The sequence below is a fragment of the Cryptomeria japonica genome, chromosome 2 (assembly GCF_030272615.1).
Source record: "Cryptomeria japonica chromosome 2, Sugi_1.0, whole genome shotgun sequence".
Classification (NCBI taxonomy): domain Eukaryota; kingdom Viridiplantae; phylum Streptophyta; class Pinopsida; order Cupressales; family Cupressaceae; genus Cryptomeria; species Cryptomeria japonica.
In genome coordinates, this window is record NC_081406.1 from 626,594,981 (window position 1) to 626,667,069 (window position 72,089).

Consider the following 72,089-nt stretch of genomic DNA (forward strand, 5'->3'; position numbering starts at 1 on the left):
ACTTGGAGGTTAAGGCACATTGCCTTAGGGAGAGATACAATGACTTGCAAATTGAAGATCACTTCTCCAAGGCAAGATACAATATCAAAACATTACAATGAACAACATTAAGTGAATCATTATACAAAAACTCAAGAATGACAGTAGCACCAATTGGGAAAAAAATAGTAAAACTACTTTGCATTATAAAGCTAATTTGCATTTTACAACAAGTGGAATTGAAGAACAAATTGACAAAAACAAGACTAACAGCTATACCAAATTCACACATGCGCAACACCAGATTGTTGAACACACACCAGATGTTGAAAGGGGTGGGGTGAATTAGCATACACTAGCATTCATACATCCATTAACATTAAAAACATTAACTTTAGATTCAAATAGGATTGTCCCACCTCAGCCACATCCAGCTGCAAAGTTGCTTGCCAATGAACTTCTATCACCTATTTTGCATCTAGTAATTGGTTCAATGGAGTTTCTCCTGCCCTTGTGCCTTCCTCTCTATTTGGTACCATTGCTAGTTGGCCAAGGTCTCCAAAAGTTGTTGCAGTTTCCAATAGGCTTATCATGCCCCTGCCACCTCTAGATGCATATTTTGCAGATGCAAATGGACTTCTCCCACATTTGCTTCCTCCGGGTACTAGTCCATTTGGTCAGCCTGGGATCTCAACGATTGTGGAAGTTTCTCCTGGCTAGGCCCCTTCCTCTCTACTTGGTGTCACTCCTAAACAACCAAGGCCTCCTATGTTAGTTGCAATGGATGTTGTTCCTGGCATCAGCCTTGTCCTTCCCTATTCTTTTGTGGTGGTTAGCTATGCTCAAGCAACTAGATCAAGATCTACTTGCCCTCTAAGTCTCACCCTCTTTCTTGTGCCAAACCATCCTCGACGGTGGGTGGTGAAGATGTGGTTAAAAATGTGGCTTTCTATCAACGAAGAGGTCTAGTGTGTCATTTTTTCAACCTCTAGCCCTCTCTTCCCGGTTTACATAACTAGGTTCAAGATTCTTGGAAGCCCCTCATGGCTCGCATTTTGTTGGAAATTGACATCTCCAAGCATCTTCATGGCGATGTGTTTTTGGTGGTAGAAGCTACACCTTGGATACAATCGTTGGATTATGAGGGTCGCCCTTCAAATGTCATTGTTGCTTCGCTATCAGTCATTTAGCTTTAGATTGCTCTCTTTCGTGTCAAAAAGGAATTGCTACTTGGTAGAAGAATGCTAATAATGATCACCTGACTATCCAAGATCTTGTCTCTCCAAAGGACGGCTCCTCCCATAATTCTGATGAGAGTCTTGCTTCTGGCATGGCTTTGTTTAGCCTCGATGTCCTTGTTGAGGTTCCTCTAGCTACATCCTCTACTCCTATGGAATCGATTGCCTCCTCTCAACTTTTGTCTTCTCATGAGATCAATAACTACCTATCACCTTGTTATCATATTGATCCCCATGTTGTTGATTCCCCAATGGGTAGATCTCTTGTTTCCCCTTGTAGTGGGATCTTAGATGATAGTATTGATTGGACTATAGTTCATAGGAGGAAAGGTCCTTCTACCACTTCCCATACTCTTTCTTGTGTTGTGAGAAAGAAGTCTTTAATATAAGGTCAAGATCCTTGTTTCTCACTGATTCTCTATTCTAGCCAAAAAAAATTTGGTCTGTGTGATTCACCCCATCTAACTTATGATGAAACTAGGCATGCTTGCCTTTAAAGGTTTGTTTTTATTGTAACATGTCAGAGCCTTTTTCTCGTGCTTGTCTAATCAAAACATTGATTTCCACAACCAAATGCCATTCTCATTGCCACCATTCTCCTTGCACTCTCCCATTTACTTTGCAAATACCTCTCCAATAAGATGGAGCCTTGACTTCTCAACAAAAGGAATGAATTACTTAGCAAAGCTAAGTTTTCTTTATTTTTTTCTCCATTTCAACCCTATTTCCCTACAAAAGGCAAGAGTTAACCAAGCATTTTATTTCAAAACTGTAATTTATAATTTATGCATTTAGCCATTGATCAATGTCCTCCGCTTTTGTTTCATCTAACATTCTCTTTCATTTTTGAAAAAGTACAACTAGAGGAATATTATCATCCTAAATAAATTATTGTTTTCAAAAAATTCAAATCAATTAAGATAAAACAAACATACAATATTTTTACCAACAGTTGAAATGTATTATGAATACTTATTTATTCCTCTACCACATCCTCACCATCACTTGGGTGAACCCTAGCACTGCCATGTTCCTCCTCACCTTGTCATGATATAGAAGATGAAGTTAGATGATATTCATATGCATTTTACAAAAATAAGCAGCGCCATCAAAAACTCTTATTGATAATTACCACTTCTTCAAGTTTCAATTTATCCTTCTATTATCTAAATTTTATTATTGTTTCCTTTCACTTCTCTCTTTTACTCACTATCAAACAACACACGACACATTGCATTGTCCACCTCTTTCTTTACTTTGGTACTAGGTGGTTCAAACTTTTCCTTCACATGCCTTCTGCATATTCTTTAAATGAAATGCCTTGTTTTTTTATTATAGTGCATCCTCCAAACATGGTTGATGTTAGCATACCTCTTTTCAACACATTTTTTATTCTTTTAGGGGGATGGGGTGGGCATTTTCCAAAATACTTTTGGCCACATTTTTATGATTACACAAAAGGCATGTTATGCTTAAGCATTTTATAGATGTTTAACTTTTTTAATTTCCAAATCTTGACACCCCCAACCACACCACATGGACCATAATCACAAAAATATACCAATCTATTAATCGCCCATTCTAGTCTATATGGAAGAACTCGTATAGACCAAGATGAAAAGAACATCACAGATTATGCTCCATAATTAATCAATGGTTACGACTTCTTGTCTCACATGTGGCCTCGCACGATGTTGATGACTAGTAACCATACATTCCATAGTTTGTGCCACATATATATATGGCATCTCATATACAATTGGGTACAAGGATGTTTGCATCAAGCAAATGTAGCCCTGGTGGCAAATTTGGTTGTGCTTGTGATTTGTAAATATTGATTGCCAAATGTACACAATATAAAATCACTTATTAGAGATAATACTGAATATGCTCCAGCATGTCCATAGACTTGTGTTTTATAGAACCCAGAAGCCCAAGATTATCCCTGAAAAGAATAGAATAAAAGAATTGCAGAAATGAAAAATTATTACAGCCTTGGGTGTAAGAGTGACCAGCCTTGCAATGCATTCATTTCTTCAACAAGCCCTTAGATAAATTACAGATAGCGGAATGGCCATTTCATCACCTAAAAATTTTCATGAAACTGAGCAAATGCATATTTCCCGCTTCAAAAGACTAGTATTCCATTCTCAATATGGCCTTTCAATTACTTTATAGCCAAGCTGGCACAATTGCAACCATGCATTTGCATTTTCATTCCACTGTTGAGAGGAAAAAACTTCCTTATGTGGAATTTTTTGCACCAAAGAATATGGAATTCTTGCACCAAAGAATGGAGCTGAAATATACAGAAGAGGGAAACCAGTTTTAACTGGTAACTCTGTACTATCTGCAACCTTTTAAAGAACAAATTAAGGAAGCAAGACCACTGGTGGAAAACAGCTTATGCCCAAGCTTTTGCTTCCTTTCATCACGATTGCTTCTTTTCACTCCAAATTTTATGCCACTAACATATTTTGCTCTGATAAGCTGCATTGTAAAATCTGGTCCTCCTTTGTCCTGCAACATTTACAAATAAAGATATTTAATGAATTAGAATTCACGCACTTAATACAACCAAGAAAAACTAACGAATTAGAATTCAAGCACTTAATACAACCAAGAAAAACTAACTTCGCTCTATGTGATTTAGTTGAGTGTTGCTCTAAAAAACAAGATTCAGTATTGGAATCTTGCGATTTCATTTCCTTGGGTAATTACTCACTAAATATAGCCCTATCATCAATAACTTGAAGCTTCTGCATTTGAACCATGATGAGATGCAAACATTTAAATAGTTTGTGTTGAAATGTCCCTTTTTTAAAAATTAAGCCTAGTTGAAACCCAAAACATCCATCTTACATTTTCTGTGGGTTTTTGGGACTTTTGCACTAAGGAAATGGGATTAAAATTATAATAAAGAGGGCCTCAAGCAAAGTTAAAATATAAAATAAGGTAAATTAAGTTTATTTAAGCGAGGCCAAGCAAGGAGGCATATATTGATCAAGCATTATACTTATGATTTCTATTCCTTGTTGGAGCATTGGACTTTGATTCAATTAACGTAAGGAAGAAAACGCTCTAGGTTTAGAATTGGAGGACAAAAACCCACAATTCCTTGCAGTGATTTCACGCAGAGATGACAACTGTGTAGATTTGTACAAATGTTCAGTTGGTAATCAAGACATATCTTTAATTTCAGCACCACCCTCTGGAGTTTAAAGTGGATGACTTGGTGGAGAATCATGGCAATTTGCCATTGTTTTATAACTGATTTATATTTAAAATCAGTGCAGCCAGTTTAGGGTTCCAACCGCTCCATTCCCGGGAAAGATTGTGCAATTTTAGATCTGTTTAGGACAGATTGGAGAGCAAAGTAAAGTTGAAAATCAGCACCAGCACCTAGGGTTAAATCACTGCAAATTATGTTAGAGTTTGAGGCATCTAAGATTGGGAAAGTACACCATCCGTTTAAGGACAGGTTGCTGCTCAATAACCTAAGAGAATATGATAGTTTTCAAGGCAGAATTAACATCGGAATTGTTGCTAAAACAGCACCATATTTCGGGGAGAAACTGCTGTTTTCTGTGGTAAGAAATCAAAGCCCTTGGAAGCATTTTGAATCACCATTCATTGCTGGCTATGTCACTGGGTACTACATATATGGGCTGGGTACACATACTGGTTCCATACTGGTACCGGTCCGGACCTAGTTAACTTCCGGGTACACCCAGGCAGTACCCTAGGCATACCGGGGCAAACCCAATGTGATAATCAAGCATGAATTGAACAAAAAAAAGAAACACATTCAGCTCATTGAAGACAAAATATGAATAAAGATATGCTTCCCAAACAACTGCAAGGAAATGAGATGATAGCATTGAGCACACAAGCTGCTCCTGCTAGCATGAAACTAACTATGACACCTGTGCAAAGAAACAAATTGTTTAACAACCTTATCATCGCACACATGCTCAAGTTTAACATAAGAGCCACATACCACAAAATCTAAAAGATACTATGCAAAAGTCAAGGCTCAGCACACAAAAATGTTGGGAATCTTAAATCTTCATTGCTAGTGCTATATTTAGAAATTTCAAATTTATCATCTGAATGTGCCACTGATATGTGGATGAAACTTGGCCACTGTAGTTTAACCTCTAAAAAATGAACTAGCAGAAATCAAATTTTAAACAGTGCAGCAACATGCAGCATAAATCATTGAGATACATATAGCACCTATTGTGGAGACACAAAAAGTATTGTTTTCCTCAGCAATCACATTCTAGATCAATAGTTGAACTTGAGCCTCAACAACATAATCTTCTTTCTGAAGGCAATAACGGGATGGAATTCAAGATTGACAGAAGAGACAACAGCAGCAATAGGAAAGCAAAAGGTGGCACTGGTTCAAAAACTCGGGAATGCATCTGGGTGCAAAGGAAGATAGCTCAGTTTTGGAGTTGAAGATGGAGGGGTTAAAAGGATATCTCCACAGATTGGCTCTGATTGGGTTAGTGTGTCGATTTTTTGGCATGCAACTCTCGGGGAAAGATTTGTATAAATGAGAATGAAGAAAAGAAATAAAAAAAGTACCAAGGACCACAAATGTGGGTGCTCCCAATAGAATATCATAATTGTCTTTGCCAATAAACTATAAAGCAGATTAGGAAAGGATCTTCAAATAAGGGGTTTGTTTTACTTTTTATCAAAATTTGGGTTATTAACTTATTTATGAAGCATTAGCACATGAGACTCTCACCTACTAAAGAAATACCATCAAAAGGCTCTATTTAGATTTGATTGTATGTACTACGGCAAAAGCTTTATAATATTATATTTATTTTTATTGGCAACTATAAGTATCATTGTTTCATATTAATTTTAATTTTTTTAATACAAATATTATATATACATACATACAAAACACAAACATCATATACATATATATATATATATACACAAGGAAAAAAAATGGCCCTAACACTGTACCAGGTTCCAGTACCCATACCCACAAACATACTGGATCCGGTAACTTAGATTGCAGGTTAGAGTTTGGTGAATTTGTGCAAAATAAGAAAAAATTTAAAACAGGATATTACATGTGGAAATTGGAAGTGTGGAAAAAGATAAAATGTTTTCTATTCATGTAAGCTTCAAGAGCAGATCTGCCAATCAATCATCAGTCCATGGTTTCTAATAAGAATTGACTTGTTATAAGTAAATTTCTCATGTAACATGGTGTTTGTTGAAATTCAAGGACCTTAAGTGTTCTCTAGATAAAGGAATTTGAAATTTTACACAGCTTTTTCTGGGTACATAACACAAGTTTACTCTTTAAGTCCAAAACTCACTACTTCACTAATTAAAATCATGAAGGTTAGATTGCTCACGCTAGTAATTCTCAAGATTCTTAAATTTCTCCAAATGCCTTGCTAAGATCCATACATCCAATAATAGCAGTATCTGAAATAATAACAACAATATGCAGAAATAGAATAGAGATTGTTAGATTGTTATGGGTTGTTCAGCTAGTGTTCTGGCACTAAGCATTGCAAAATCAGACTTATAGTTTTTGTGATTTTTCTCCTTTAACTAGGCACTAATTTCATGACTACGATGAGTGTGTAAAGCTGCTAAAAATAGGCGCTCACCTTAGGCTATTTTTAAGTTAAAATTTTCTCTTTATTTTTAGGTGCTATTTTGTTTTTAATTTTTGCTTTATCCAGGTAGCTGCAGGCTTATTTTTAGTGGGTTTCTCTGTGATGGAGATACCTAAAGAAAGCATTGTTTTAAGTTCGCCCATGTTGGAAGATCTATTTAGAACTTTTGGGTACACGCCTTGTAATACACAAAAAAAGTTGAAGCAATAAAATATTTTGCAGACAGCAAGTAATATATTCTGATCTCAGTTTGTTATTTTTCGTATTTTCAAGTTTCAAAAGTGGTCTGTGTGGCTTATTGGACTCAAAGGTGCAAGTTCAATTGAATTTTAGCCTATACAATTTATTTCAAACTCTAGAGTGTATAAACGACATACCATGTATTGAATTTCAACACAATATCAAAGCACTATCACTGGGAACTTCCATGTTTGTGAATTGAATTTGCTGCTACTTATGATAAGGAGTTACAAGAAGATTTCAGTGCTTTACTTTAGTGATTGAAGTATCTTGGACTTGTAAAGGTTGTAGAATGTGATACCCTATTTGTTCCAGTGTCATACCCCGCCTAGGATTCCTAATTTCCTACAGATCACAGTATTATACATATATAACCAGACCTCCAAGACAAGGGAAAAAAATGATAATGTTTATTTATGAGGGCCAACCTAGGCAAAACCCCTGTTAGGGCTGGACTTGAGAAATTAAAAGATAAGTAAATAATGATATTGGCAAATAAGGGCCTACATAACTAAGGGACATGACTCTCCACCATGGAAGATATATAAGGGAGAGCATCAGAAAATTAATAAAGGAAGCAGAAAATAATATGGCAGCAATCTGGCCTGGTTAGAAATATAAAGAGCGGTGATTTGTAATGTCCCCTAATTGGGAATGCCCTAAATTTCCCCTAATTCTCAATTTCTAAGTAATTAGGTGGGTCTAGAGTATACCTTTCCCGTGATTTAAACCCTGCAAACAGATTAGAAACCCCTTACAACAATGATTCCAAAAATCAGATTACAACAATAATCAGAGGATTATAATCAGTAAATTAAATCAGATTTACAACAATAATCAGATTATCATAAGCAGTAAATTCATAGCAGAATTATTAATTTAGTCATAAAATATTAAATATCTTTGGACGACTCAACCATGGGAGAACAAGGGAGGGTGTGACTTCGATGGGGTGTCTTAGACCCTCTATCCTAGGCCCAAGAGTGGATATACCATCCCTCTTGGCCTCATGTGGCCCATGCCATCCATATGAGGTGGTCTACCCGATGAGGTGTCCACTTTTCCATTATCCCCTCGTCTTGCCAACCTTTTCCCTCTCTCTATGGTTGGACAAAGGAAGCAATGAACCCTGCTCATGAAGTAGTGCACAGATTCTCTAAGTCCGCCCATATGATAAGAGCATCAGATTCACTAAGTCCGCCTTGAAGCATGAAGGGAAGGAATAAAACCAGTCAAGTCCGCCCTAGGGAGGGGATAGAAGGTGCAAAGAAGTGATGAAGTCCGCTTTGGAAGGGACTTACCTTGGCATAAAGAGGGAATGAAGCTAATGAACCCCACTTTGAAGAAGTATGCACAAGTGCAAAGGTTTGAGCAAGTCCGCCCTAAGGTGAGAAAAGAAGCAAGTAAATGGTGCATAAGTCTAACCAAGTCCGCCCTCCTACAAAGACCAAGTGCTTAAGGCAAGGAAAGTCCGCCTAGCACTAGTTTGCATTGGGGAATGAAAGGCATGAAGTCCGCCTTCCTACTTGGGAAGAGAACAAGTAAAGTCCGCCCTACAACTTATGGAAGTAACACTCAAGGAAAGTCCGCCTAGAGGTGTGTGAGCATGGTCAAGGTAACAAGCAAGTCCGCCCTCATGGTGTGTGCTAAGGGTATCAAGTATTTTCCAAGTCCGCCCTCACCTTGGTGCACAAGATTAGTAAAGTCCGCTTGGTCATAGAATGAATGAAGTCCGCCATGTAAGAGATGCAAAGAAGGTGAACAGCTCATATGAAGTCCACTTGGTAGGTTTAGAAGGAAAGAAGATTTTCAAGTCCGCCATGAAGAATGAGGAAAGAGAAGGCTGAAGTCCGCCCAAGCTCAAAAATAAGGAGGAAATGTTTTGGTGAAGTCCGCTGGCCATGAAGAAAGAATCTCCTAAAATCCGCCTTGCTGTCAAGGAAATCTGCCTAAGTTCGAACTAAAGGAAAGAAGAAAGTTTTTAGAAAGTTTCGAATTTGGAAGGAGAAATAAGGATAGAGTTCGATTCATGAACTCAATCTCGAAATAGAAACTTTCTTATTGAACTAAACTCAGACTTGATTCGAAATCAGGACTTTCCTAAGAAGATTAAACTCAACTGAAAATAGAAATGGCAACTTCCTTATTGCATTCAAAAACTGAAATAAATTTGGAAAGAAGACTAGTTCGAATTTGGAAGGACTGATTGGGTTTCTAATTGCAAAGATCAAACTCTTTAAGAATGAATCATTCATTCATTTCTCTCATTTAGACACTTGAAGAAAGATTATTTCAGGATTCCTAAAGCATTTTCAGAGCCTCAAGAATAGTTCAAAACTCTTCTAAGGCGTTGAGAAGAAGACAAACAAGGGTTTCCATCTATTTCTCAAGGTGACGGGTATTCTAGTTTGTTTCCTTACCTTTTGATAAAGATTCAAGGCATCTTCGGTGATGTTCAATCTACTTTTCAAAGTTTTGGAGGAGATTTTCAAGGACTTAGTCTTATTTTCACATATTTTACAGGATTCAAATCTGATTTTCACAGATTTTGGGACTAAGCTATTCATTTTCAGATTAATCAAAGACAGATTTCACTCCCAAACCTTCAAATTAGATTTGAGTTTTCAAGGGTTTCTAAAATTTATAAGTGTTTGCAGCTTGTTGAAAGCTAAAAGAGTTGAGGAATTGGAGTAAAAGGGACCAAAATCAGAGCACACTCTACCATCAAACTTTCAAAATTTACACTCAAAGATAGAACCTTAACTTAATTTCTTTTGGGTTTTGCAGATCATAGATGAGAGCTAAGGAGGGATCATCACAGAAAACACAAAAGGAGTTTATAGCCAAATTCAGAATTGAAGACAAGTCCACATGCAAGGTTCGTCTGAGCATAGAGATGGCTGAAATTTGGCTAAGTATTAGAAATATTTCACAGAAAAAAAATTCCAAATTCCTCCATTATGGCAATGGCATAGAGGAATTCTTCTCCAAATTCAAGGCAGTTGAAAGAATTTAACGGTATCAAGAAATAAGAGTCCTCCGACTCAGTGAAGATTTGGAAAAATTAAATAAATTTCCGACTTCTTGAAGGATTTCATCTCCTAAAGAATTAAAGACAAGCTCCCAATCAGAATCAGATGGTGACAAGAAGAATCAAATTTCCATACTTAGACAATTTCTTCACACAAATTGGAGAATTTAAGGAAGACATCCAGCACGTTGAGGTGGCACCTCGTCATCTTCCAACCAATCAGATTGCTCCAAGTCAACATGTCCAGGTTCAATGAACCTGACTTATCCACAGAAGCTTCTAGAGGGCAAGAAGGACAACCTTCTATTTTTATTGTTGGTTCATATTTAGCAAGAAGGACAAGTGTCCCCAAATGTAATTTTCTCATTGGTCGAGGGGTAGTTAGTTGTAACAAACCCTAATTAGGGTTTTGATCTTTCAATCTAGGCCCTTGATCGTTGTTCGATCTAGGCCGTTCATAACTTTTATGTGCCTATATAAGATTTCCTCCTCTCATTTGGAGAGCGTGATGTTTTTGAAATATTGTTGCAAGAAGGTCATTTTCAGATAATATATTACTTGTGTGCTTTTTAGACTTTGTAATCTCTATTATTTGAGTGATTGGCAAGGTTTTCAATTTCCTCAACACAATAGTTTAGATTTTATTTCATGTCTGTTAGACGAATGCAAGATCTGATTAGCATTGATTTGTGGTGAATCTCCACTCATACTTTTGATGAACAGATGATTTTTGTTCATTGTGTAAAGTTAGTCTGAGCTTTCCTTTGTGTATGCTTAACTTCCAATCATAAGCACATCCCTAGAAGATTGCATTCGCTTTGTGTAGTTGTCCAAAGCGAGGTGAAGCAAAGTGTGGTTATTGAGTTCACCTAGTCAATACCGTCTCTTGAATTCTTAGGAATAGATTAGAATTTCTAAACTCTTGTCTCGTTTTTAGTTTTTCCATGATCCAAGTCCCAAATGATAGAGTTTCATTGTCTAAACCTTCATTGGAATTGAACGAGCCAAGCGTTTGTGTATTACTAGCATATCACAACGCCCATTGAGCTTATCCACACAAAAGAAACCTTGGAATCGCCATATGATCTTCTAGCAATCTTAGCATACGCGATGATTTTTCAAGAGAGGATAGAGTGTCTTTGGACAATTTATTCCGAGTTTGGTAGATGATAAAACATGTTGAGACATGGACCAGCTAGGACTCGAACCTAGGACCTTCCATACGCTACTAGAGTGCTCTACCACTGAGCTACTGGCCCCTCTTGGACCAGTCCATCGTCGGTCCGGATGTGGCTTATTTCCAACACCAACACCCCCCCTTAAGCCACACCTCTCGTGTGCTTGGGGCTCCTAGCCTGGACCTGGCTCTGATAACATGTTGAGACATGGACCAGCTAGGACTCGAACCTAGGACCTTCCATACGCTACTGGAGTGCTCTACCATTGAGCTACTGGCCCCTCTTGGACCAGTCCATCGTCGGTCCGAATGTGGCTTATTTCCAACACCAACAAGAGGACAGAGGAGTATCCGACCACTCTGAATTAGGGTTAACTATTCCTAAATGGATGAAAAACAAATAGACCAACATTGCACTTCTATATGTGTGTGCCTTTCAAATATTTGCTTATGCCTGCCATCTATTTATATGGCTTCATGCTGTTAATGCATGGTAGCTTATGCAAGATAAGATCTTCCTAACCTTCCTGTTCTGTTATTCATCTACATGCTTCATGTCTGATTTATATTACATATGATTATCGGATTGTACAAACATTTTTTATCATTAAGTTATCAGGTTAAATTAGCCGATACATACTTGCTATTGGATGCATAAACATTGGCACCGATTCACATCTGTTATCGGGCTTAATTATATCGAGCATATTTGTTATCGGGTTTAATGAATACACCGCTTCATTTGGCATTAAACATTGGTTAACAAATGCACCGGTTGGATTATATTCATCGTGCACTTTGAATCATCGATGTTTATCTGAAACGATTCATTAAATAGATCAGTCATTATATTATGATATTACAATATGCTATCGGGGGTTTTTGAACCGATAATCAGCATTGTGTTAATGGTATAAATGTAAAGGCACCGATCAATGGGTGCATTGATCGGTCATGCCTAAAAGGCATGACCGGTCAATACACCAATTGACCGGTTGCCTAAATGATATATATGCCAATTGAATTCATTTGGAGATGACATAGAAAATATTAAATGATCTCTCTCCTTCAGACCTGTAGATAAAAATCAGAATTATTAGACATTGACATAATTCCTCATATCCATATATAGCATACATATTTCATAGCTTGTTCTTTAATTGAAATTGAAATAACTTTACATGGTATCAGAGCCAAGGTAATCGAACCTTAGGCTATTCAATTTTGATAAAATTCAAGGACTAAGTTACAAACTACATCACATTTCCATAATGGCCAACGCTATTAGATTCGAAGATAGACTCGGAGGTAGCGAAGATTTTTCAGGTTGGAAGTTTAGAATCAAAATGATTTTAAGAGAAAACAAAGTTGATTCATATGTCCAAACTGAAAGTGCACAACCAGAAGATGAAACCGAGAAATCCACATGGATCGAGGGAAATGATAAGGCTATTAAAATAATAGTGGATGGGGTAAGAAATAATATAATGCCCATCATTAGAAAGCAGGAGACGGCTTATAAAATGTTCAAGGCACTTGAAAAAACATTTGAGATATCAAATGCAAGTCGTACTCTAGCACTAAAACGAGAAATAAATCATATCACCATGAACAAAGGGGAGACAATCAACGCCTACTTCATGCGGATATCAATTCTAAAAGATGAACTTGCAACTCTGGACTACAAGATCCGAGGCAAAGAACTAACACTCATTGCTTTAGATGGGTTGCCTAGTGGATGGAGCACATTCGTCCAAGGCATCAGTGCAAGGTCCAAATATCCTAAGTTTGAAAGACTAAGAGATGACTGTCTACAAGAAGAATCCCGATTGAACAAGGTAGGAATAAAAAAGAAGAATATAGATGAAGACTTGCAAGTCCTAAATACAAACATCAATAAAAAGTACAAAAAGAAGCAATTCAGGAAAAGAAAAGCTAAACAAGGCAAGAACACTTCTAAGAAAGACCTATCACATGTTCAATGTTATAGGTGTGACAAATTCGGACACTATGTTGCAAACTGTCCGGAGAAAGGGAAGCAAGCCACATTTGCAAAAGTGAAGAAATCTAGAAAAGAAAATGACTCCGAGAACTATGTCCTCTACTCAGCACTTACAAGCCATACTTCAAACAAATCTAACTCATGGGTGATCGACAGTGGTTCATCCAGACACATCACCAGCTTTAGAGAAATACTAGACTCCATGATAGAGAAAGATGATGAGGAAGTAACTATCGGAGACGATTCTTCACATCCAGTCAAAGGAATTGGAACCTGCACCATCAAACTGAATTCAGGCATGTCACTACGACTTGAAGAAGTACTATATGTTCCAGGCATCAAAAGAAATCTAATCTCCATATCAGCACTAGAAGATCAAGGATATAGAGTGACCTTCATGGAAAACAAGGTGTTGGCTTGGCCAAAGAGATCCTCCATCAAAGACGCTAAGGTCATTGGTCGAAGACAAGGCTATTTGTATGAGCTATGTACAGAGCCCAATCTAGCATTGATCCATGAAGCAACTAATGCAAATGAAGTATGGCACAGGAGATTAGGCCATCTGAATTATAGAGCTTTGTCAACCATGGGAAACCTTGTCACAGGTCTACCTAAGTTGAAGCAATATCATTCAGAGGCATGCAAAGGGTGTGCCTTAGGTAAAAATACCAAAAATGCATTTCCGAATAGTACTAGGAAAACTAGCAAAGTTTTGGAGTTAATTCATTCTGATGTATGTGGACCTATGTCCGTACCCTCGCTAGGGGGATTTTTGTACTATGTAATTTTTGTTGATGACTACTCTAGGAAGACGTGGATCTACTTTCTGAAATGTAAAGAATCAGAAGAGATCCTAAGTAGGTTCAAAGAGTTTAAAACATTAACAGAAAATCTCTCTGAAAACAAAATTAAAACCTTAAGAACTGACAATGGGGGGGAATACACATCAGAACTATTTAAAGACTTTTGTAGAAATTCTGGGATTAAGAGGGAGTTGACAATACCTTATAATCCACAACAAAATGGAGTAGCTGAAAGGAAAAATAGGACCATAGTAGAAGCTGCCAAAGCCATGATACTAGATCAAAATCTAAACTTGAACCTTTGGGCAGAAGCAACTAACACTGTTGTGTACATACAAAATAGATGTCCTCATTCACACCTTGAAGATAAAACTCCTGAGGAAGTCTTTACCAAGACAAAACTAGATATCAGCCATCTTAGGATATTTGGGTGTCCGGTCTATATTCATGTACCTAAAGAGAAAAGACTAAAACTAGAACCCTCTGGAAAAAGGGGAATACTTGTAGGATACACTGAAACTTCTAAAGCCTACAGAATCTATGTACAAGGGTAGAGAAATATTGAACTCAGTAGGGATGTAATCTTCGAAGAAGACTTAGCCTTCAAAAGGGCCCAAAATACAATAGAACCTGAAATTCATAATCCTACTCCTAACCTAGAAGAAGAACCTACTCCTGAGCTTCAGAGGGAGTATCTTGAGGAAACTATAAGTGAAACACAAGACCCACCTATAGATAATCACAAGAAAAGACCACTATGGGCCACCAAAACTATAGCAGAAGCTCAGAAGTTCGCTGCTCCTTCAGGAACCTTCAGGGAAAGCAAGAGGCCTAATAAATTCATCAACTATGTTGCACTTATGAATGATCTCTCTAAAGCTGAACCTAACAATGTTTCAGATGCACTCAAACATCAAGTATGGATAGATGCCATGACTGAAGAATATCAGTCCATTATGAAGAATGATGTTTGGGAGATTGTTCCTAGGCCAACCAAGAAGTCTGTCGTGTCTTCTAAATGGTTGTTTAAAATCAAGCATGCTGCAGATGGCAGTATTGAAAAACACAAGGCCAGATTTGTAGCTAGAGGGTTCTCACAGAAGGAAGGAATAGATTACGAAGAAACATTTGCACCTGTTGCCAGGTACACATCAGTAAGAGCTGTCCTAGCCATTGCAGCAGCAAAGGGGTGGAAGGTACATCAGATGGATGTTAAGACAGCATTCCTAAATGGCGAGATCGTGGAAGAAGTCTACTTAGAGCAACCTGAAGGGTTTGAAATTCATGATGCAAAGTCTCATGTGTGTAGACTCAAGAAAGCTCTTTATGGGCTCAAACAGGCTCCCAGAGTTTGGTATGAAAGAATTGACACCTATCTCTCAAAGCTGGGTTTCTCTAAGAATGATGCAGATCCTAATCTCTACCTCAAAAGAAATAAAGGTGATATGTTAATATTAATTTTATATGTTGATGACTTATTAATTACAGGAGATGATCACCTAATAGATCAATGCAAGAAAGATCTATTCACAGAATTTGATATGAAAGACTTGGGGCTTCTTCATTACTTCCTAGGATTGGAAGTATGGCATAATTCTGATAATATTGTACTGAACCAAGGGAAGTACACCTTGGACATATTGACAAGATTTGGAATGCTAAACTACAGATCCATGACCTCTCCTATGGAAACCAACTTCCATAAACTTAAAGAAGCAGTAGCAGAATCAAGACCTACTGACCCCACTCAATATAGGCAGATGATTGGGTTCCTGATGTATCTAGTAAATACAAGGCCAGATATCTGCTATGTTGTTAAGGCCTTAAGTCAGTTCATGTGTGAACCTAAGGAGATACACCTGGTTGCAGTAAAGCATATAATGAGATATCTACAAGGTACCCTAAAGCTTGGTCTCAAATATGAAAAGGTTGACATAGATCTACATGGATTTACAGATTCAGATTAGGCTGGCAGTGTGACTGACAGAAAGAGCACTTCAGGGTGCTGCTTCAGTTTAGGGTCAGCCATGATATCCTGGATCAGCAGAAAACAATGTTCAGTAGCTCAGAGTTCCACAGAGGCTGAATATATTGCAGCTTCAATGGCTACTCGAGAAGCAGTATGGCTAAGGAAATTGCTCGTGGGATTATTTGGAGAACCTATGAAACCTACAGTCATTCAGTGTGATAATCAAAGCTGTATAAAACTTTCTGTAAATCCAATATTTCATGACAGGTCCAAACATATTGAGATTCCATATCACTATGTACGAGATATGGTTGACAGGAATGTGATAAAGTTAGAATATGTGTGTACAGGAGATCAGACTGCAGATATTCTGACCAAACCACTTTCCAGAGTGAAGGTTGATCACTTCAGAAAGGGTTTAGGTATGATAGAAAGATAATCTGCTTTGTAATCTATACTTACATATATTTAAGATGTTTAAGGTGTAAACTTATTTGTCATGTTTGGACTATCTCTTGGCTTCTTGCCACCTGTGTTCATATCTAAGAGGTGACGATCTCTCAGATACTGAACACTTGTATGTAGACATCATAAGGTGACGATCTTATGATAGTCAAACCAGTAATCATGTTGGATCACTGGTAAGTCATGGATGTGCCATGACTATGTTGTGATACAACATTTGTACAAATGTTATTGCATTATCACAACTTGGATATGATGAGAACTTAGCACTTCTCATATGGTTATCCTTGTGTTGCATGTTAGGCAATACTGATATCACATGTAGGTGATATCTCAACCATTGATCATGTTGCATCTCTGGTAAGTCATGGATGTGCCATGACTATGTTGTGATAAACATTTATAAATGTTATTGCACTTATCACAACTTGGATATGATGAGAAACTAACCTTTCTCATAGACTTATCCTTAAGTATTGCGTGTTAGGCAATACTGATATCATGTGTTAGGTGATATCTTGATGAATCTTACAGATCACATGTTTTGGTGATTTCTCACATGATCAGGTGATGATTCTCTTACTTTTATCACATGTTAAAATAATACTTTATGTCACATGCTCAAGTGATGTTCTTCTATTTTGTATCATATGTCTTGATGGTACTTCTCATGTATAAATGATTTTTGCTGACTGACATTATCTTAGTTATGAAAAGGAAATGTGATGCAGGTTGCCTTATCTATCTTCCAAAGCTAAGAGGGAGTGTTAATGCATGGTAGCTTATGCAAGATAAGATCTTCCTAACCTTCCTGTTCTGTTATTCATCTACATGCTTCATGTCTGATTTATATTACATATGATTATCGGATTGTACAAACATTTCTTATCATTAAGTTATCGGGTTAAATTAGCCGATACATACTTGCTATCGGATGCATAAACATTGGCACCGATTCACATCTGTTATCAGGCTTAATTATATCGAGCATATTTGTTATCGGGTTTAATGAATACACCGCTTCATTTGGCATTAAACATTGGTTAACAAACGCACCGGTTGGATTATATTCATCGTGCACTTTGAATCATCGATGTTTATCTGAAACGATTCATTAAATAGATCAGTCATTATATTATGATATTACAATATGCTATCGGGGGTTTTTGAACCGATAATCAGCATTGTGTTAATGGTATAAATGTAAAGGCACCGATCAATGGGTGCATTGATCGGTCATGCCTAAAAGGCATGACCGGTCAATACACCAATTGACCGGTTGCCTAAATGATATATATGCCAATTGAATTCATTTGGAGATGACATAGAAAATATTAAATGATCTCTCTCCTTCAGACCTGCAGATAAAAATCAGAATTATTAGACATTGACATAATTCCTCATATCCATATATAGCATACATATTTCATAGCTTGTTCTTTAATTGAAATTGAAATAACTTTACACATGCCCTACGTGTATTTATGCTTCATGCCTTGCGATTATCTATGTGCATTGCTTCATGTTGCTTCATACTTCATGCTTGTGCGCTATGTGTATTCACATATATGCTTCCTTACATAAGTAAATTCATGTGTATATTTCATGCGCTATGTGTATTCATGTATATGACTTCAATGAATTCATGCGCTACGTGTATTTGCATATATGCTTCATGACTTAAGTGTATTCATGTGTAAAATTCATGCTTTATGTGCTATGTGTATGCTTCATGCCTAAAGTGCATTTATGTGTATACTGCACTTTGTGTATTCACGTATATGCTTCATGCCTTAAGTGTATTTGTGTGTAACTGTGTTTCATGTATTCATGTGTATGCTTCATGCCTTAAGTGTAATTATGTGTATACTGAGCTTCGCATATTGTTAGCATTGTAGTCAAAGTGGGATTGGGTAAAATACTCATGGTCGAATGAAATTTCACCTATGTGCTATGACCAGCTTAAGAATAGACATTTGTTCAAGGATGAAATAAAAAGGGTTGTAAAAGCAACATATTAACAAATAATCAAAGAACATGAAGATGTTGATATTGTAAGCAACAAAGCAAAAGAAAGAACGCATCCTCTTTCCAAGAAAGGATCATGCAATGTTAGAACATAATGTTATTGGGGGTCATTACCCTTATAAGATTTATATATAATGTTCTCATATAAGGTTATTAAACCTTATATATTATATGCTTTATAAGCATATCCCATTTGAAATAATTATAATCTAATAACTATTAGATTATTTATTATTTATGAATGGGGGTTATTGAAAAGGTGTGACTAGTGAAGCCACCCTTCCTCCTAGGTTCTCTCTCATTTGAGAGGAGTGTGAATTTGGAGATTTGTAGTGAGTTGTATCACTATGCACAAGAGGTAATATTGGACATGTGGAAGTATTGGAGGAGTGTCCCCAAGTTCAAGTCTATTTTATGATAGACTACATTTGTAAGTGTCTTAATAAAATGATGCTTTATGGGGTTTTTTACCCGAAGCCTTTTCCCCCTATATATCATGTAATGTGTTAATTTATGGTTGTATGGTTCTTAATGTATTTATTTTATATCTTGTTTATAATGATTAGTATCCTAAGATCCTAATTTCTAGCATGCAAGCCTCTCCTAGTAGCTTAACAGTACCAACTAGCCCACATCCTTTCATTCCATCATCGTCTTCCCAAGAAGACAATATCCATTTTTTTCCCGTGAAAAAGGCCCATTGAAAAAAGATTTCATGAATGAGGCAAGGGAGATTGCAAATGAGAGCATTGCTCATTGCATGTATAATAATGGGCTTCCTTTGTCATGTCATCTTTTTCAGATTGAAATAATCAATAATATTTTTTTAAGTTGGGCCCAGTCAATTTTATTTTGGGGGCAACTTAAATAATATTATTTTAATAAATTAAACAGATTTTTTAACACTTAAATTTAAAGAGTAGTTTTACACATGAAGGAAAAATAGAATTAAAATATATGGATGGCCCAAAAAAGGCAAGTATATAAAAAGCACTTTTCCTCATTCATGGGCATTGAAGTTATCCTTTTGCATCCAGTTTTCAGATTTGAGCAGTTTGTTCGATCTAAGACATCCAAGGACAAAACCCTTGGTTGGTTAGGGTTTTGAGAAGCTGAAAACCCTCTTAGATTCCACATTTGGGATCAAGAATGAAAAACTCTTGTTTCCTATTTTGTGAAGATTTTTCAGTCCCAATGCAAGGCGAATTTCCACTTGGAGAGGATGTGTGAATTAATGATGACAAATGATGTCCAGATGACCATCGATTTTCCACCAAGGGGGCTGGAAGTCAGCATTACTTATGATTTTGGGGACAAATCAGTCTCAATGGGGATCGATTTTCTACCATTGCATTTGGTGGACAAACAAAGGTGAAAATAAAGTTAAATTTAATTGTCCCAATGAAGTTTGATTTTCCACCTGGCTGACCAAAGTGTTTTTTTATCCCAAATTCATTGTGTGGTGAAAATCGAAGGTGAAAAGGTGAATAAAGAGCCCAGGCCAGCGAACATTGTTATATCATTGACTGATTCAAGGCTTGGAGGGCTGGAAGAGGGCAAATTGAGGATCGCCATAGCTAGGGGAAGTGTGATTTTGTCTAAGGATCTAGTGGCACCATCATTGGGAGATCCTTTGAGCATTGAAGAGAGGCGCCATTGCTGGTTAAGGACGTCATTTCCTGCTGTTATCTCAGACCTGAGACATCAGACAACATTCCCAGCAATTGTTTGTGCCAAAATGTGTCATTTCCAGTCAAGAAAGGGCAGATCGTTTCAGACATATGGATTGCACCACAAACAAGATCATTTCAAGCCATTGAAACACGATTTTCAGAGGTGTTCTCAGACATTTACACTCAGAAATCAGACCTGAGACAGCAAAACACCATTCATTTTCTGAGTTTAAGGGTGCATTTTCAGACTTACAAATCAAAATCAGACTTAACCTAAGTCTGAAAATCAGGTTTTCTCAGGACAAATTTTCCAAAACCATACTTAATTTCAAATTTTTGATTTAGAAAAGCTAACAAGTCTGAAAATCATTTAAAATCAGAATCTAGGTTAATTCTGGAAAATTAATTGTTCAAATTACTTATCACAAGCTAGGACAAATGTTGGGAACATTGAGGTGTCCCTATGAGATTCGATTTTCCACTCCAAGGGTAAGTCATCAAAATGAAGTGAAATTTGCTAAGAGCAAGGAGTCCCTATGACCTTCGAATTTCCATCATGAGAAAATGATCATGAAGACAGTGATGAATTTCAAGGACTTAATTAGACCCTACAAGGATCGATTTCCCACCAAGGTTAAAACAAAGTTTATTTTATAGGTGTTTGATTCAATATTTGTTTGTTTTGCAGGTCTGCTACAAGGGAAGCATGATGATCAAGGCTTGAGGTGAAAGAGGATGCAGCTTGCGAGGATACCAAGGGCTCAACACTTCGAAGCAACAAATGATGAAGGATCAGCCCCAAGATAACTCTACAAGCATATTGCAAGGAAAACATCACGAATGCGAATGAGAAAGATCAATATTTCAAGGATTGGGAGAGGATTTCAAGACAAGGATTTCTAAAAGAAAGATGTAGACTAGATCAAAAATGAAGAAGACTTCACCTTAATGGTGAACAAATGAAGGAAAGCAAGTTCAAAACATAAGCATGAAGGATTTCACATCAAGTAATCAGGAACTACATCAAGGAATCTCAAAGTCAGAGAACGTTAAGGAGGAAATGGTTCAAGGCGAGTTCCCTAACATGAGGATGAAATGCAAAGTATCACAAGGGAATTCCAAACATTATTAAGGATGTTCAAGGCAAATCAATTAAGTCTACAATGCAAGCTGAGGTGGCTTCCCAGCCATCATTCGTCAAATCAACATTCATTCAAGGAGGGAATAGGTAACACGTGGCGCTACATCAAATATTATTTATCTTACCTATCCTCATCTCTCATTGGCCAATGTAATGGTGGTTGTAACAAACCCTAATTAGGGTTTCTATCTTTTGATCTTGGCCATTGATTGTTAATCAATCTGAGCCATTCATTGTAATGAGACTTCTATAAAAGGGCTCAGTGCTCTCATTTGTAATGGTTAATGTTAGAAGAGTAGAAGAATACTTGTTAAGACAATTAGGAATTAGAAGTTACAAGTTAGAGTAGAGTAGGAGAAGAAGAAATTGTTGCTAAGACTTGTAAATGAATATACTCTTTTCATTGAAGATATGGTGAAATGTGTTGTTTCAACAAGTTGCATGGTTTCTACTTCTCATTTGCTTTAATGTTGATTAGATAAATGGAAGATTTAGTAGGTGATTAATGGTGAAATTCATATATCCATACTACTAGCGGTTTGCTGATTGTAAACTTGTCTTCCATGGTCAACTGGAATCCTTATTCAAGCTTAACTTCAATTGCTATTCACACATTGATATGCATTGCCTTGATGGTGTCTATGTTGTTGGTGGTAATCTAAACATCATATATTTACCTTAGAAGATAGCACAAGCTTTGTGGAGTTGTTCATTGATGTCGAAGCAAAGTCTAATTGAGTCTCACCAAGTCATTCACTACATCCTATATTCCTAGAGTACATTAGTCTTCCTAAACTCTTCCCCTTTTGTCCTTTTGTCCTTTTTTCCAATTCAAGTTAGTTTAGGAGAGAAAGCATCACAAGATTGCGATATCAGATGATCAAGTTCCAGTAACGTTCAAACATTCAAGCATTCATGTACAACGTAAGTCCTCCTTGTGATTCCAGTATTATCACATCAAACCATTGAGTTTATCCACACGTCGAGACTTGACATTAAAAACCTTGGAGTCTTCCAATTGATCACATACTTTAGCATTTAAGAAGATTTTGTTCAAGAGAGGATAAGATACCTTGGTATTTTATTCTATGTTTGAGGTGCATAAAAAACACATCAACGCACACCACGACCTACAGCGATTCATACTAGGTATTGAAAGGTTTCAATGGCATGTCCACATTTGCATTTTGTGAGTGATCTTTAATGACTAAGATCAGAATAAAATATTGTTTAATGCATTGTAATCATTTCCAGCTTAGTGGACAAATAAAATAAAATCTTTGAGGTTTTCCAAATTGATTGTATGATGTGGAATGATACTAACATGATTATTTTAATTCAGATATGAGCGTTTGGAGTAACTTAGGGTTTATATCAACAATTGTAATTGATGAGGTTGATCATATGAAGAGCTGTATCAACAAATGAGGTTTGTAAAGTGTTTCCAGCCAATTGTTTTCAATTTTTATTTGCCATTCCAATTAGATTTGGTTTTCAAATTTTAGAAAAATATGATAAATTATAAAACTGCACAGAATAATGCATGATTTCAATTGGGGAAATTACATCATTTCAAAAATTCAACCTTGTCAAATCACAATATTGGCAGGATATGATGACACCAATTGCTAATGCACCTATCGATTACATTAGTCCTAAGTATGAAAAGGTGTGAACAACCTTATTGGCCAAAGGAAAAGCTTCTACAAAGGCATCATCGAAGGCAATCAAGGATACATGACCCGAAACAAGAGTGTCCATTGTTTTTGACATATGGAAGGACTAGAAAATCTAGGTTTGCAAGTTGCTAGCAGAACTAACAAATGAAATATTGGAGTCAATAATAGTTTATTGTGACAATCAAACTTACATCAAGCTATCAGAAAATCAAATGATTCATGATCACTCCAAGTACAAAGATATATGTTATTAGCTCCTTAGAGACAAAGTTTTGAAGGGAGCAATAACTCTTCAATACGTTCCTTAAATGAGCAAGCTGCAAACATTTTGACAAAGCCCTGATCACAAGGGAAGTTTGAAATACTAAGAGAAAAGTTGAGGTTGAGGGAGAGAACCTCCCTCATGAAAAGGGAGTGTCAGATTGTTATAAATTGCTCAACTGGCATTTTGGCACTAAACGGAGTAAAATCAAACTTATTGATTTTGTGATTTTAATCCTTCAGCTGGGCACCCAATTCATGACTATTATTAGTGTGTAAAATTGCTAAAGATAGGCACTGGTTTAAGGTTATTTTAAGTTGCAAATTTTGTCTTTATTTTTAGGTGTTTTATTTTTAATTTTTGCTTTTATTTTGGGCATTGTAGACTTATTTTTGGGGGGTTTTTATGTGATGAATATACGTAAAAATCAAGCATAATTTTTTGTTCACCCAAGTTGGGAAACCTATTTAGGACTTTGGACACATGCATTATAATACACAGAAAACTTCAAATAACAAGTGACATATTCTGATCTCAATTTGTAATCATTTTTGCACTTTCAGAAGTTTGTGTGTGTAGGTTATTGCATTCAAAATTGCAGGTTTGACCGAAGTTTAACTTGGACAATTTATTTCAAATCCTAGTGTGCAGAATCTACATACCATCTGTTGAATTTTAACAGAAATCACCCAATACAGGAGATGTTTATGGGACAAGATACCCGAATATCCAACGTACTGAAAAATAGAGCAATCACCCTTAAGGTAAAACTGTTGATTATAATTAGGGATGGCGGATTCCAATTGCCATGGGCAACGTTGGAATCCGCCCAAGGGGGCCAGCCCCTTCCCCAACGTGTAGGGCTGGGCCCTATACCTCACGGCATCAAATGAAGATCCCATGCTACACTCAAGCCAACACGCCACCACATATTGGGCCAACCCTATCCTAATGATTTCGGTTAAATAAATAAATTAAAGTCATTAAATCATAGTGCAAACCGACATGATTAAGATTATTATTCCCCATATAAATAAACTCCAACTTCACTCTATCATTCACTCATTAAGTTTTTCATCCATGCGAAATATATGTGCCTACCAATGCGAATTCAAGAGGAAGACTACATCTGCAATTAAAGGGATTTATCCCTGTCATATTAGCGAACTACACATGCTAGTTGTGGTGCCAAATTCATTAATGAAGAGAGCGAACTAAGGGATAAGGTTGCTCTCCATCAAAGAGCAGACTTCATACATTACCAACCTAGGGTTTGGACCTGATTGCTGTTGGAAGGGTTAAAGGTGCAGATGTGACTACTTGATGCTTGTGAAAGTGCAGTTTTGTGGAAGACATTATCACTCCTAAGTACAAACACCTTCAAGTACTTGAGATAAGTGTTGTAACCCTCATATGAACATAATTCATAATCAGATCTGAGGATCTTTTGTGGCTGGGTTTTTCCTCCTTGGAGGTTTTCCCAAGGTAACCGTGTCTTGTTCTTATTTGTTCATTTCTTTGTTATGCCTAAATCTGGAAAACTATAAATCTTTCAATTAATCAATTTAGTTAGAAACTAAATTCTGGTTTTCTGAGTTTATATTAATCTGAAAGTGTTAAAACTAACAAAAACACCATACAATACTCCCTAGGGTGTCGGGTATCCACAACGATGATTGTTGAGCATGACTTTGAGATACTGAATGGTGTTTCCATATATAAAACTTGTTATGTGTTACCACTATGTTTAGCACTTATGAAATCTCTTTGATCAAGAATTTATTTAATAGCTGACAATGATAGACACCCCTGCAGGTATCAATGATTAGATATTTCAGCAAAAATAATAAAGTAAATATTCCTTGCATGACATCTGTAATGGAGGAGCTCTGTATCATGACTTGACCATTTGAATGTGTGTATGATAAGGACTGCCCTAAAGGACAATCATTATGCCTAAGAACATATTAGTTACTTGTTCATCTTCTGAGCAATTGGTGTTATTTATATCACAAAGTTCAAGAATGTTTACGCTAGTTCACAGCTATAGTTACATCAGTAGGTCTCTATGTTAATGAATATTGATGTGAACAATAATATGGTTATGATTGCTAATTTCTCTAACTGTTACATATATACACAGAACATACTGGTTATTTGTTTATCTTTTGAGAAATTGATATTATTTATACTTTAAATTTCAGAAATTTCAAGCCAGTTGACAGCTACAGATGCATCTGTAGATCTCTATGTTTATGAAGATTGATATGAACAATAATATCATTAAGGTTGCCAATTTGTCTAGCTGGAATAAAACTCTTTTAGGTATATATGAATGTGTGTGTGTGTATAGATAGATAGATAGATAGAGATTCAATTACAATCAAGAACAGTCATAGAACAGTCCATCTTCTTGTTGTTGTGCTTACTCAGCTTCCTGATGCACAATGATGTGTATAGATAGATAGATAGATAGAGATTCAATTACAATCAAGAACAATCATAGAACAGTCCATCTTTTTGTTGTTGTGCTTACTCAGCTTCCTGATGCACAATGATATTGTGTGGGCTTTCTGAAGTAATGCTGACCACAACCAAGGAAATTCTAACAAGAATGGAACCAATTGGCCATGCACCAATCCAGGGCACATCAATCAAGAAGCACAAATTTGTGAGAGATGCTCCAAATAGTGTCGTCTGGAGAGCATGAACCTGCAAGATGAATGGCACTGGTCATGTGCACTAGTCTGCACAAGCCCATCTGCACTAATGCTCAAACTACTGAGGTTATGTTCAGATCACAAGCAAGAACCATCAGCTAAGATAATTTAAGCCGAACTGAAAAAGTGTGCTGATTGTCAACATGTAAACAACAATTCCAAGCACCTATGCTAGGAAATGTGTGTGTTACATACTTCCATCAGGTAGAAGTCAAACTAAAAGTTTAACCCAGATGATTTTCTTTTATGTCCGTTAATAGGTGACTTTTGGAAGAATATGCAAGCAAAGTTATAGCAAGAATATCACCGTTATAGTTTGAAAATAATTTACGATTCCATAATGCTGAATTTCGATGCCAATTTTTTTACACTTTTCTCACTTCATATGTCATCATTACAGGAAATCTATATAACAAACTGGTAGGTTTTTTGCTACAACAGCTATATAATGCAAAGTAACTTTGAGGCAACAGCAAGTTAAGAAAAGGTTTCATTCTTCACCAACCCTAACATTTTCTCCAACTACAGAACTAGATATATTCCAGCATAGATTTAATTTCAGCAAACTTAATAGTGTAAAAAGGCACATTTCGATGTTTTTCATGCAATCTATAAGTCATAGCAATGGTACCTGGATTCTATGGTTCTTGATCTGCACAATGCCATAGTTTCGAGCCCTTGTCCAATCATGATGTTTGAATGTGTACATTGCTCCCAAGTTTCCCAATTGCTCTGCGAGGCGCAAAGTATAGTAGACTGCCTTTGGGAGTGGCCTATTTGCTATGGCACTAGTTGTCAATTGGTAAAATGCAATATCATTTCCTTTGCAACCAATTGAATGCCCACCACAGTGCACATCACCTATAGAAGTTCAAAATAGATTGCCTCCAGACCATGAGAACATTGCAGCTGCCAAGAATGCATATACTCCAAAAGGAGAGAAAATATTGTACTTCAACTTAAGGAGACAAAAGAATCTTATAATAAAGTCCTTTATTTCTAATCTACTGTATATCATACTGAAAATTGCAAATATGACTAGTGGAGGCATGGTTTTATTTGAACTCATGGCAGGTCATAAAACTTTTACTTGTGAAATTGCAGTAAAGGCAAAGTAAACTCCTATTTAAAAAAATACATTTAAAGTGACACCATGGTTGCAAACAGATGGTCACACCATTACAGGATAGAACTTCATTTATTTGTGTAATAAACTTACTCTATACTATCTAAGGAGTAAGAAGATTTACTCATCCATGGAAATATATGCTGTTTAAGTTCCCACATCAAATCTATTACAAATCAATCAATTCCATAAGTATTAAATATATATTTGTTTAAGACATTAAATTGAGATTAATTACTCAATCAAATCGATGTTTCAATTCAATATTTCAGAAATGCTGCATGCAATCTTCAACGCAAAGATTGGTTACAAAAATATCAAAAATAAAGCTAGAGAAATGGACAAAGATACCAAAGGAGTTGTATTTCTAAATTTTAAAAAAGAAAGCAATTATAAATTGAACAAACCATTTTAAACAAACAGCTAAATTTCCAATGAAGCCTTACACTTCATGCTATAAGAAAGGCAATATTATATGCTCAAATTCTCCTTGAGTTGATCACTTCTTATTTTTACAATTTATGACACACTCCAAGGCATCTCTTAAACAGTAAAAGCTATGACAAGATCCCAAGATAACCGGTGCTTGTCAATCCTCAAAATGCAAGCATCTAACATTTCAATACTAAGCAAGCCTTGCTAGTAAAATAAGAGATTGTTTAAACTTTAGACATCCAATATAAAATTATGTGCATATTTGATGATAATGCAGAATTCAAAATAAATTGCAGTACATAATAATAAACCAAATAATTGCACCATTTTTAACCACACAAAAAAATCTCCATAATCTATGAAAACAAAGAGTTTACACATCAGATCTGAATTCATCCCCTTATTATCTGTATCCAAATATCCACCGAGTCAAAAGACAAGACTCAATAAAATGTGGATTCATCCCCTTATTATCACAGCACTTCTCATATATACAGATCAGGAACAACATCACCCTCAGCAAAGTTGTTTAAAATTCAGGATAAAACAGGGTTCTGTCCTCTACAGTCATAAAGTTCCCAGGGCAGTTTTTTCTTTGAAAGCCAGATGTTCTATTTGTAACAATGGCAGTTCTGCTAGTGATAGTTGTGGTTTGGAGAGTGATGGTTATGGTTCTATTTGTGATAATGGCAGATACAGTTTTATTTATGACAGCAGCGGCTTCATCCCGTGAATTGCCAGTTTTACTTGAAAGCTCTGGAAAGTTTAGAAAACATCAAAGAAACTGCTTCCAGTTGCTGAGAGTTGGTGTTGGAAAATTCTTCTTCACCTTGTTGTTTTGAGGATGAAATATTACATCAAGTCAGGAGGAAATGTTATACTACAAAGCTGTCAAACATGTCACAGCATCAGAAATAATGAAAAAATAGACTGCACAAGATCAACTTGGCTCTGAATGCATTAGGCAGTTAATGAGGGTTTGCGGCATGATCAAACAATTTGGATGAAGATAATACATGACCAGTGGTTGTGTCCTTCGATTTTGTAATGTGTTGAGTCATTAAATATGACTCTGGATCGTAATATAAAATGTAGCATATGAGAGATAAAAAGAGAGAAAATCATTCTGCAATGAAGGGTAAACAGACAATGGTGCAACAAGAGCTGAACGAATGAAGATTAAAACAAAAGATCCGAAAGGAAGGAAAGACAGCTAGTGCAAATATCCTTTAAGCATTGATGTTACATCCCACTTGTGCCCTAATTGATTATGTGCAGTATTTACACCCTGATACATGTTAACCCTAGTGCATTTTTTATATACTTGTAAGATGTTTAATGTGCCCTAGTTTCATGCTTTAATTGATGAATATGTTCAGATGATTATGCAAATGTGAATGATGACAATTATGCTTACAATGATGAATTGATGGACTTTGATTGATTAATTCATGAATTTACAATTAAAAATGTGATATAATGTTTACTTCTGTCAATGAATTATGGATTGTCAGAACTGGACAAGATTTGGATCTAACTGGTTCCATTGGCCAAGTGTGTGCAAGAGACTGTCGTCCTCCGTGAAGGGAGGGAAAGTATCATCAGGTCGGGAGGTGAGGGAAAGAAAGAACTCAACGTCGTATGAAAACCCTAACCTGAGTCAAGTAAACTTATGTTGACCTTGTCAAACCTTGTTAGCCATTGCGCCAGGTAACCTAGAGGGTCAGTGCAGAGAGTTTAGGGTTCATAACCCTAGGTTTTGTTGCTTCTCGAGGTAATTCTTAACTATTATTATTAATTAATTATTTCGTTAATTATTAATCAAATTTAGCTATGGCTAGTGTTTTTTTTTAATCATATATATATATTACATAAATATCTTATGTGAATACCTAGGTACGAGAGTACGTATACATGGTCATATACGTACTTCCACAGTCAGGTATACATAAGATGTATGGGTCAATATGAATGTATATTTAAATCAATTAATTATATTGCAAGACAAGGTTTATTTTAATAAATATATTAATATTTAGCCAACTTTAATTGGCAACTAAATAAAGCAGGTAAATGAAATGAGAGGGGGAGACATGTAATTAAATCTCTCCTAAAGTCGCTAGGTGAGTTGGCTTGGAATACTTTGATAGTGTTGAGAGGAAATAAGTTTTTAATAAAACATTTTTATCTTATTCAACGCTAATAATATATTGAAAGAATCAAAATATTCAATAATATATTTATCTTGACCAAAGTCAAGATGGGGAATTAATGAAGTAGCTGAAACAGCAAGAGAATCAGCTCTATCATTGTATTCACGAGGAACAACTGAGATATTGAAAGAATCAAAATCTTCAATATTTACCCATACCAAATTGCGGTAATGCTTGAGTCTGTCATTCTTAGTTTGATATATGTTTCTCACTTGACAAACAATTAATTCTGCATCACCTTGGGCATGAAGATTTCTGATTCCTCTTTTCAATGCAATGCTCATTCCTAACAAAAGCAACTCATATTCGGCCGTATTGTTGGTATTAACAAATTGCAACTTGAAAGAGTAAGGGAAGATCTCTCCCTTGGGAGATATAAGGACTGCACCGGCTCAGGATCCATTTGTAGCACAACTGCCATCGAATTCGAGAGTCCACACATCATTTGAACTGTTGTTTTCATTGGAATGATTAGAGCTGCCTTCATCCGAGATGGGTGCATTATGAAAAGAAAAGTTGTCATCTTCTTCTATAGGAGAAGATGAACTTTCCTCTTGAGTAGATGAAGAGTGAAACTCATCTTGTTGAGGAGGTAATGGAATACTTTCATCAGCAAGAGGAGATAAGACCTCTTCAACCATAACATATGAACTGAAAGACCCATTTTCTGACGCTTGATCCTGATCAGTATCAACAAACTTTTCATTTGCTGAAAGTAGTGAAATGTCGGAGCTGCTAGAAGGATAATCTTCAGCAAATTCTGAAATTTCATCTATATGAAGATAATAATTCCCAAAACCTGAAGATTCAAAAGGAATCTGAGCATGGGGATCATTAGACTTGACAACTGTGTACTTGGTTTCTCTTTCAGGAATTAACTTATGCACAACACCTTTGACAGGTATTCTTGCTTCCGTCATATCCATGTTGAGTTCACCTCCAACATCCTTACAAAAATTACGGCCAAGTAACATTCCATATGACGCAGGAACGTCAGCCACCAAGACAGTCATCTTTATTTTATTATCCAAAAAAGCAGCAAATGCAAATTGAGCATCCTTGATTTGCCCAATAAGAGGCACTTGCTTGTTCTCCATGGAATAACAATGACCAAAGGTTTTGGTCAAGGTCAGCCCCAAAGCTTGGGCAACTTTTGCGGGCATGACGTTATCAGAAGCACCAGAATCCAAGACACAATTGCTCAATTGAAAACCATTGATCAATAAGGAAATGTAAAAAGGTTCTATCTTTCCTTGAGTGGTAGATGGAATGGTTACCAAATGATTGGGCAAATTCTTGGGTTCTTGTGGGGTAGTATTCTCAAGTATAGGATGGGTTTCCTTACTTTTAACAAAATCAGCTAATCTATCAAATTGATCAGAATTCGCTTGTAAATACTCAACTTCTGACATTTGAATCTTAGTCTTCCTAGCATGGTCAATAATATCAAAAGCTTGAAATGAACCAGCTAGAAAGGGATTAACATTGTCCGATAGTGGTTTGCGGTTGGGCAAATTGGGCTTGGGATCAACGGATGAAGCAAGAGGAGGACTTTTGTTACTTACTTGGATTTTCGCTGCATCCTTTGGAATATAGGGCAGCAGTGTTCCTCTTTTAGCAATAATAACAGGTGGTTGTAAATCACTTGCGATCTTTGCGGCTTCTTCTTGTTGGGCCAACCGGGTCTGGGATCTTGTCGTTACAGCAAATGCTTGGCTATGAGTCCTTTCGGCAGCAACAGAGTCATCATAGTGCATGTAACGTATAGTAGAGTCGCCAGTCACTTCTTCTTCTTCTTGTTGAGGAAGAGCAACTTCGTCGGACTGATAATCAAAATAAGAAGACTCATTTTGATCAGTCTCATAATAGCCAACCGCTGCCTTTGAAGGAGGTGGCTCAAGCGCAAGTCTCTCCGGAGGCGGAGGCAACATGGGTTGATTCTTGGCAGCATAACTGGCAGCAGTATTAGGATATGTCCTTCTTGGGATATCCTTGTATGGTGAGGGGTAGGAATTCTAAGATACTTGCTTCTTTAAAGCAAGAAGTTCATTTGCTAACTTCTACACCATAGGATCAGTAGAACCAGAAAATGAACCCTCCATATGTGAACCTCCTTTGGACCGATTAGAATCCTTTTTGATCTTACCAGCTAGGATCAAATCGTCCTCAATTTCAGTAGCCATTGATTGAGCAACTTCTAAATCAGCAGGAGATGCTCGCCTTAAGAAGAAACTGACCTCGAGCAACTGAGTGTTAATGAAAAAACACTTGAGGTTCTCAGGAGTAGGCTTAGAATTAACAGGAATTCTATTTGCTAATTTGTTAAATTTAGCAATGAATTCACGCATGCCTTCATGCGTATCTTTCTTCATTTGTGTCAACTGGGTCAACAAGACGTGCTCATCTTCCGCAGGCTTAAAACGTTCCTCGAACTTGTCTCTCAACGAGTTCCAAGACACAATTGAACCAGCAGTAAGATTGAAAAACCAGTTTGCTGCAATACCTTGAAGAGTCTCAATGAACAACCGAACAACAACATCTTGATGTTCAACTCCAAGAACACCACATGCCATATAGAAAGACTTGACATGTTCATCAAGGTGTTGCTGTCCATCACCATAGAATTTGGGAAGATTTTTACGAGAACCTTGTGGAAGCGGATGAAGAGGTGGGGTTAAAGCCAAAGGACCAAAAGCTACTCCCCACGGACTGGGAGGAGGAAGCGGAGGTGGATTAGCCATATTAGATAATGAAGGTATCAATGGTTTGAAAAAGAAAGAGGAATTTTCACTTGGGATAGATTTCTTCTTTCTTGAGGGAGGATAACTTGTGGTTCGTGATAGGGAAGATGTACTAGTGAGTAAAAAGAATCTAGCTCTTTCAGCAGGAGATATTTCTTCTGAATATTCACCTTTCTTCCGACGAACGTAAACACGCAAACTTTCCAGCTTAAAGAAATGAAAGAATTTCCAAACTCTTCTTTCAAAAACAGCAAGACACTAGTCTTCAAACGAAAGCGTGAGGCTTCCAAATGCGTCCGTGTCCCCAGCAGAGTCGCCAAAAAGCTGTTGGTTGAAAATTTTGTACACTTGGGGAAATATACAAAATTGTGGTTTCAACCACAGCACACGAGTAAAAACTCTCCTGATTAAGGGAAGGCTCCCCCTATCTAACTACAACTTTGAAAATAAAATAGGATGGGACAGCAATCTTTCTTCTTTTTTCAAGAAAGACAATATCCTTTTCTCTTCACAAAAAAGGATAGTGATTGAATATGAACAGCAGTAACCACTTTCAAGTAAAATGAGAGAAAGGAAATGAAGTTTCCTGAAAGCGCAAAGACTTCCGTCACTTCCTTCGGGACGGGACAACAATATCAAGCTCAAAGACTTGACTATTGGAAGTCCTATCTACCCTTTGCTATATTAAATTTTACAACGAATAAAAGACAACAGCGCAAAGACTGGAATAATCTATTCTTTCAACACAAAGACAAGAACTAATGCAAGCTCAAAGACTTGCTACTATTTCTTATCAAACAGTAATTTTTCCTCAAGAATAGACGCAAGCTCAAAGACTTGCTACTCCTTCTAGAGATTTTCCTATTTTAATTAATCTTCTCTACTTGCAACTCAAAAACTTCAAATCAGATTGGACTAAGCTCCTTAAAAAACACTTTGCATAGAAGAAATAAAAAGATTCAAACTCAAACATGTAGCTCAAAGACTCAAAACTTGAGTAATCCTTCTTTATTATTCTTCAAAACCTTCAATTCACATACATAAGCTCAAAGACTTCTTGCTGTAAATTTGGCAGAGTTTTTGCTTGCTTTCCCAAAAGATATCAAATATAATAGACCCCTCAAGTATTTATAGAAGAGGAGCCTTGAGAAAAAGGTGGGAGGATCCTAACTAACTTGAGAGATTCTCTCAACCACCAAGACTCATTCAATAACTAACTGAGACTTCATTAACTAACTAAGACTTATTCCAACTACAGTCCTAATCGGACACAACTTGTAGTTGCCTTACATGTAATTACAAAAGTGCAAGTAATGTGTAACTTGCATTTTACAAAAAATACTTTTACATGTAACTTGTCAAAACTAAATTACAACTAAAGATTACAAAAGAGGGAAAATTCAACTGAGTGTTGAAAAACACTTAAGTTGCATTTTGTGAAGACACAAATCCTTGAAATTTTCGGATGCTTGCTTGTAGTTCCTCGGGATTTGGTTCATGGGTGTTCTTGGCAACAACCATAGTCTTCACAATAGTGTCGTGACAGCGGAGGAGCACAGAATTGTTTTTATCCAGGATAGACTGGATTTCACGCAAAAAGGCTTGGTGTTTCATCAATGCTTGAATTGAAATTGCCAAGAATTAATCGCTCCTCCATTCATTATGAATCCTCATCTGTAAATCAGCAAGAACTTTTTCTGGAATCATCTCTCCATCCTAACTTACTATGTTGCAAGAGGCCCTTTCACAATGTGAAACAATATCTCGGTAAACTTCGCCTCGAAATCTCTTTGCATCACCGATCTCCTCAATGAGGGATTTAAGAACAAGGGTCTTGTTTTCCAGGAGTTCTTCAAATTCCAAGTACATGACCCTGGAAGAGATGATGGCGTGCTCCTCTAGAACACTCGGCTGTTGTTGGGGCATGGTACGCCAAATTGTCAAACTTTCTTCAACACTTTCCAAATTCTTTTTGAAAGTATTAGAAGTTTGATCTAGTTTCTCCTCAACAGTTTCCAATTTAGACATTATTTGAAAATGTCTTTCATTACCTCTACACATTGATCATGAAGTTGATCAACCCAGGAATCCAGTGCTTGTACTTTCTGAGAAGCCCGTTCCACTCCACGAATTGATTCTTGGAAACCAGAGGAACCTATGGAGTTACTCCCTTCAGCAGCAGGTTTTGTAGTTTTATGAATGGCCGCCAGAAGTTGTCGGTTTTCCTCTTCTAGCTTGTCTTTCTTTGCTAGAAGATCATCACACCTTTGCACCAGTGAAGTAACAGAAAACTGAGCATCATGTTTAATGACCTCATGCGTTTGCTTGCCCAACTCTATCCTTGTAACCTTATAATCGGCAGCTGACATTTCCTCAAGTGGCTTATCTGCAATAGGTTCCACAATTTCAGCTACCTTCATCTTGTTGCTATCAACAATTACCCTGGAGATAGTCTTGGCCTTCTTAGCAACTTTGGATTTGGACTGTTTCAGTTGTTGATAGTCAAAGGCGTCAGGTGAGATTTCTTGCTTCTTCCTTTTCGGGGTGAAAGAACTAAGCCATGGAGGCAAAGTCATCAACTCCCTTCCAATAGTAGTCGTAGGCAAAGGAGAAGCAGTTTCTGTTTGAATCACCGTGGTCATCCTGGGAGGAATATCTGTTTGGACAGCGACCACGGTTTGCTCAGTTACCAATGGGCATGAAGATTGCCTCATGAATTCTTCAAAACCAGAAGTGGAAGTATCAATTTCTAATAACTGAATGCAAGTAGGAATATTCTCAGGAACTTTCAACACACTCTCTTGTTGATGATCAAGAGATGGCTCGTATGCTGAAATGGGAATTGCATTCTGAGGAGACTCATCCACAAGCAAATCAAGAGAAGAAAGAGGCGTCTCAATGGAAACTAGAGGAATGACCTCATGAGGCAAGTCTGAAACTGGAGACTTAGGAGCATCATCAGATTGTTGTCCCTCTTCTGGATTATCCAAATCGATCACCTGAACATGGAATTGTGATTTTTCCTTCCCACGAACAGTCATCTCCTCAAGAGGAAGCACTACTGCACGACTGACTCGTAACTTGATCCTTGTGCCCGAATATGAAGCACCCTCCTTGTTGTCAATCTGAATCTCAAATTTTCGTCCAAGAGGCCCCATAGAATCATCTTCTTTACCAACCTTGATTTTTATAAGTCTAACAGTATTACTTTTCAACCATGCGTTGGTGTTGGCCAAAATAGGCTGAAATCTGTCAAGGATGGAGATGCACTTCTTGTGTGACCATTGGATCAAAGGAAGTGGAGTTTCCTCAACCCTCCATGAAGTGTATTCAGGATCAAGTATATGCCCGTCATCAATCATCCCTTGTGAGATATCCGCCAAATTCAAATCAACAGTGAGCCTGCAGTAATCCATCTTCAGAACTTCGGCTTCTGTGCGGAGATCTACCCAGATGTCTTCAATGCGATGAACATGCACAAAGGATTTCTTGATTTTCTCCTTCATACCTCTATAATCAAAATCAGCTCTAGGTTTAAACCTTTTGAGCTTGATTTCCTACAATTCAGCCTCCATGGCCTTAGCCTTCACAGATGTGACAAGGGAGTATCGGCCAATTTTCAATGGGTTTGTGGTAGATATCCCCATTCCAACCTTGTGTCTAGCAAACTGAAAAGTGTGAACAGCCATGATCTGTCTTCCCAACTCCATAAGAATTATCTTATCGGTTGGGTATCTCGGAAGCATGTATGGCTGACCATCATAGCATCCTATCCTCATATAGGTGAAGGTGGGAAATTGCAGAAACAAACACCCATGCTCAGACACCTTGACCCATGCCTCATCTGATACTCTCTTGTTTCTGAGATTTCTATCAAACTGACACATGAAATATCCGAAGAATGCATCTTGGACCCTTCTGAAATGCAGTCTGCTGGGTCTCAACGGCAACTGGTCATAATATTCCCAAACTGGTATAAGTGAGCGATCACCCTTGGTAGAAAGACCTGGAAAGTGTCTAAGTGATGCTGCTAAATATACCAAATAGGAATTCATGAAGAAGGTCATGGTAGTAGGAACTGCTGCAAGTTCTTCGCACAAGGCATCGCTGATGACTTCCCCCCATGAAATGTGATGTGACTGTCGTATGAACATAATGAACTGATACATCCATGGCTCAAAGACATTGGAATGCTCAAGGCCCATCATCCTGTTGAGAAGAGTGATGGTGTCTCCTATATCCCATTTGAAATCGCAGCGGTACAACTTCGCCCACCTTGAGAAGGAAGGTCATGGTTCTTGGATCCACCTATTGATGTGTCGCTTGCAATCTTTTTCCCTTTTCACATAATACTCTGCTGCACTTTCTTTGGAGATTTCCATATAAACAAGTGCAGGAGGTATTCTGAAGACCTTCTCGATTGTATCCGCATCGAGACGAATTATAGCTTCACCATCATCATTTTTGATGACTCTTGATTCCTTGTCAAAATGATGGGCGCATGAAAGAACAAACTCAGGTTCTAGGGCAGCCACTGGGAAGGAAGATGCATGATGGATATGGCTGTCCAACAGCCGCTGCAAGTTATTATCCTGTGGATCTTCTACCCTGTTGACGAATTCTGCCATATCGACGTGCCCTATCTCCGTGTCTCTGATGCGATCCAAAGGAGAAGAAACCTGGGAAGGTGCAACCTCATTCTGATATTTGTCATATTTGTATTTCATTTTCTTTGGAGTTGGAGATGCCGACAAATTTGTCATTGATTGTGAACTTGGAATACTGTGATGAAGACTTAAAAGGGTTAAGGCAACATCATAGTTAGCTGCAAATATCATTCTTCCTTCTCCAAATGGGAAAAATTTCATTTTTTGAATTTCACGATTTTGTGAGAGGAAGAGGGGAAATATGTAGAAAGGGGAAAATCTTGACTTTTGACCAATTTCGAATCTTGGGAGAATTTTCACAAGTATACAAGTTGGAAAGGACATACATGCAATCGGGGTTTTAAAACCCGACAACAAGTACACTTGTAAATTCGAAAATGGAGAAATGGACGAAAAATGAGATTTTGACTTGCGAAAAATGACGGAAATGAGAAGTACGGATATGGGGAACATGAATAGATAGAAATGGGAAAACCCGGAAAAGTCATTTGCGTCAAAATGGGAAGAACTCTTCAACATGTAATCCGGTTTTAAAAACCCAAATTTGCAAGGGAGGGGTATTTCACACTTTTCAACTTGGAATTTCAACCAAAAAATGATTAAATTCCTTAACCGTAGGGGAAGAACAAGAATTCCCAGCGAACTTGTAATCGAGATTAAAAATCCCAAATACAAGTAAAGAGGGAGTTTTTGGGAAGAACAATGCAATTCGAAAATTGCATACCAAGGGGAAAAATCCTCTCACAAAAACCGATTTTTGGGGGAAGAAGAACACATGTTTACAAAAATGCAACTAAGAAAGAAAACTAAGAAAGCAAGAAAATAATAAAATAAAGGAGAGAAAGGAAAGAAGCCATACCTTTCTTGAAAATGCAAATGCTTCTCCAAAAATGCAATAATCTTTGGAAAGAAGAAGGAAAACCGGTAAATAGAAGCAATCCGTAATGCCAAACCCTTATCACGTTTTTTGCAAAAATGCCCCAAATTGATAAATGTAGCAGCAATCCCGAATTTGGAGGATTAAAACGCCAATAAGAGAGCACAACCAAGAGGATTGGAACAAAACGCCTAAGGAGGAGTTGAAGAAATGATGACAAACGTTTGCAAAATGTAGCCATAGGAGTCAAGTGGAGAAAAACGTGGCCATCATTTGTATCTTCAATGGCATCATTAAATAGCTTAAAACTCTTCTCAAACTCCACGCATAGGTAAGAGAGGGCAAAATGTTTTAGGAGAATGCAGCTTCATTAAGTTCTAATCCCTCAAAATGTGGCATTAAAGAAAAACGTGTTTGCTGATTTAGGGTGAAAAACCAGTCAATGCAACCTCCATTTGGCGTGAAAGATGTCCATGAATGCATGAAAATAGGGTAGAAGCAAAAACGCCTTTCCTCCCTAGAAAATCTCCACAAAAAATTGCTTTGAATTCTTCAAAAACCGTTTTTTTCTTTGCATTTTGGGTTTCTTGGAATGAAAGACAAGTTCGATTTTGCATAACAAGTGAAAATCGGGTTTTTGAGAGAGGAAGACAAGTTTGATTTTTCACTTTTTCACTTGCCAAGCCAAAATCGGGTTTTTCTAGACAAACTGCAAGTTTAAAATTTACTTTTTCACTTGGCAAGCCAAAATTGGGATTTTTAGACAAATGACAAGTTTAAAATTGTCAAAAATGCACTTGCAAAGTAAAATCGGGTTTTTTGGAGAGGAATACAAGTTTTATTTACTTGTAAAAGGGAAATAAAATCCCTACAACAAGTTAGAAATACTTGCACAAATGTAATGGGGATTTAAAATCCCTATTACATGCAAAAACCATTAAAGTAGGGGTTTTTTGGACCAAACTGCAAGTTTACTTGTAATTGGACGAAAAAATCCCTATTTTAACTAAACAAGACCAAAAAACAATTAAAAATAACAAAAGAAGGAAGGGAAATTTAAAACAAATTGCAAGTAACATCTTTTAATAAAAATGCACATGTAATAAGCTAAAAATTCCCCTACAAAGACCAAAACAATGAATATCATTAAAACTCGCAGTTTGAAGAAAATTCTCCACTTGCAATCGGGGTTTTAAAACCTGAAATTGAAGGAAAGACATAGCAAACGAACCCAGAATTTGACAAAATTCGAAACGTAGTTCGAGGATAGACTGAGGATTAAGCCGGTCCAAGGATTCGTCAAAATTCTGCCTCGGGAAGCGTTTCATAGAGTAAAAATTTTCAGTTTTTTCACAAAAATTTCATGTAGTGGTCCTTCATTTTTGGAAACAAAAATGAGGACAACAGGTTGAAACCTTTCTGCATTATTATGAAGTATATAAGTTACTGTTTCTGCTAAAACAAATAATAACCAGCATGATGCTAATTCCACGTATACTGAATAGGATTTTGGGTAGTTTGAAAATGAAAAGGAGATATACGTATTAAATTCAGAATTAACTCTGTCCTTAGAATTTAAGAAGAGGGTTAATATAGTTTGGGCTGTATTACTTTTTTTTATTTTCATGAGAAGATGTATGGGTATGTATACGTATGTATTTATATAGAGAGAGATATATATATACAAATAAATACGTATAAATACCGTATATCTGAGAATTTCCATTCTATCTCTTAAAATCTGATTTAGGAAGTGAGAAAAAGAGTTCTGAACCTATACTACTGATTTTGGGAAAAAGGGTTTTGAATTTTTGCAAAATAAAAAGGAATTGTGTCCTACATTCTGTTATAACTGCTGTGAAACCCTTCTTGAACAGCTGAACCTCTGTTTCCTTCATAAAATTTGTAGATAATCTACAATTATCTGGAATTTATAATTAAACTTCTGAATCAGCTTTATATCTAATTCCCGGAAGTAAAAATATACTCACTGTTGGGAATCTATGACTGTAAAACAGTCATCTTGGAATTTGAGTAAATTTATTATTAGTAACCCTTGAACAAGTGCGGTTGTTAAGTTTGCTTTAAGTAAATTAAGCTTTAAATCTTAGGCACCCGAAAATACTTAGCGTACATGTGAAGGTGTGGGTACAGGTGCACACTTGTACATGTACTTTGACATATACCGGCATGTACCAGTGTGATTTATAACTAGTAATACTTGACGTGTATGTGAAGGTATTTGTACTCGTGTGTCTATGTATGCGTACCTTAACATGCACCGGTAAGCATATTTCAGCATAGTGGTGCAGACTTATACCATTCGATTGAAGGGTGTTCATATCTAAAACAACTTAATGAAGAATTTGACCTCTTGTTCAATATTTCAGAACTTTCTTAGACTGAGAAGCTAGGACGGCTCTATGATAAAATTATCTGATTGAGGTTACCCTCTCTAGTTTAAGAAATTACCCCACACCCTGGCCGATGAAGGAAATGGGTAGAAGAGCACCAATGTACTTGATGCAGTTAGCATCACTTTTAAGAGGTCACTCTCAAGATGCCAGGACAGTAGAGACATGTCAGGCATGGTGATATAGTCCATACTTAAGAGTTGGACGTACAACTGGCAACTCTTATGCCTCTATTTTCCAAGCCAGGAATTCAGTTGAAACATCATAAATCATTGCAGAATTAAATGAGAAAAAAATTAACGATAACATTTTAGAGTGCTTAAATTGTTACAAATGAACGCTAAACACAAGTTTGGCCTTAGTTCCCATTTGAGTTTAGTTGAACTCCTAGAACCTAGACTTATTGCCGAGAAGGGTGAAATCATTGACAGCTCATTAATTCGTGCTTACAGTGTAAAACCTTGGCCAAGGTGGTGTTGCGTAATGGTTACCTTTAGTCTATGACTAACTAATGCGTGTAGGTCCTAACACCAAGTCTCAGATGGCATCGAGTTCTCTTTTTCCGTTACCTCCCTGCGAAGGGCCGGGCCAATCCAGTAGGATATGGCATTGGGGACTAGATAGTCTGTGGTTGGGCGGAAAAGCGCTCTAATGATACTTTCCCTCCTCACCGGTATCATGACAGAGTTATGAAGTTCAGAATGTTAGCATCAGTTGAAAAGTACTCTCTAAACCGTCTCTCTCTTTCGTTTAATGCAATGTTGTTTATTTCTTTATCTTACATGTACGTTTGATTTTATATTCAAGTTAATTACTTCCAATTATCGTTATCCTGGTTATCAAAAAAAAAATTCTCTTACTTTTATGTTACTTGCAATGATTAAGTTAACGGCTATTTTTGCAACGGTTACATTCGTTTCAGTTAGTTACATTTTTGAATAAATGTTTCTTTTAAATTTTTAGCATGTTACAATTGAGACATTTACTAGGAGGAAGACCAAAAGTATGGTGTGCACTACAGGGGCCACATGAGACAAGAATTTCTTCATCTACGTGAAATGAACCTTCTCATACATTGTCAAGCTCTAAAATGCACTGCAGTAGCATCAACGATGACAAGGATTGATCAGGTAAAATTTGGTCCTCAACATTTATGACATCAAAAAAGTGTTTGTGGCATGATCAACCAACTAAGATGGAGAGTGAACATGACCATTTGTTTCGTAATGTATAAAAGCATTGTAAATGACGTTGTTTGTGGCATGATCAACTAAGATGAAGGGTGGACATGACCATTGGTTTTGTAATGTATCAAGGCATTGTAAATGGCATTGTTTGTGGCATGATCAAACAACTAAGATGAATAGTGGACGTGACCACTGGTTTTGTAATGTATTAAGGCACTGTAAATGATATCGAATTGTAATACAAAACGTAGCTAATGAGAAAGAGAAGAATATAGAGATAGAGAGTATAAGAGGAGATAGTCATATAGTGCAATGTAATAGAAACTGATATTGAATAAAGATAGATTGAATAGAAAATATCTGTGTTATGTGTGAAATCATGTACACCCTTCAACTCTTTTGATTGTTAATTTAATATTCTCTATTTTTCTATATTAGCTCTAACTAGGGTCAATCTTGTAAGTTGATGTAAATAAATTGGATTTTTGTTGCCAATTAGGGTCTTTTAGAAAGGAGAAACGTGGCCTGATTAAAAAAACGTGACTGTAAGAAGGAAGAAGATGGTGAATTTAGTTGTTCCAAAGATAAGAAAATCTGTAAGGTAAATGATAGTTGAGAAAAATATGGTAGTGGACATTCACTATAAGAACACTACAAATCGTATTCTCTGTAAATCACAAGTTAAAGGAAGGAAAATTATAAATTGAAACATCAAAGATGCTTTTCACAAACCGGGGAATTTAGTTGTTCAGAGGTCAAGAAAATCTTAAGGTAACTGATTGATAGTTGAGACGAGTGTGGTAGTAGCAGTTTTCCATAAGAACACTTCAAATTATAAATGACAAATTGAAGGAAGAAAAGTTGTCAATTGACACATTGAAGATGATTTCCCACACACCAGCGTAAAGATTCCATGTGTCCATGTATTTGTTTGCATTTCAATTTAGTTGTTGTATTCATGTTATGTTTCCAACAAGAAATACACACTAATTCTCAACATTCTCCACACTCTAGTGCTATCATTTTAAGACTTAAGTATAAGTCAAGTAGAAACAACATTCAATTTGTAAAAAAATTCTAGCATTAAGAACTTGTAAAATTATAAATCATATTGGTACCAAAGCATTTAATATTTGGGAATTGTGGAAGTGATTGTATCAATTGTATGTCCAATAATTAAGTAATAATTGCAGCCTTGCCAAGCACTGATTTTTACAAGGAAATTTGATCAAGGAGAGAGTACGATGGCTACTGAAGATGAAGCACCACTGGAAAGCATAAGAAAAGAGTGATTCTTGCAGAAAACCATGGAATACACAAGGAAGCAACATGACTTCATGATTAAGAACAAAGCATCCATATATGTGGCAATGTGTACTCTTGCCAAAAAGCTTGAAGTTGAAAAAGAGTAGCCCCATGAAGATGAAGTTAGAAAAGTTCATGGGTGAAGGGGTATCCCAGGAAATTCAAATACAAAGCTAAGGTAAAAGACTTTGACTGTTCTCTTTCAAAATTGAAATTTAGATTTTGAAGGGGAATTAGATGCTGAAACAATGGGTAAATGGTTGAAGCAAATGGAAGTTTACTTCAGTGTGCATGATATTAATGAGGCACAAAGATTTCTCCAAAAACCTAATGTGCTTGTATAATATTATTGATAATATATGAATTTGATGTGATCTTGTCTAGCCCTAATAATTGGAAGTTTGAATATATACACATATATATGTACATATGTATAAGTTTCATATGTTATGATTGCAGGATTCAAATCCAGGATCACGTTAAGAGATATTTTACTTGGTAAGATGTAACCCTAACCCTAATTTGTTGCAATTGTGATTCTAGGGCAAATTAGGAAGGGGACATTACATCTATGAGGTAGCAGAGTTGAGAGAAGTGTACCCATAATGAATCACCATAAACACACTCCAAATTGTATTCTTTCTAATTCCCCAAAATCGGGGAAGGAGGGGAAGTGATCAATTGACACTTCCACGTCATTTTCCCCTACACCAGAATTTCTAGAGTGGAAATTATTTGAGTTTTCTGCATTTGAATTCTATTATATCCTCGTATTACATTTCCAACATCAAATGCACACTAATTCTCAGAATAATTCACATTCAAGTAAATGTCATTTGACGTAACTTAAGTTGCAACCTCATTCAATCTGTAAAGAGTTACCAGCAAGATGGAACTGGAGGAATTATAACCATATTAAATGATTTCACAAATGTAAGATATGAGTAACACAAAAACAATACTTACCATCAGCTCTAATAACCTTTGAGTTTCAGACCATAGTCCAGGAACAAAGGCCATAATCAGACATTGCTTAAGTCACGCAATATATAGTTTCTAACTTTTTTTGAAAGGTAGGATATGATCAATATTCAAATGTGGTTTTCAATAATAAGTTAATAACTACAAAATCCCTACTGAAATCACATTTCATTCACAATGAGATGGGATGAAGACGGACTCCTTACATAGTTACATGTTATGTTTCCTTTACAATTGAAAATCCAGATAAAGTAATGTTTATAACTTATAGACCCTCAGGAACTAGTCTTATTTAAACACTTAAGTTGTCAAGGGAGGAAAGGAATCTCCCATTTCTAGGAGAACAGGACATGAAAAATAGAGTCCAGAACTTAGGTCATCACATTTAAGGGGCTGTTTAAAGTGGCTTTTCATTTTGATGTTGCTACCTTGCCACAGAGTGAGAAGCTCCAGAATCTACAATTAATCATGAACATGAGCTTGCCTTCGAAGTACAAGTTATGAATAAAAGAGCTCAACTTTTAGCATGGGAAAAAATAAGGGGAGTCTAACTTATATTTTTGTACTTCTAACAGCTGCCTCCAAGTCTTGCATGTTCTTACACAATCATGAGTCTAGATGATATTCTTACCACAATTGCATTTCCAGGGATATTTTTTCTGTTTAGATTGCTTCACCAAAGATGATGTAGAAGTGCATTGCACTCCTACTTCAGCTATTCGAATGGCTACTTTGATCCTTTTAACAGAGAGACAGACTATCATGCTTAGGTGGAACCTTCCTTTACTTTTCAAACTAACTTTTACTCTTTCATCACACATAGGCATCCTAGCACTACCGAATCATTTGAAACTCAAACACAAGAAATTTGAACCAGTTATACTTTATATGAAAAAGTAGGTTTCCCTTCAAAACCCGGTTAAAAGGCAAAAATGTACACAAAGATGGCAGCTTTCCAGCTAGTGCAAAGTACATGGTCTGTCTAGGATCTACAGGTGCAACATGATTTCCTTGTCATGAAAAAAAACCTATCAAACAAATTTATATCATTTTTTATACTTTTGTGTTTTATGTCCGTACAGGATTCAAGAGAATTGACTGAAATTACAAAATGGAATGTAACAAATTCATGTAGCCATGCAAGCAATTTACCTCCTAGAATGAGTATCTCCCTGTCTTCCTTGGAATTCTTCCATTGGGATAAGCAATCAATCATGCGCTGCTGCTCATGTGGGTGTACAGACCAGTGTCCTTTGAAATCTTCTAGCTGGTTTACATTTGCTGCTGTGCTAGTAATTGTGTGTTGAAGGAAAACAAGAGGTGCTGGAGAGCAAACTAGCAACATCTTCAATTCATCAAAAATACCTCCATTACCTAACGATTTCTCAATATCTTCCCACTGTCTAGAACCCAAGTATGGATTCACATCATCCTCAACACGATGAAAAGTACGAGAACCACGAATATCCAGGAACATCAATCCTACATTGCCAACAGTGTGGAAATGATAATCCTGTTGCAAAGAATAGAAAAAGATTGGCATTAGTAGTAACCAGATGGATAAATGCATTTCATGAATTCAATTGGCACCATTGTTCACAGGAACTAAGTTACCTTCTTGATTGCTTGCAAATTGGTTAAATTTATATCTGTGTACAGTTGCCGTTGGTACTCCAGGCTTACAATCCAAGCACAATGAGCTATAAAGAAATCAGGGCTGTCTTTCTTCCAGTCATCTTTACTATCTCCCCAATTATCCCTGATCTCGTGGTCATCATAAATCATCAGATTTGAACAATTTGCCAGACATTTAGCTGTAGGAGGATGTTGCCAAGTTTCCCTGTATACCTCACGGTAACTCTCACATATGTAATCCTTGTAATGCTCCCATTCATCTGGCCCCATATTTACAAGCTTCTCCTTAGCTCTGCGAAATCGATTTGACCACTTGTCACAATCATGCCCTGCTTCCAGATCACATCTTTTATCCCCATCACCATATATCTGAAACAGAAGAGATCAAACTAAAAGCTATGAAAAACAATAAACCAGAAAGTACTCCAAAAGTGTCTATCAACAATAGCCAAATACATAAATCGGAAAAAGTTTTTCAAAAAAATACTCAAAATGTGGTGTGTAGCAAATCATAAAGATTATAAACCTTGAGCTTGAAATGAGGTTCTTATTTGTAGATTGTGACTATTTTTGGTTTCATGGTTTTTTTGGGAGTAGATAAAAATAATTCAAAATCAAATGTCATTTAACTTATTATCAAAGGATTGAAGCACACTTACCCCTTCTAATCAAGAAATGTGATAGAACTCTGCATGTCAGAGAAGAAAATTATATCATATGTGTAGCCTTTAAATATGGCAATATTCTAAGAATCCAAAGGCTAGAGTGCTACACAACTGAAGGAGGTACATTCTTCAAGATCTTAAAGTGGGATGTCATCATTCTAAAGGCCTGGATCTAGAAACAAACAATGAACGGAATTTAAGCTAAAATTATGGACCTGAAAGATTAGTATATTGCTCAAAGTTGAGAGCATGGGCATTTAGATATTCACTTCTTGTGATCAAGTTGATAAGAAACCAAGAGACAAAATAAAACTGAAAAGCGAAAGACATGGAAAGAGAAAAAGAACCCCATGTTAGTTCACTCTACAATTGAAACCTTTCATGTCACAAGGAGATGGAATCCCTAGGTATATAGATTGACCAATGAATTGATATACTAGATTCCAACAATTAGATAGTTATGGAATTTATCGATAGCATGAAGGAAGAAGGGATCCTTCATCCTAAGTTTTTGTTCACAGCCTCATTCATAAACGATAAAAGCCATATGTGACAAAAAAAAGTAAAAATGACACATCAAATAAAGTATAATACTATAAACAACGAAAACATTATTTTTCAAAAAACCTGAAAATATGAATAATAAAACTATAAATGATTTTTTTTCTCTTTTATTTTCTCACAAGACTTCATTTAAGCTACAATAGCCTTATCATTGGTCCTCTCCAAGTGCTTAGGCTGCTGAGTCAATCGGCACTTACTACTTATCTGGATAATATAGAGGAGGAGATATTGAGGTGAAATCTCAAGTATGAGATGGCTTCCACAATGTGCAACACTTAGCACAAATCTCTCAATAGATTTAAAGCAGACATTAGATTATGTAATCTCCAAAGCTATTCTAGCTCTAAAGTGAGCTTCTAGAATTGCTACTTGTCAGCAGTGCAAAGTCTCTGATTACAAAGAACTTAGAACCATAGCATCTATATAGACACTCAACTGATGATATAAAATGCAAATAAAGACCAAGGCTCCTCTATCTATTCCTACGAAGAAGACATTGCTACTCCACAATACAAAAAAACCATAAAAATACTGGAGCAGACAGAAAACTCGCCTCATAGCTTTGGTTCCCATGCAATATCACAACCTAGTTGCTTGAATGACCTAGAAAAATTGAAGAGCAGAAATATAACAGTGAAAGAGACCATTGAAAAACACAAGAATCCCTCTGAGAAGGTGTACAAAAGAGGAAAGATAGTTGCAGGCTTGTTTTTAGAGCTGAATTGTAGAACAAGCGATTCTTGTGTCATCTTGCAGCCCTTAGATATCATATATTTGTGTTGCTTAATGATGATCTCTGCTCCTGCCTTCTCAATGTCAAATATTTTTGTATAGTTTATCTATCAAACTTCATATATGGAACCCTTCTTCCTAGGCTTAGAATTAAGACAACAGAAATCATATACTTTTTGTTGGAAACGCTGCAAAGGTTGTAATTCCCTTGACCTATAGTGTGCATGGGGATACCGGATATGAGTAGTCAACTTGTGGCTACCATAACTCTTAATTAAGTTATATGATCATTAATATATTCTTACATAGGTAGTTGAATCAGCCTGGGGTGGCATACATGTCATTATTAGGTATTTATAGGAGTTAGAGGTTAGCTTATTATCATCAGATTGAAAATTGTGTTATTCTTGGGGACTTTTGGAGGTTTTCCCCCTTGAAGTGGCTTACTATTCTCAATAATCATCATGTATTTGCAACATATTTCCTTCTTCTCTTGTGCTAGAGCATGATTTGGGTACCTAGAATGCAAGAAACAAGGCAAAAAAAGTTCAAGTTGGAAAGTCAAATTGTGAAGCACATATCTCTCTCAATTTGGTATTTTTTAATAATTTATGGTGGGTTGATGAAGGTTTGATTGAAGCTGCTACACTTCTGATTTGAAGTTATTTGGAGTTATTTAGAACATAGTTTTAGGACTCAGCGAGACTTTGCAAGACCTGGCCACCTACAAGTGACATTAAAGCATGATTTGGGCACCTAGAAGGCAAGAAACAAGGCAAAAAAAATTCAAGTTGGAAGGTCAAATTGTGAAGCACATATCTCTCTCAATTTGGCATTTTTTTTAATAAATTATGATAAAGGTTTGATTGAAACTGCTATAATCCTGATTTGAAGTTATTTGGAGTTGTCTAGAACATAGTTTTAGGACTTGGCAAGTACTTTGCAAGACCTGGCCGTGTTGACTCTGGCCAAGTCTTGAAGAGTACTCGACTGAGTCCGAGCTTAGAGACATGACAGCTGCACATTTTAAAGTGAAATTTCAACTTTTATTGGTTATTTTTTGCTCTTATTTGCCCATTTCATCCAACCAAACATCAACATAGCAAGAAGATGATTTGAGAAGAGAATTTTTAAGGATTCAAAGTTGATCAAATCATCAAACAATTAACTATTATTTTCTTTTTTCCTTTTTTGATTTGAAAATTAAAAAACACTTTAAAAAATTAGAGAAAATGCAGTCAAAAGAGGAAGATGTAGTTGTATTTGGTTGTTTTTCATTTTGACATATCATCATATGTAAAAAGTTATAATGTTGCTATATATTTATTATTTATAATTTTGTTGTATTAAAGTGTATTGTTCAACTTTGAGACTATTAAATTTCAAATTTTGAGAGTTTGAGGATCATGTGACATGTGTAATGTTTGAATTATGACAAATTGATAGTCAAATTAGACTTTTATGTTCTCTATATACATTAATTTCTGTTTTTTGTGTGATTATAAGTTTTTTTGGGTCAAGTTTGTGCCAAGTTTTTCACAAGTCTATGTCAAGTTTTTTGCCAAGTTTTTGCCAACTCCCAAGCCCAAGTCAATATTTTGGGCTGTTGAGTCCAAGCCCTAAAATTATGATTTTGAATCAAGGTTAGAGGTAGGGGCAAGAATTTTCTTACTCTTGGAAAGACTCTTAGCAATGGTGATTCATCGATACAAGAAATAGATACCATTTCCATGGATGATGTAAGGGATAAAACCAAGAATATGGAGGAAATCTTGTCAGTGGTTGAGAAAGTGAAATAAGAAGTTACCAATACAAACTCTCTTAGCCTTGGAGAGATTTATGAGACATGTGGCAACATTCTTAGGCAAATGAAACAAGCCATTTATAGTAAGGAACCTAATTTGGGATTTATTAGGAGCATATTAAGCCAATTGTGACATGACAGTGGATCAAAAAGAACAATTCGCTTCATCCGGAAGCCTACACTCTAAATACTACATGGTATGCAACAAGGCCTAAGAAAGTGTTTCCATTTGACAATGAAGAGATGAAAGAAGGGCTCATGAAGGCCCTTTGAAAGATGTATAGTGATGAGGAGCCTACCTTACTTAGAACAAAGTGGCTAGCCCGTGTCAATCTTTATGGTACAAAATTCAGCAAACCGGAGGCAAGAATGGATAGAGATACATTAGCTCAAACCAACCCTATTGAATTGTAGACATCTCATGTAAGGATGCACTAGAATTCAAGGTTGTTGCCACTCATCTCCTTTCATGGGTTGTCGATTCCTCTAAAACGGAGAGGGATTGGTCTACATATAGCTTCATTCAGTTAGTCGAGAGGAATAGACTCACCTCTCCATGATTTGAGAAGCTGGTGATCATGCATAGTGCTTCATGGCTTCATAATTGATAAACTCCTAAGTATCATTAGATTCCAACCACACTTGGGATGTTGATCCGGAAGATGCCACCCCAATTGATAAGGAGAGACAAGAGGGGTTGGTTGCAGTTCATTTGAATGACGCAACCCCTCATAGTGGCAATGATTTGGATTCGGACTCCAATTTTGATACAGTATTACTAGATGTTAATTAGGGACAGTTACATATTTTCTATGTTTTTGTCACTTTAAAGTTGAAACTTGCAGCCTTTGGACATTTTATTGTAATTATGCCGAGAGGCATCTACAATGACATCAAAATGTCCGTAAACAAAAATCCATTTTTGAAACAATTTGACATGCAAATGACAGGTAAATGCATGAGATATGCCATGTTTCAGCTTTTGTGGAGGTGTTATTTACTTTACAGATGATTCTCTTCTATTATAAGATATCTCTCGGCATATTTTACATATATTTTTTAAATATAGGTATACTAGTTTTTATACAAGATGTATGCACATTGACAATGAAAGAAAATAAATTTTGTTAATTTGTTTGTGCACTCTCATGTGAAATCTCAATTTAACTCTAATGTCATGTATTAAAGTTCTAGATGCCTTATCAATATTAAATATGAATATTTGAAATAATCTTTATTTCAAAAAAAATAAAAATTAATAGCCGTCCCCTGAAAAATGCCCCCCAAAAAATGCATCCCCCTGTCCTGTGCCCTCCCTGTCCCAGAAACTTGGTGGAACATAGAATAAACCTCATTAAATCCAACAAAAATAAGTTAAGGACTAGAAACAATGTGGTATTGGTATGACAAGAAGTAACAAAATACACGTATCAGTAAAACTGAAAGATGAAAAGGAGATAAAATAGAATTCAAGCAAAATAAAGAAAATTCTGGACTTATAAATCACATTGGTTTACCATAATTATGTTTGATGAGTTTATTATACCAGATGTAGCAAAAAAACCATCCCCCATCTCTGTTCAGGTTATTCAAGTGTTTGGATTAATGATGCTAAGCATAAATTTCAGCATTACCTGATCACCCAAATGCACAAGCAGATCTATCTTTCTGGCCTCGATACTCTTGGCAAGATGAGCCCACAAATCAGAATGAGAGGAAATGCACTTCTTGGTGACAAAGATCTTGTTGCAACTTATTGCCCCAATATTCAGAACCTCAGCAGGATTCTTTGGAAAAGTCCTGAAGCTGCTGGGAACTGCACCCTGAATCAGCCTATCGTGGTATCGAACTTCAACAATATAACGAGTCCCTGGCTCCAAATTTTTAAATGCAAACACAGTTGGGCTTCTGTCCTTCAGATGCTTTTTAAGCTCGAAAGGAGCACTGTCTTCCAGCTTCTGTTCCTCAAACTTTTTCCGTGAATAATTGAGGGAACTGCCAAGCCTTTTTAAAAAAGAGTTGGAAGGGGCATCCCGACCAGTAGTACTACTCTCTGCATCTTGAAACAACCTGACAATCACATCGTCCTCCTTATCAATCTCTAACAGGACCCTAACGCTAGATGTAGTGACTTTCCCTATGACTGGCCCAACCAAAACTCTGGGAAACTCACCATAATAATCATGCTGTGATACTTTAGGAGACCCCGTCAACATCTCAACTGTAGAGGCTATGGTACTGAGAGTACGCTTTCGAATCCGACATTTGGCATCCTTCCAATATGTGGGGAGACTAAACGCTTTATCGATGATGGGCATCGTCTCAGTCATGATTGCGAGTCCAATTTCAGATCTTTACGAGACCACTCCGAAAACAATTATGTTGTGAACCCAGTTATCTTATCACAAGATTCAGAGACCAGTTTGATCTTACGGAATCCCACACAGATCCGACCCTCTGCCCCAATCACTCCAGTTACCAATTGGGTATCCTAAACGAATGATGTAGTACCTTTTCGTTATGTATTGATTCGATTGATCTAGTGTTAACTCCTGCGAACCATTTAAAAGTATAGTTGGATCATATGGGTATAATTCATTTCGAATCTGTGGCCCCCTGCCAGCACAAACTAAAAGGTTTTCCTTTTGGAAGATTCCAATAATTTTCCAGCAATTGACCAATAAAATCGAGCAAGTTGCAACACGGTCAGAAATAGGCTGCAAACGCGGAGAGTAAAATGTCCAGCAGCGCTGTTCTCGACAGTTAGGGCAATTGTGAATATTATAATTATTAGTGCAAAACGTGTCTGCCATTTTCATTTTTGGCACTGTTAGTTTATAGTTCCTTCTGGGTAGTTTCGTAGAGCGTTCAACTTCTTGCAGAGCCCCAAATTCCACGAACAGAGCGTGTTGACTTCAAAATTCATTGCATGATTGGTTGACAAACATGCTCGAGCATTAAATATACCCAAAACTTTGACAACGGCGCCCAATTTGTTCAAAACTTCAACCAGACTTTCCAACACTACCTACATCTCATGTACCTGGAAGCTATTCTCTATATTTTAGGCTTCCCCGATGGTGCTCAAACAACTGCTGGCGAGATGGTGCGCGTGCATTCCAACTACTCCTTACGAGGCCTGGTTATTTTAATATGGTAGCGATTTTATGCCGGGTAATTTGTTTCACAATAATATGGTAGCGGTTTTATGCTGGGTAATTTAGATTATATGAAGATTTGATATAGAAAAAGCAAAGTAGTATTTGGATACAAGATGATGATATCAATATTTGAAAGGTCAAAGTTACTTTATGAAATTGGAAAAATAAGATAAAGAAAAGAATAAATAATGAAGAGTATCAATACAATTCAGCAATAAATGTTTTCCTTTGTTTACATTAGTACTTGTATTTATAAGAGGTTCAAGAGCTACATCGATAGGAAATTAAAATTATATTGAATGACTATTTTAGAAATGAAACAAAAAATATTATTTTTTTTGTTAAAAGAAAGAAATAATGGTTTCTGATTGTGATTCAAATACCCTATTTCCATAGGTAATTTTATTCCAAATCCCATTGGTGGATTGATCAATATGCATTAAGAGCTTAGGGTGTTTATCCACAATTTGAACAACCATGGTAGAGAAATCATGGCAGTGGACAGAAATGCATAAATTAATGTAGGGGAAAATCAAATCTAAAAATATTAATGCATTCAAATCCATGATATTTTTTGAACTATCCCTTTTGGTTGTTGCCATGGTAGATTCAAACAGGTCCATGACCTTTAAGAACTATTGCACTTGTGTGGCAATCATATGAGCATTAGAGCCACTATATGTAATTCAAGCATAAACATCAGAATGATGACTTTCAAGATCAAAATTCAATACTTGGAAGGCAAAATTCAATAAAATTACTTCAGAAAGAAGTCCAAACTCACCTACACGTATTGTTGTGGTAGTTTTTTATACATGTGATAGAAAATATAGATTGCAATAAATTTATACACTAGAATAGAAATAGTATTGCAAGTAACTAGAAAAAAATCATTGATTCTCACACATATGACAATGCATGAACGGGAATTTGAATATTGTATATACCAAACTTATTTTCTCAAATAGTACATGATGGTGTGTGTGTGTGTGTGTGTCTGGATGTTCCCTACAATGAAATCATCAAAAGAGGAATCAAAGTAGCAAACAAATGTCTCCTACATCTTGAGAAATGAAACACCATTTTGTTAATAATATGTGATAGGATGCAATCCTTACAATTGGCCCATTTTGTGGGCACATAAAGAAATCAAAATTTTCTTGGATGGCATAGTGTATCCATGGTAGTTCCTACAACCAAAAGCATATACAATTTTAAAAAGAAGCACTTTAAATCAAAAATTCTATTTCAACTTGATTAGAGCTTTTCTTCGTTTACAAATTAATCTGTCAAATTATATATAAATAAATTAGGCTTTTCATCAAGTATAGTAAGCATTTAAAAATTTCCAAGTCATAACAAATAAAGCATTTTTTATTGCATACAACATTCTCAATTTTTAGGAACAAAATAATTAGGAAACAAATACCAACCTGGTTGAACATTGTTGGGTGCATTTTCTTGGAAGAACTTAGTGTGATGATTCTTTTGAGCAATTATCAATGTAACATAAGGACTATAAACATTCTCAATACAGATGCATGTGTGATGGTTCACCCAGGTAAGCAACTCAATCTATAGCAAACTATGATGAAAAAGTTCATCTTCATAAATTAACAAATTCCTTTAGACAAAGTAGAACAACCTCTAGTATAGCTTGTAACTTAATGTGCAAGACATGATCAAATTATGGCTCACTAACTCCATCTCTATGAATATCCACAAAATTACACACACAGTCCTTAACGAATAATATAGATCAAGGATGCGGCTAAATGGCATCCTCAAAGAGAACTAGCAATTTCTTTTTAGTTTGAAATTCATTCGACTCATCTGTTATTTATGGAAACTAAAAACACAAAGCCTTCTTGTTGCTTCATTAATTAAAAGAAAGATTGTAACATCCCAATTAGAAGAGTGGAAAAAAAATACAACAAATATAATTACATCAAAACTTTTAATTATATTTGCCTTTCCAATAACAAGCACACATAGCTAAATCACATCCTCAAAGAGAAAAAGATTAAACCTTATAGGGTTTTGTGATGACACTGCCTTAATCAGACTATTCAACAATAGAGACTAAGTGAGAATAGAGATTTAGTCGATATAAGATGTTGCCACACATTATATATAATCAACAACTAATAACAATCATATCGCACATGCATTCCTATTGAAGAGACATGTTAATGGTTCTATTGGCATAATGTGACTTGTTATTAAATCAATGATGGGGCAAATATTATGTGGAACATTTAAGTGTTCCCGCAATATTGTGTCCCACTTTTTCACCTAGGTAGGATACTCAAAATAAAATAAAAAATAACCATTGTTTTAATTTATTTCATTTATAAAGAACAAATCATCAAGAATTTAAGGGTGGGGTAAACTAATGAGTTGTGAAATGTAAACTTAAGTTGAAAATAACTATTTTTATCATTTTGATTTTGTTTCAATTAAGTTTATTTTTTAATTATTTTTATTATGTGGCATTGTTCCATATTCGATAACGTTCACTATGAATATAAACTTTCCATGATATTTTAGAATTCGGTCATTAACTACAATGTCTAGGGCACACATATATTCTAGTAGTTTTTATCATTTTTATTTATTTTTTTAAAAGGGTAAAAATTTATTCAAATAAAACTAGAATACAAGGCCAAGGCAACCAGACCAAAACAAGAACCAACAAATAGAGAGAAAAGTGATCCTAAGGGACACCCCCTTCCACAGAAAAAAAAATACTACATCATCCCATCTTCCCTAATTGATCCTTCAAGAATGATAGAATAATATGGGGACAAAGGTTCCCAATCTTCAACCTCCCATCTACTAGAGTTCTCTGAAGCCCACTTATCCAAACAATCTACAACTCTATTCTGTTCTTGGGGGATATGTCTAAAAGAAATATACTCCGAAGATGAGCATAAGCTCATAATCTGCTTGATTATAGAGGCAAGCTGCTAGTTAACATCTCCCCAACTTCTGAGCATTTAATATATCAATAGCAATCAGCAAGTCTGACTCATAGATAATCCTTTTCCACCCTAGAGAAAGACCTTTCTCAATAGCATGAAAAATAGCAAGAGCCTCCATAAGATTATTTGAGTGAATTCCTTTAAAGGTGGAAAAAAGGAACACCACTCAACCATTACTATCTCTGCTAATGCCTCTAATTCCTGCCCACCCAAGATTTCCTCTCGAAGATCCATCTGTATTAACTTTTAAAACTCCTTCCACAAGAGGGAGCCATCTCCCTTCATGTTGAACTTTTTGCCTAGTCCTTCTCATTCTTCTGCCAATTGGATAAATCCAGTCAATATTCAACTAGTTTCAACTTATTAACAACATCCATATCTCTATGTTCCACCTCAACCGAGAGATCACACTTAGCCACTATAGTTTCCTTAAGCTTATCAACAATCTTAAGCCACAACAGCCCAATATCTAATTCCAGAACATCTGTCATCGGATTTTTGCCCTTATCAACTTTGGTGTCAAATTTGAAGGGAGCATTAGATGTTGTCGAAGACAAATTAGACTAGGGACACTTCCTTTGCAAATGACCATATTCATGACAGATTCTACATCTGAAGGGGATGGTTTCATAGTCCACTTGTTGAATCCAAGAAGAGGACCCTAAGCATAACTTTATAGAGTCTGGCAAGGGTTTACTCAAGTCAATTTCTACACAAATACGAGCAAAAGAGATTACCTTTTTGTCCTAGGTTTCAGAAGAATATATGACCGACTTTCCAAGCAATAGCGCAATTGAATGAAGAATATCATGCTTCCAGAACTCCAAAGGTAGCCTTGAGAGACGAACCCAACAACGACCCTAGATGGAAGCTCCTCCGCATAATTGAATCCCACGTGCCAAGTCTTAATGAAAAGTCCAGCTTGATTAAAGAAATAAGAGCCTCCTTCAAATCTTTATATCTATCTACCATGCAAGAGAAAACCACCACAAAATAATTATTTGCAACTAATAAAATCTCCATTCCCCCCTCAGGATTCCAAGTCCGTCGGGCCCAGGATTCAAGAACCTACAGAGAAAGTAGCAATCCCATAAACTTGCAAATGAGGGCATGATTGCTCTAGTATGTCACATCCTCGGATATTGATTCAAGCTGGATAATCAAAACTGGACAATCATGGCTTCTCTCCAAACAACCGTTAACTTTCTTTAAACCTGCTAGGCCTCTTGAGGGTTCAGACCCACCACCCGATAAGATCTTTTCCCCCGACTACATAGCCCTTGCATGCATCGTAGAAGAAGGATTTGAGCCTTCAATAGTGTCTGTCATCATCTGATCCAATTATCTGGAACAAAACCACCTCCCAAAAGAGGGAAAACTCCAAGTGGCAAAAAAGAGAAAAAATGGGCCTTCAAACCCTAACACACCCAACCTCCAAAGAGAGGCACTTGAAAACAAGGCCTAAAAGAAAAGAAGGAACCAACAACAATGCTGGCCACAACCAAAGAAAGAGATTAAGGGGAAGGACAACGACATGCATCGGGCCCTCACCATCCCCACACCCCACATGCCACCCCACAAACACCAGAAAATACCCCACAACACAACCCCCTCACACCCACTGGACCCACCCCGCCATGCACAGAGCATAGAACAAGAAGAAGCACGACTAGGGTTTCCCCTAGCTCATGTTGTGAACTCTCACGCACAAAGCTTTCGACGCCATCCGTCCCTATCAACATAATCAGAAATAGTTCTTATCAAACATTTTATTTATTATTATTATTTTAATTAATAATAACAAAAAAATTAAATTTATTACGTTGAAGGTGTTTCTTATATGAGATGTATCGGCTGACTTTTAAAATCAATGGCTCAAATCTCATTATAACCTATGCAAGACAATTGGGGAAATTTTAACCGTTGATTTTGTTTTGCGTAAGCAGTTTGACTTGGACATGTGGTACGGGTCGTGCTTAGGACTCGGTCCGATGGAAGACTTAAACAAAACACACTCTAACCAACTTTGATTGCTTGTGTGGCAACCGTGGGCTCGTTTCTGTCCCCAGCATCCATTCCCGTTCCGATCAACCTAGACTGGCCGTTAATTTCAAATCCAAACTTTTCCTGCTTAAAATCTCGGTGAATGCATTTGATCACATAAGACAAGACATCAATTGCTGATAAAAGGCAGAAAATTTGTGCATAGATATGAGCAAGGTATTTGAAGAAAAACAAATAAGAAAACGATGGCTGCAGCAACGATATTGGGAGCTTTGAAACAGTGTATTGACGCCCATCAAATCATAACGGAAGGGGATTAGTTACAGTCAGAAATGCTCTGGTAGACATGTATGCTAAATATGGAAACATAGACAAGGAACGTGAAGCGTAGAGCTCTGTTTTTTCACATCCTCTGAGTCTGGGATAGGAGGCGTTCGTACTCAGTTTTAATGGGTTAATCTGCAATTATTTGTTTCACTTTTTTTTCATTGAGCTTTGGAGCTTTTATAATCTTTTCTTTGGTAATTAAAATTAGGCAATCTCTCATTCTATTAATAATTAGATAGAATTTACACGAAATATCATATTGATTATAGGCATGATTGATGCATTACATATTTTCTATTACCAAAATGGATGTAGGACAAGCTAGTGAGAAAACTAAAGATGGAAAGATTTTTTTTTTTTTAAAAAAGAAAAGAAGAAGATAAAATGATTGAGAAAGCAAGTCACACTAGAATCATTAGAAAATAGAAACATTAAAATTTGTGTTTGAGAGAGATATAAAAAGAAGCTTATATGTCCATATGGGACTATCTATATATAAGATTTTATTAGGAGTAAGTGTATGGAAATGGTGGGCCAAAAGGGGCTCTTAATTGGCCACTTTTTTCTTGAAATAAAGAAAGACTTATCTTGGATGAGAAATTGAAGATAGTTATGCTTAGAATTGAAAATGTATCAAAAATAAGAGTTATAGTGCGTCAAATTTACTTTCTAAACTATTATTTAAAAAATATGGCGAGAAAAAAGGGGGCCACAAAAACTGGTCATGTTTTTTCGAAAAACATAAAATACATTTCAGTGTAGGATCATGATGGACCAAACTAGGCCTCTAAGTGGCAATGAAAATTAAAAAATAAAACAAAGTTCAACAACTTCACATAAAAATTTGAACAGGTTACTATATTGTCGTAAATTGTATACCTTTTATAATTTCACACTGGGTTTGGACCTACTTTGGTGGTTGATCTTAATTTATGCCTAATTCAGCTTAGTTTTAGGATCATTTCTTTAAACTTGATGCATTGTCCTATTCACAACCTTTTTTATGGATCATTTTTCTAGGACTAGAGTGTTGGGCGCCCTCGTCCAAGCAAATTAGACTCAAATTTTAAAAGATGAATGTTGACTTTGCAAATTGTGGGAATTTACTTACCTTTGTCAGCCTTACTTGAAAATTAAATTTGAAAAGGTTTAAGTTGCATATAAATAAAACTCTCTCTCTCATTTCAAACTCTAAGTCTCTAAAACCAAGCTCAATCAAGCATAATCAAGCAACTCAAGTTCAAGTATGCATTGAACCTAAGCAAAGCATTCAAGCATACAACTTTGCTACAACAATCACGTTCGACTACATCATGTTTCTCGCTAATGAAAGAATGCACTAACGTGTTGCATGACTTCACCTGATCAACAACAAGGCTTGTGTGAGATTTTGTGGCAAAGGTTTCATACTTGAGGTAACATTTGGTAATTCAACATTTTCATTATTGTTTTGCCTCTGTCCCCCTAGGACATGCATTCTTCTTATGATGTTATGCCCCTATGATGATATTTTATCTTTTATAAGTTCCTTTTTGTTATTTAGAACTACGACTGTATAATGTCAAATTATCAAAGAAAATGGTGTTGATTGACCTTGCTTTGATCCAATGGCTTGCATATTTGTATTCATTATCAAATCACATGTATTAGTCATCTAATCTTCACTTGATGATATAGTTCATCAACTCCTAATCAACCCCATGAAATGTCTCAAGGCCCTTAAGCACCATTGGATGACCCCCATTTTTGTTCTCCCAATTATGCATATGGTACCAATGATTACATCAAATTACCACATTGCATTCTCTTGCAACCTATAAGTATTGTTTGAAAATTTTCCTCCAAGCATTGTTTGTAAATCTAGTGTTCATGTTTTTGTTGTGCTTTGTACTTTCATGGTTTATTATTGCAGTAATTATATAGTTGTGGTTTGAAGCTTAAAAAATCAGAAATTAAGTATTTTTTAGGTCTAGACTAATTCCCCCTCCCCCCTTAGTCTTGTGGTGTGTTCAACAAGGAGATGGTATGAGAACAATGCTTTTCAATAACTCAAATGGCAATAAATACAACTATATAGATAAAATATATACGCATTCAACTTTTGACTATGTAAATGTTCAGGTTCAACTCCTATTGTAAGGCCAATGGCAAGAGCTTGACTATTTACACAAAACTAATATTTATTAAATTTTATAATGAGATATTGCATATTTTCTTATGCTCAACAAGGTACTGTAAAAAAATTTAGTGGCTAAAACCCAAAAATTTTTTATCAATGTAGTATGTTCCAACATCAAAAGTTATAAAGTTTATCTAATGTATTAAATATGTAAAATCCATTTCTGATCTTAAAAATGCATTAATTAATGTTGATTATATCATCTAATGACATCCAGAATTACCTATTGGTCTTGTTTGATTGCCATCTATCACTACTATGTGGACATTGCATTGACTATAACCATTTGTGCTCAATCTTCTTGCTATTATGTACATACAATGTGGTTTTATCAATCATGGAGCACTCATGGCACAATGCATGCCATTGCATTATCTTCCTTCTTCCACACACAAGCTAAAGCTAACTTACAAAACTTCATAAATTGTAGAATTTTGCTTTCCAAATAGATGCCTTTACATCAATAGGAAAATGAATATCACTATATCAAGTGCCTAATATTGTTGATGAAAGCCAATTGATGTTTTGTTCTAGAATGTGCCTTGAAGTGTTAGCTTGATAATGGATGACAATTGATAGAAGAAAGTTAACTTTTCATTGATTTATAATGTGATTGAATGATGCATATGCAAATAAGGAGAAGAATTTTTTCAACGTTTTGTCAAAACATGCTTGAATAATGTGAAAATGTGTTAGGATGAAATTTTAAAATACACACACTTGATATATGAAATTAAAATTTGACATTCCTACAAGTGAATAATGGTTAGATCCCAAAATTGTTAGATTTGGATTATGCAATTTTAAATTTTAAAATAAAATCAACTATTTATAATTATATCGATGATGAATATGCTATTCAAGTAAGAAATAGCATGATTCTAAACAAGAAAATTTAAAATATATTACTAACGAACTAAATTTCAAATTAATAAATACATCAGAATAATCAAATCATATACTTAAATAATAGATACAAATCTTTAAAACAAAATAATATAAAACTATATAAATATCAATCTACCCAATAAGATAAGTTATAGTGATATCCTACAATTATAATGTTGAATGAACTTGGTATATTTATGAATACAAAACCACACATTTATTGTAAAGGTCAACAACATTCCTATTTTGACACTAAAAACAAGTTATTGTCTATTGAAAAGTCTTATCTGAATGACGAAAGTTATTTTCTATTGAAAGGTCTTATCTAAATGACAAAAGTATGATTTGATTTGAGTTCAATTTTTTTTCATTTAAATTTTTGGGTTTACTTTTATGAATACATTTCTAATAATATCCCTATTTTTACACCAATGGTGTTGATCACCAAGAAGATTTAAATATATAAAAAAAAAAGAGAATAAATAATCTATTGAAGGCACTATTAAGGTATGTTTTTGGGTAGTATCCCATAATCAAGAAGTTATATGGTCAAATCCAATAGTTGTAATCATTAATGTCTTATACTTTTGATTTTAGTAGATTAGTTTCCATGAGTTTTTGTACTTTGTGTGCTAAAGCACATTAGACATTTAAAAGGTTGTATTTTTATTAGTACCCTAGGTCTTGCATGGTAGAAAGAAGAACTAATAAATAATTAATCATGATGCCTCATTATGTTGTATTTAAACCACTCATTAATGGAGATTGGACATACATGGTCAATCTTGTGGTGACTATAAATATCTTAGTAGCTTTTTAGATACCAAATGATGGTTATTATATGAGTGGAGAATGATGGTTATTGACTTGTGCTAGGTCCCATTAGAGTTGTTGTAGTTCTCTATATATGTAAACATAAGTCTAATTAATTCAATAGATAAGGTATTGTAAAAGTAATTTGACTAGTATGTCTAGTACATCCTATTCATAATAGCCAACTCTTTATGATGTATGAAAAAAAAGGCACAAAACCAATTCAATAGTTGATAAGAATTTGATCTAGAGTAGATTGATTGGCCAAATCTATGCACCTAGTCATCACCCCATCAAACTAAATGCTTTGTTGCAAGTGTGGCCAAGTGAAATAATAAACTAGATATGATTGGATTATCCCTATAATTTAGCAAACTTTGATCTTATGGTTGCCAAAATCAAGTGAAATATTATCCCTAATATAAATTATTAAATTGAAGGTTGGTTACGACTTATATGTTATGTGCATTATTCATAGTAAACTCCTATAAATTAACCTTACTCTATCTTTCCATCTACCCCTCCTTCATTGTCTCCCTCTTTTTATCTCTATTTCTCCATCTCCCTCTTCCTCTCTCCTTCCATATATTTTTCTCTTTAATTTTATATCTCTCCTTCTCTCACCCTTTTATCTTTCTCAAGGTATAGCTATCTCTATGTTTCTCCTCCTCCTCTCTCTCTCTCTCTCTCTCTCTCTCTCTCTCTCTCTCTCTCTCTCTCTCTCTCTCTCTCTCTCTCTCTCTCTCTCTCTCTCACACACACACACACACACACACACACACATTATCAATCCCTCTTTCCAAATCTCTGCTTCTTTCTCCTCCCACTATTTCTCTCCCTCTCCCTTTCCCTCTCCCTCCCTCTCTATCTATTTATCTACTTATATCCAACTTTCTATTTCTCACTCATATACATGCACTCACTCCTATTTTTTGCTCTCTCTATCTATATATCTCCCTCTCTATATATCTATATTACTTGTCTTTGTCACCTTTCTCTCTCACTCTTACCCCTCCATCTCTAGCTCCCTATCTATCCTTCCCAGCACACACTCCTTACTTCTTACTCCTCTATCTCTATCTCTATATCTATCTCAATCTCTATCTCTCCCTCTACCTATATCTATCTATTTTTCTCCATCTTCCTCTCTCCCTCTATCTTCATCTCTCCCTCTATCTTCCTCTATCATCTCTGTATCTACATATGTATCCGTCTATCTATCCATGCTCTTCTCCCATCTATCTTTCCCCCTCTCTCCCTCTATCTTAATAAGTTTTGTTTTAGTTGTTTTTTAATCCTTTTAAGTGGATGCATAGTTTATTTGAAGATATCACTACTCCATTCAGATCAGACAATATCATTTTATAAATGGCCTACCAAATGGCCTCACGTATTATGCAAATGTATGTAAAAAAAAGACCATTTTTTTTCTAACCTACCTCCTACACCTTTTCAGCGTACCCATTGCACACCAAGATGCAATTGCTAGTATTATTCTACCACACATTTTGTTATAGCATTTATATTAAAAAAACAATAACAATAATATGGAGACTAGGCGAGGAGGTAAATTACCACACTCTCTACCACCTTCACCATACACTAGAGCTTATACATAATATGTCTATATGAGTATTTGGTACAAGGAAAAATACCATAGCCTTCACATTCTCCATCATAGACTACAATATATACATACTACATCCAAATTGGGGCTGAGGTAAATTACCTTATCCTCATGTACCCCCACATACATGCTTGCAACCTTTGTAATTATCAAATAGAGGTGGTAAAGGGACTTTCACCAACTTGTCACAACAATAAAAGAAGGTATAAATAACATCAACAGGAAGAGCTACCTAAGACCTTTCACAATCTCCTCTATAGCCCACTACATGTGCATTTGTTTATGTTTGATAGAGTTAAGGTGGTCTAAAGTATTGAAGTGTACCTTGATTTGGTGCTACATCTCATCAATATCACCATGAAGGAGGAAAGATCCTATTGTCCTTGGTAACATGGATGCACATATAAGAGATTATGCTATGTTAAAAACATTTTTCCTACCCCTAGTATATTGAAGAAGTAGGTTTGTGATTTTTAGGAATAGGTGTTGTAGCCTTGCATGATATTGATAATTTTACTTATGTAAAATAGATAGTCGTTTGTTGTGCATCCTTAGGAGACGTGTTTAGTCACAATAAATATTTATTTAGAGCCACTTGTAAACTTGTATGTAACACCATGGTTTAGGTAATTTATGTGCGGGTTACATGTGAGAAAAAATAAATATTTGAGAAACTTTGTACCAAAAAATAAATGGGGGGAATATTTTACATTGTCACAATGAAGGTAACAAGTGTTGGCATTATGTGAACCGGTATGAGGACATAATTACATTGTATGTTGTCATTGAGGGCAATATGTTGCAGAGGTGTGAACCGGCATATGTGAGAACCGGTATAACACTATGAACTGACATTTGTGCCAAAATGAAGCGGTGTGCTTGTTCAAGGTGAACCGACATATGGTTATGGGAACCGGCACATGGAAGCGTTGTATGACTACCGGTTGGTAGTCTCAACTTTAGGGTTTTCAGTTGAAGTGCTTCAAGCCTATGTGGCTCAACCAGTGACTTTGTGCGATGAGTTAGCATGATAACAAAGAACAAGATCGTGTTGCCACGTAAGCCTTGTGTGCATGAAGGATTGTGCATGTAGAAGATCTTGCCTATCTACCTCGGGAATATGAGAAGACTGTAAAATGGTGATAATGTGTGATGGGTTATCAGCCGCCATGAAAACGGTGGAAAACGAATGATGGAGATTAATGCAGTATGCTTAATAGTCAGGATTGAACCGTTTGAATTCCTTAACCTATTAGGTTTAGGGTTTAGGGTTTATGCTACTGACCTAACTATTTTCTATAAGGTCGATGTTGTGACTCTTTCTAGGGTTGTTGGCAAAAGTTGTGTGTGCGTATCCAAGAGAAGGGATACGTGATTCTTGCCAAACCAAAAGGAGAGAAGTGATACCTATAGAGTGTAAGTGCAGAAGGAAAAGAGGAGCTTAAGTGGATCTGCATTGGCATTGAGTGTTGTTACTAGATCATTGTAATACCTGTTGATCTCTAACCACCTCAACAGTTGGAAAATCCCTTAACAGGGTAGCCTTAACTGGCTTGCTGTAAATCCTTTAATAGGGTAACTCTAAGCTACTGAGTTTGAAGTCCTTTAGCTATTGAGTTCTTGAAATCCTCTAACAAGGTAACCTTTAACAAGGTTTAACCCTTAATTGGGTATTGTAGCCATCCCTTAACCGGGTGATCTCTAACAGGATCGGTTCCTAGCAGAACCTATTGTAATGTCTCTAACCGAACAAGGCTCCTAACAAAGCTGACTTCCAAAGAGTTCAAAAACAGCTTGTGGGTATTCATCCCCACCGTGGTTTTTCCCAGTTGGGTTTCCATGCGAAAAATATGTGTGTCATGTGTGATGCTTTTATCTTGTGATGTTTTGTTATTGTTTGTCTGTGTTTTATGCCTGTCAATAAAACATGTTGAACTAGTTGTTATTATGATATGATGATAGATCACTTGTTTATGCATAAGGGTGAAATGGTAGTGTAGTCTCTAGTTGAGTGAAAGGCTAAGTGATTAACTGGTTAATGCTTGTCTCATATATTCTTAGCTTTACCGGTTGTACTCATTTTCAAACCGGTATCTCTGTCAACCAGCCTTTTGAAATGTTTGCTGTCAAACCGGTTTAAGACTGTTTTTTGCCTGTACTGATTCACCCCCTCTCAGTATCGGTTTGGTACTATTTTCTCATCATTAAGTTATCAATTGGTATCAGAGCATCCTCCAAGTCCTCTGTGTTATAAGCTTAACCACTTGAGGTAAAGATCCCAGTCAAATGATGAAGAGGGAAGGTCCAAAGTTTAACAGGGAAAATTTCAGTATATGGAAAGACAGGATGAAGATATTCATCAGAAGCATGGGTGCTCAACACTGGAGCTATGTTGAGAATGTCTATGTTGCCCCTACCGGTACTCTCATTGATGACCAAAAGAGAGAGATACAAGAAAATGGGCAAGTCATGGAAGCCCTAATTAGTAATTGATCTGACATTGAGTTTATTGATGTTCAGGACAAGGTAAATCCCAAAGAGGTATGGGATGCTCTTGAAAATATCTATGGCAGTGATGAACATGTAAAATAGGTTAAGGAAGAAAGCCTGAGAGGGAACTTTGAAGATATGTGGATGGTTGAAGGAGAGACCATTCAACAGTATGGAATAAGAATCAAAACCATTGTTGGAGATATCAAGAGTGCAAGTGGTAAAATAGAAGACTCCACTATGGTAAGCAAAGTCTTGAGATCCCTATTGCCGGTCTATGCAATAAGGGTTGCTGCTATTTAGGAGCTGAGATCAATAGACAAGACTAAGGTATCCTTGGACTCCATCATAGCAAAGTTGACAGCCTATGAGCTAAATAGTTTTGATGGCAGTGTTCAGAAGACTGAATCAGCTTTTAAAGCTTCTGTTATACCATCCAGAAAAGGAAAAGAAGCTAGCACTAGTGGTGAACCAAGACAGAGCAGAGAAATGGATGATGAGGAGATTTTGATGGCATTTGAAGCTCTCCTTACCAGGAAACTTCCTAAAGGAACCGGCAAATACAAAGGTAAGTTACCTTTGAAATGCTTTTCTTGCAACCAAATAGGACATATTGTTGTAAATTGTCCTAATGGCGACAACAAGGATAAACCGGAAAGGTTCAAGAAATTCAAAGGAGGAAACCAAAGAAACTATTTTGTGGCAGTTGATGAAGGTGTCGCAGATGAAGAATCAGAGGATGAAGAAAATGAAAATATTGTGTTTGTTGTTGTCAAAGAAGATGTGTCAGACAAGAAGGCTCTTGTCTCCCAGTTTGATAATTCCAATGAGTGGATCATTGACAGTGGTTGTTCTCACCATATGATTGGTGACCGGAGCAAGTTTCTATCCTTGGAGGAGTATGATGGTGGTGTGGTTTGCTTTGGCAATGATGCACCATGCATGGTCAAAGGTAGAGGGTCCATCTCTCTGAATGGAAAACGTAGTACTGATAATGTGTACTGGGTTGATGGTCTTAGACACAACCTTCTAAGTGTTGCCTAGCTGAATGACAATGGCCTCACTTTGGAATTCAAGAATGGAGTTTGCAGAATCAAAGGAAAATATGCTGAATTAGTGGCTGCCGACATGTAGACCAAAGGTAACCTATTTCATCTGAATGCAAATATAAGTACATGTCTTATGGCTAAATTTGATGATAGTTGGATATGGCATAGGAGACTCTACCATGTAAACTTTGATAACATTGTAAAGGCCAGTAAGATCAAGGCAGTTAGAGGGTTCTCAGTGTTAAGCAAACCTGATAATACCCTGTGCAGAGAGTGTCAATTGGGGAAAATGTCTTCCTCAACCTTTAAAGGTAAACCTTTCATTGCTGACAACTTGCTTGATCTTGTGCATACTGATTTGTGTGGTCCTATGAAAACTAGAAGCATGCAAGGTGATGGGTACTTCATGATTCTCACTAATGACTACTCAAGAATGATGTGGGTCACATTTTTGAAAGACAAGTCTGAAGCCTTTGTAAAGTTTAAAGCTTTCAGAGCATTAGTGGAGAAGGAAAGCGGTAAAAGGATCAAGTGCTTGAAAACTGATCAAGGAGGGGAATTCACTTCCGGTGAATTCAATAAGTACTGTGAAGAACATGGCATCAAGAGGCAATTGTCTGCCCCCCGAACTCCACAGCAGAATGGCCTAGCAAAGAGGAATAACCAGACTGTGGTTGAAGCAGCTAGAACCATGTTGATTCAAGGAAAGGTAGCTCACACCTTTTGGAGGGAAGCGGTGAGCACTGCATTCTACACAATGAACCAGGTACTCATCAAGAAAGGTAAGGATAAAACTCCTTATGAGTATTGGACCGGTAAGACACCTGTGGTTAGCTACTTTAGAATGTTTGGTAGAAAATGTTACATCAAGAGAAGTGAACACCAGAGCAAATTTGATGTGAAATGTGATGAGGGAATATTCCTAGGATATTCCACCAAGAGCAAAGCTCTCAAGTGTTTCAACAATAGGACTCAGAGAATTGTGGAAAGCATCAATGTAAGAGTTGATGAAACCTCCAAGAAAACTAAGGAAACCGGTAATGAGCAAGTGGTAAGTGAACTGGTTGCAACCTTCTGGGAACTGGTTGTCAGTCAACTGAGTACCAGTAATAGTTTTCCTACACTGGTAGATGTAGATGCTGATACTAATGGAGATGAGGATGAAGAAGAAAAGAAAGAGGAATCTATCAAGACCATTCCTTGGTATGTCAAGCTGAATCATGATCCTAAGCAGATCATAGGAGATAAAGATGCAGGAATCCTTACAAGAAGAAAAGTCAGAGAAAACTCATGTATGATCTCTGAATTTGAGCCTAAAACATTCAAAGAGGCACATAAGGATGAAGATTGGATCAAGGCAATGGAAGAGGAACTTGACCAGATAGAGAAAAATGGTACATGGTCCTTGGTACCCAGACCAGAGCACAAAAATGTCATTGGTACCAAATGGGTCTTCAAAAATAAGTTGAATGAGGATGGCACAGTGATTAGAAACAAAGCCAAACTGGTGTGCAAAGGATATGCCCAAGAAGAAGGAGAAGACTATGGTGAAACCTTTTCTCCTGTAGCCAGATTGGAAGGAGTTTGTATGCTTCTTGCATATGCAGCTTTTAAAGGCTTCAAAGTATATCAAATGGATGTAAAATTTGCATTCCTAAATGGTGTACTTGAAGAGGAGGTGTATATGGAGCAACCAGATGGGTTTTCCCTATCTGAAGACAATGACATGGTGTGTAGGCTACATAAAGCCTTATATGGTCTAAAGCAAGCACCTAGAGCATGGTATGAACGCCTGCATTCCCATCTTGTGAAAATTGGATTTGAGAGAACAAGTGAAGATAGCAATATCTAATTGAAGTCTGAAGGAGATTAGATCATGATCTGTGAGGTATTTGTTGATGACATTATCTTTGGTGGAGATGACAAGATGAGTCATGCATTTGCAGATGAGATGAAGAAAGAGTTTGAGATGTCATTCATAGGGGAGATTAAGTTCTTCATTGGACTGCAGATCCAGCAGATGAGAGATAGAATCTTTATCACTCAGTCCAAGTATGTCAAAGAGGTGTTGAAGACCTTTGGCATGGAAGATAGCAAACTAGTTGGTACACCGATGGTGACCGGTTGTAAACTATCCAAAGAGGATGACTTAGCATTGGTTGATGAGAAGGAATACCGATCAATGATTGGTAAATTACATTATGTAGTGCATAGCAGACCGGATATTGCACATGCAGTTGGCGTTACTGCAAGGTTCCAAAAAAGTCCAAGAGAATCCCACTTGGTTGCAGTCAAGCATATTCTTAGGTATTCATCCCCACCGTGGTTTTTTCCAGTTGGGTTTTCATGTGAAAAATATGTGTGTCATGTGTGATGCTTATATCTTGTGATGCTTTGCTATTGTTTGTCAAGCATATGATGGTTCTGTGTTTTATGTCTGTCAATAAAACATGTTGAACTAGTTGTTATTATGATCTGATGATAGATCACTTGTTTATGCATAAGGGTGAAATGGTAGTGTTGTCTCTAGTTGAGTGAAAGGCTAAGTGAGTAACTAGTTAATGCTTGTCTCAGACATTCTTAGCTTTACCGGTTGTACTTGTATATGGTGAAAATAGATAACAACAATGTTGAAAGACTAAATAGATTCAACCACAAAAACCCTAGCCTAACAACAACAAAGATCCACCATAACATATGAAGATTTACCTAAGACAATGCAAATCAAACAAAATCACAAAGATTATACCATCACATGTCCAATAGGGTTTGGATCTCCATTCTTCCTATCTCCATTGATCTTGCTTGATATATTTTCTCTCAGATTTTATATGTGCACAAGAGCTCAACAAAGAACGGAAATGTGGTTGCAAGTAGGATCGCATATGAAAGTGCAAAGGCATAGTGTAGTCGAGTAATCCAGTAGTTAGGGTTTGATAATGAAGGAAGCATCTCCTTATATATAAGACACTATAAGAAATGGAGGGATAAGATTGAGAGGTGTAAAAGATAAATGGTCGGCTATGATTAGAGGGTAGGTAGAGGAAATAATAAAATAATGAAAGGGTAGGTAGTGTATGAATTAAGAGATGAATGACATGTGTCATGGGTGGAAAAGGTAAATGAATTAATTAAATAAATAAAGATTTATTTAACTAATAGAAGAAGTGGGATCAATTAAATAAATAAAATATTTATTTAATTTAAGAAATGGATAATTTAAATAAATAAAAGTATTTATTCAAATGAGAAAAGGCTTAGAAGAGGATTAATGAATTAATTAAATAAATAAAGATTTATTTAATTAATAGAAGAATTAGGCTTAAATAATTAAATAAATAAATATTTATTTAATTAGCTATGACAATTTTGGGTGTCTACATTTTGCCCCTCTTTGAGACAATGCAGCTTGTCACGTTGTTTCAAAGAAGATAAGATGAACTGATACAAAGTTGCCCCAAGATGGGAATGATATGCCCCCTCGAGAGATTGGATGAAAATGTCTGGAAAGATCGCAGACAATCTCTCGATAAGAAAGAAAGGCTAGAAAGGATTGACCGGATAAAGTGACAGAGTCACGGGATAAAGAAGACTGACTCGAGCCAGGGCTAGGGCTAGGGCTAGGGTAGTTTATAAGATAGACCATGAGGGGAATACATCCTCATTGTCATCCACACATCCAAGAGATCAGAGTGCAGAGAGAGAATAGAGCAACAACAGTCAGCAGGGATGGCATTGGTTCATAAATTTGATCGTGTTCACCAATTTCAGAGGCCAGCCGACGCAAGAGAGACAGTGAGTACCACAAAACCTCTTTATACTTTTTCGCATTAATTGTTGTCACAAATGCATGCTAGGTAGTGCAATAAATGCACTTTAGGATAATATCAACAAATGTCAAAAATGTGTAGGCGTGTCTGTGTTGGTGCCAGGTGCGTCTATGTTGGCTAGGCGCGTCTGCGTTTGTGCCAGGCTCATCTATGAATTCAGCATCGTCTATGTCAAATGCGAACGCGTCTGTGTTGTGCAGACACGTTTATGAAATGTGGGTACGTCTGTGCAGGACAGGCGCATCTGTGCAGAACAGAGGCACGTCTGTGCAAAGCAGGCACGTTTGTGCAGTCTGTAAGCACGTTTATGTCATGAAGGCGTGTTTGTGTCTTCAAGGTCAAATCGACAGTTCTGTGATGAACATACGCTGTCGATTGGAAAGCTGCTAAGAGGATACACTCAAGCAGGTCCTCTAGGGAAGACTAGGATAGATCAAGGCACTTTGTGATGAACAGTGAGTACCAAGACATAGTACTTTGTGATGAACAGGGAGTACCAATAGGAACAACACTTTGTGATGAACAGGAAGTGCAAATATGAGCAACACTTTGTGATGAATAGGGAGTGCAAATATGAGCAGCACTTTGTGATGAACAGGGAGTGCAAAACACGCAGTACTTTGTGATGAATAGGGAGTACCACTAGGATAGATAGCAACACTTTGTGATGAACAGTGAGTGTCACTAGGATAGAAGCAACACTTTGTGATGAACAGTGAGTGTCACTAGGATAAAAAGAAACATTTTGTGATGAACAGGGAATGCCACTATGACTGACATGATTGCTTTGCTTGACTGCAGGAGTATTTGCCTATGTTAGAGTCTCGAGAGAGATTCCCGTTGACGCGGAGATTACGACCAGAGCTGACATTTGAGGACAAGGCTACCATTGAGGTTATGGGTCTGCGATACATTCTGTATGTGCCTGAGTTTCGGGTGAACATGGGTTTGCTGACTGCACTTGCTGAGAGATGGCACTCTGAGACTTGTACATTTCATTTACCGATGGGTGAGATGACAGTCACCTTAGAGGATGTGTACAGGATACTGTGGATACCAATCGATGGGGAGCTGATACCCTATAATCGAAACGGAGACAGGAATGCCTGAGATGAGTGTTTCATGATCCTGGACTAGAGATGAGGGCAAGACACGTGGCATGGGATACCATGACATGGACAGGATTGGCACTACCATAAGTACTGGCAAGAGTGATCAATGGGTTCCTGTGTTCGGATAGGGCGACATGAGGATTTGGCTATGTAGCCATATGTATTTTGACATCATTATATCATGACACTTATGATTTTTGATATATATT

At 36.5% G+C, this 72,089-nt stretch overlaps 1 protein-coding gene across 1 annotated transcript; it reads right to left on the bottom strand.

Moving 5' to 3' along the window:
- Window positions 1-2,764: 2,764 nt before the first annotated feature.
- Window positions 2,765-52,599, bottom strand: LOC131078664 (uncharacterized). The gene is made up of 5 exons (XM_058016413.2): window positions 51,051-52,599; window positions 45,631-46,020; window positions 45,169-45,529; window positions 26,702-26,931; window positions 2,765-3,737 (listed from the first exon to the last, which is right to left on the bottom strand). The coding sequence occupies exons 1-5, from the start codon at window positions 51,744-51,746 to the stop codon at window positions 3,564-3,566; spliced, it is 1,851 nt and encodes a 616-aa protein (XP_057872396.1). The 5' UTR covers window positions 51,747-52,599; the 3' UTR covers window positions 2,765-3,563.
- Between the last annotated feature and the right edge of the window lie 19,490 nt (window positions 52,600-72,089).

Coding starts and splice junctions, on each gene's coding strand:
- LOC131078664 (XM_058016413.2), bottom strand. CDS start 51,746: ATGACTGAGACGATGCCCATCATCGATAAAGCGTTTAGTCTCCCCACA. Junction 46,021..51,050: donor TTGTGCATTTGGGTGATCAG/GTAATGCTGAAA, acceptor CTTCTGTTTCAG/ATATATGGTGATGGGGATAA. Junction 26,932..45,168: donor GGAGATACTCATTCTAGGAG/GTAAATTGCTTG, acceptor GAACTTCTATAG/GTGATGTGCACTGTGGTGGG.